This window comes from Amblyomma maculatum, chromosome 5 (genome assembly GCF_055883805.1).
Source record: "Amblyomma maculatum isolate TAMU_Amacu chromosome 5, ASM5588380v1, whole genome shotgun sequence".
Classification (NCBI taxonomy): domain Eukaryota; kingdom Metazoa; phylum Arthropoda; class Arachnida; order Ixodida; family Ixodidae; genus Amblyomma; species Amblyomma maculatum.
In genome coordinates, this window is record NC_139348.1 from 49,328,490 (window position 1) to 49,400,578 (window position 72,089).

Consider the following 72,089-nt stretch of genomic DNA (forward strand, 5'->3'; position numbering starts at 1 on the left):
GTAGACACCGAAAATTTGACCTCATCAGAATGTGACCAAAATTGATGTCTAAACTAATTGGAGTATGGCGAATTCAGTGGGGATCTCTAAATTGGGATTGCTCACTCCCAAAATTTGGCCCCATGGACACCAAAAATTGACCTCATCAGAATGTGACCACTATTTGAGGTTTAAACTAATTCGAGTATGGCCAATTGAGCGGGAATCTCTAAATTGGGATTGCTCACTCCCAAAATTTGGCACCATGGACACCGAAAATTTGACCTTATTAGAATGCGACCAAAATTGATGTCTAATCTAATTCGAGTAAGGCCAATTCAGTGGGGATCTCTAAATTGGGATCGCTCTCTCCATAATTTGGCCCCTTGGACACCAAAAATTTGACCTCATCAGAATGTGATCAAAATTGATGTCTAAACTATTTCGAGTATGGCCAATTCAGTGGGGATCGCTAAATCGGAATTGCTCACATCCAAAATTTGGCCCCATGGACACCGAAAATTTGACCTTATCAGACTGTGACCAAAATTGATGTCTAAACTAATTCGAGTATGGCCAATTCAGTGGGGATCTCTAAATCGGAATTGCTCACTCCCAAAACTTGGCCTCGTGGACACCGATAATTTGACCTCATCAGAATGTGACCAAAATTGATGTCTAAACTATTTCGAGTAAGGCCAATTCAGTGGGGATCTCTAAATTGGGATCGCTCTCTCCATAATTTGGCCCCTTGGACACCGAAAATTTGACCTCATCAGAATGTGACCAAAATTGGTGTCTATACTATTTCGAGTATGGCCAATTCAGTGGGGATCTCTAAATCGGGATTGCTCACTCCGAAAATTTGGCCCCGTGGACACCGAAAATTTGACCTCATCACAGTGTGGCCAAAATTGAGGTCTAAACTAATTCGAGTATGGTAAATTCAGTGGGGATCTCTAAATTGGGATTGCTCACTCCGAAAATTTGGCCCCGTGGACACCAAAAATTTGACGTCATCAGAATGTGGCCAAAATTGAGGTCTAAACTACTTCGAGTATGGCGAATTCAGTGGGGATCTCTAAATCGGGATTGCTCACTCCCAAAATTTGGCACAGTAGACACCGAAAATTTGACCTTATTAGAATGCGACCAAAATTGATGTCTAATCTAATTCGAGTAAGGCCAATTCAGTGGGGATCTCTAAATTGGGATCGCTCTCTCCATAATTTGGCCCATTGGACACCGAAACTTTGACCTCATCAGAATGTAACCAAAATTGATGTCTTACTATTTCGAGTATGGCCAATTCAATGGGGATCTCTAAATCGGGATTGCTCACTCCGAAAATTTGGCCCCGTGGACACCGAAAATTTGACCTCATCAGAATGTGACCAAAATTGATGTCTAAACTATTTCGAGTAAGGCCAATTCAGTGGGGATCTCTAAATCGGAATTGCTCCCAAATTTTGGCCGCGTGGACACCGAAAATTTGACCTCATCAGAATGTGACCACTATTTGAAGTCTAAACTAATTCGAGTATGGCCAATTCAGAGGGGATCTCTAAATTGGGATTGCTCTCTCCCATAATTTGGCCCCTTGGACACCGAAAATTTGACCTCATCAGAATGTGACCAAAATTGATGTCTAAACTAATTCGAGTATGGCCAATTCAGTGGGGATCTCTAAATTGGGATTGCTCACTTCCAAAATTTGGCCCCATGGACACCGAAAATTTGACCTTATCAGACTGTGACCAAAATTGATGTCTAATATAATTCGAGTATGGCCAATTCAGTGGGGATCTCTAAATCGGGATTGCTCACTCCGAAAATTTGGCCCCGTGGACACCGAAAATTTGACCTCATCACAGTGTGGCCAAAATTGAGGTCTAAACTAATTTGAGTATGGTAAATTCAGTGGGGATCTCTAAATTGGGATTGCTCACTCCCAAAATTTGGCCCCATGGACACCGAAAATTTGACCTTATCAGACTGTGAACAAAATTGATGTCTAAACTAGTTCGAGTATGGCCAATTCAGTGGGGATCTCTAAATCGGAATTGCTCCCAAATTTTGGCCTCGTGGACACCGAAAATTTGACCTCATCAGAATGTGACCACTATTTGAGGTCTAAACTAATTCGAGTATGGCCAATTCAGTGGGGATCTCTAAATTGGGATTGCTCTCTCCCATAATTTGGCCCCTTGGACACCGAAAATTTGACCTCATCAGAATGTGACCAAAATTGATGTCTAAACTATTTCGAGAGTGGCCAATTCAGTGGGGATCTCTAAATCGGGATTGCTCACTCCGAAAATTTGGCGCCGTGGACACCAAAAATTTGACGTCATCAGAATGTGGCCAAAATTGAGGTCTAAACTACTTCGAGTATGGCGAATTCAGTGGGGATCTCTAAATCGGGATTGCTCACTCCCAAAATTTGGCACTGTAGACACCGAAAATTTGACCTCATCAGAATGTGACCAAAATTGATGTCTAAACTAATTGGAGTATGGCGAATTCAGTGGGGATCTCTAAATTGGGATTGCTCACTCCCAAAATTTGGCCCCATGGACACCAAAAATTTGACCTCATCAGAATGTGATCAAAATTGATGTCTAAACTATTTCGAGTATGGCCAATTCAGTGGGGATCGCTAAATCGGAATTGCCTACTCCCAAAGTTTGGCCTCGTGGACACCGATAATTTGACCTCATCAGAATGTGACCAAAATTGATGTCTAAACTATTTCGAGTAAGGCCAATTCAGTGGGGATCTCTAAATTGGGATCACTCTCTCCATAATTTGGCCCCTTGGACACCAAAAATTTGACCTCATCAGAATGTGATCAAAATTGATGTCTAAACTATTTCGAGTATGGCCAATTCAGTGGGGATCGCTAAATCGGAATTGCTCACTTCCAAAATTTGGCCCCATGGACACCGAAAATTTGACCTTATCAGACTGTGACCAAAATTGATGTCTAAACTAATTCGAGTATGGCCAATTCAGTGGGAATCTCTAAATTGGGATTGCTCACTCCCAAAATTTGGCATCGTGGACACCGATAATTTGACCTCATCAGAATGTGACCAAAATTGATGTCTAAGCTATTTCGAGAGTGGCCAATTCAGTGGGGATCTCTAAATCGGGATTGCTCACTCCGAAAATTTGGCCCCGTGGACACCAAAAATTTGACGTCATCAGAATGTGGCCAAAATTGAGGTCTAAACTACTTCGAGTATGGCGAATTCAGTGGGGATCTCTAAATCGGGATTGCTCACTCCCAAAATTTGGCACTGTAGACACCGAAAATTTGACCTCATCAGAATGTGACCAAAATTGATGTCTAAACTAATTGGAGTATGGCGAATTCAGTGGGGATCTCTAAATTGGGATTGCTCACTCCCAAAATTTGGCCCCATGGACACCAAAAATTTGACCTCATCAGAATGTGACCACTATTTGAGGTCTAAACTAATTCGAGTATGGCCAATTGAGTGGGAATCTCTAAATTGGGATTGCTCACTCCCAAAATTTGGCACCGTGGACACCGAAAATTTGACCTTATCAGAATGCGACCAAATTGATGTCTAATCTAATTCGAGTAAGGCCAATTCTGTGGGGATCTCTAAATTGGGATCGCTCTCTCCATAATTTGGCCCCTTGGACACCGAAAATTTGACCTCATCAGAATGTGACCAAAATTGATGTCTAAACTATTTCGAGTATGGCCAATTCAGTGGGGATCTCTAAATCGGAATTGCTCCCAAATTTTGGCCTCGTGGACACTGAAAATTTGACCTCATCAGAATGTGACCACTATTTGAGGTCTAAACTAATTCGAGTATGGCCAATTCAGTGGGGATCTCTAAATTGGGATTGCTCTCTCCCATAATTTGGCCCCTTGGACAACGAAAATTTGACCTCACCAGAATGTGACCAAAATTGATGTCTAAACTATTTCGAGTATGGCCAATTCAGTGGGGATCGCTAAATCGGAATTGCTCACTCCCAAAGTTTGGCCTCGTTGACACCGATAATTTGACCTCATCACATTGTGGCCAAAATTGAGGTCTAAACTAATTCGAGTATGGTAAATTCAGTGGGGATCTCTAAATTGGGATTGCTCACTTCGAAAATTTGGCCCCGTGGACACCAAAAATTTGACGTCATCAGAATGTGGCCAAAATTGAGGTCTAAACTACTTCGAGTATGACGAATTCAGTGGGGATCTCTAAATCGGGATTGCTCACTCCCAAAATTTGGCACTGTAGACACCGAAAATTTGACCTCATCAGAATGTGACCACTATTTGAGGTCTAAACTAATTCGAGTATGGCCAATAGAGTGGGAATCTCTAAATTGGGATTGCTCACTCCCAAAAGTTGGCACCGTGGACTCCGAAAATTTGACCTTATCAGAATGCGACCAAAATTGATGTCTAATCTAATTCGAGTAAGGCCAATTCAGTGGGGATCTCTAAATTGGGATCGCTCTCTCCATAATTTGGCCCCTTGGACACCGAAAATTTGACCTCATCAGAATGTGACCAAAATTGGTGTCTATACTATTTCGAGTATGGCCAATTCAGTGGGGATCTCTAAATCGGGATTGCTCACTCCGAAAATTTGGCCCCGTGGACACCGAAAATTTGACCTCATCACAGTGTGGCCAAAATTGAGGTCTAAACTAATTCGAGTATGGTAAATTCAGTGGGGATCTCTAAATTGGGATTGCTCACTCCCAAAATTTGGCCCCATGGACACCGAAAATTTGACCTTATCAGACTGTGAACAAAATTGATGTCTAAACTAGATTGAGTATGGCCAATTCAGTGGAGATCTCTAAATCGGAATTGCTCCCAAATTTTGGCCTCGTGGACACCGAAAATTTGACCTCATCAGAATGTGACCACTATTTGAGGTCTAAACTAATTCGAGTATGGCCAATTCAGTGGGGATCTCTAAATTGGGATTGCTCTCTCCCATAATTTGGCCCCTTGGACACCGAAAATTTGACCTCATCAGAATGTGACCAAAATTGATGTCTAAACTATTTCGAGAGTGGCCAATTCAGTGGGGATCTCTAAATCGGGATTGCTCACTCCGAAAATTTGGCCCCGTGGACACCAAAAATTTGACGTCATCAGAATGTGGCCAAAATTGAGGTCTAAACTACTTCGAGTATGGCGAATTCAGTGGGGATCTCTAAATCGAGATTGCTCACTCCCAAAATTTGGCACTGTAGACACCGAAAATTTGACCTCATCAGAATGTGACCAAAATTGATGTCTAAACTAATTGGAGTATGGCGAATTCAGTGGGGATCTCTAAATTGGGATTGCTCACTCCCAAAATTTGGCCCCATGGACACCAAAAATTTGACCTCATCAGAATGTGATCAAAATTGATGTCTAAACTATTTCGAGTATGGCCAATTCAGTGGGGATCGCTAAATCGGAATTGCTCACTCCCAAAGTTTGGCCTCGTGGACACTGATAATTTGACCTCATCAGAATGTGACCAAAATTGATGTCTAAACTATTTCGAGTAAGGCCAATTCAGTGGGGATCTCTAAATTGGGATCACTCTCTCCATAATTTGGCCCCTTGGACACCAAAAATTTGACCTCATCAGTATGTGATCAAAATTGATGTCTAAACTATTTCGAGTATGGCCAATTCAGTGGGGATCGCTAAATCGGAATTGCTCACTTCCAAAATTTGGCCCCATGGACACCGAAAATTTGACCTTATCAGACTGTGACCAAAATTGATGTCTAAACTAATTCGAGTATGGCCAATTCAGTGGGGATCTCTAAATCGGAATTGCTCACTCCCAAAACTTGGCCTCGTGGACACCGAAAATTTGACCTCATCAGAATGTGACCACTATTTGAGGTCTAAACTAATTCCAGTATGGCCAATTGAGTGGGAATCTCTAAATTGGGATTGCTCACTCCCAAAATTTGGCATCGTGGACACTGAAAATTTGACCTTATCAGAATGCGACCAAAATTGATGTCTAATCAAATTCGAGTAAGGCCAATTGAGTGGGGATCTCTAAATTGGGATCGCTCTCTCCATAATTTGGCCCCTTGGACACCAAAAATTTGACCTCATCAGAATGTGATCAAAATTGATGTCTAAACTATTTCGAGTATGGCCAATTCAGTGGGGATCGCTAAATCGGAATTGCTCACTTCCAAAATTTGGCCCCATGGACACCGAAAATTTGACCTTATCAGACTGTGACCAAAATTGATGTCTAAACTAATTCGAGTATGGCCAATTCAGTGGGGATCTCTAAATCGGAATTGCTCACTCCCAAAACTTGGCCTCGTGGACACCGATAATTTGACCTCATCAGAATGTGACCAAAATTGATGTCTAAACTATTTCGAGTAAGGCCAATTCAGTGGGGATCTCTAAATTGGGATCGCTCTCTCCATAATTTGGCCCCTTGGACACCGAAAATTTGACCTCATCAGAATGTGACCAAAATTGGTGTCTATACTATTTCGAGTATGGCCAATTCAGTGGGGATCTCTAAATCGGGATTGCTCACTCCGAAAATTTGGCCCCGTGGACACCGAAAATTTGACCTCATCACAGTGTGGCCAAAATTGAGGTCTAAACTAATTCGAGTATGGTAAATTCAGTGGGGATCTCTAAATTGGGATTGCTCACTCCCAAAATTTGGCCCCATGGACACCGAAAATTTGACCTTATCAGACTGTGAACAAAATTGATGTCTAAACTAGATCGAGTATGGCCAATTCAGTGGGGATCTCTAAATCGGAATTGCTCCCAAATTTTGGCCTCGTGGACACCGAAAATTTGACCTCATCAGAATGTGACCACTATTTGAGGTCTAAACTAATTCGAGTATGGCCAATTCAGTGGGGATCTCTAAATTGGGATTGCTCTCTTCCATAATTTGGCCCCTTGGACACCGAAAATTTGACCTCATCAGAATGTGACCAAAATTGATGTCTAAACTATTTCGAGAGTGGCCAATTCAGTGGGGATCTCTAAATCGGGATTGCTCACTCCGAAAATTTGGCCCCGTGGACACCAAAAATTTGACTTCATCAGAATGTGGCCAAAATTGAGGTCTAAACTGCTTCGAGTATGGCGAATTCAGTGGGGATCTCTAAATCGGGATTGCTCACTCCCAAAATTTGGCACTGTAGACACCGAAAATTTGACCTCATCAGAATGTGACCAAAATTGATGTCTAAACTAATTGGAGTATGGCGAATTCAGTGGGGATCTCTAAATTGGGATTGCTCACTCCCAAAATTTGGCCCCATGGACACCAAAAATTTGACCTCATCAGAATGTGATCAAAATTGATGTCTAAACTATTTCGAGTATGGCCAATTCAGTGGGGATCGCTAAATCGGAATTGCTCACTCCCAAAGTTTGGCCTCGTGGACACTGATAATTTGACCTCATCAGAATGTGACCAAAATTGATGTCTAAACTATTTCGAGTAAGGCCAATTCAGTGGGGATCTCTAAATTGGGATCACTCTCTCCATAATTTGGCCCCTTGGACACCAAAAATTTGACCTCATCAGAATGTGATCAAAATTGATGTCTAAACTATTTCGAGTATGGCCAATTCAGTGGGGATCGCTAAATCGGAATTGCTCACTTCCAAAATTTGGCCCCATGGACACCGAAAATTTGACCTTATCAGACTGTGACCAAAATTGATGTCTAAACTAATTCGAGTATGGCCAATTCAGTGGGGATCTCTAAATCGGAATTGCTCACTCCCAAAACTTGGCCTCGTGGACACCGAAAATTTGACCTCATCAGAATGTGACCACTATTTGAGGTCTAAACTAATTCGAGTATGGCCAATTGAGTGGGAATCTCTAAATTGGGATTGCTCACTCCCAAAATTTGGCATCGTGGACACCGAAAATTTGACCTTATCAGAATGCGACCAAAATTGATGTCTAATCAAATTCGAGTAAGGCCAATTCAGTGGGGATCTCTAAATTGGGATCGCTCTCTCCATAATTTGGCCCCTTGGACACCAAAAATTTGACCTCATCAGAATGTGATCAAAATTGATGTCTAAACTATTTCGAGTATGGCCAATTCAGTGGGGATCGCTAAATCGGAATTGCTCACTTCCAAAATTTGGCCCCATGGACACCGAAAATTTGACCTTATCAGACTGTGACCAAAATTGATGTCTAAACTAATTCGAGTATGGCCAATTCAGTGGGGATCTCTAAATCGGAATTGCTCACTCCCAAAACTTGGCCTCGTGGACACCGAAAATTTGACCTCATCAGAATGTGACCACTATTTGAGGTCTAAACTAATTCGAGTATGGCCAATTCAGTGGGGATCTCTAAATTGGGATTGCTCTCTCCCATAATTTGGCCCCTTGGACACCGAAAATTTGACCTCATCAGAATGTGACCAAAATTGATGTCTAAGCTATTTCGAGAGTGGCCAATTCAGTGGGGATCTCTAAATCGGGATTGCTCACTCCGAAAATTTGGCCCCGTGGACACCAAAAATTTGACGTCATCAGAATGTGGCCAAAATTGAGGTCTAAACTACTTCGAGTATGGCGAATTCAGTGGGGATCTCTAAATCGGGATTGCTCACTCCGAAAATTTGGCCCCGTGGACACCAAAAGTTTGACGTCATCAGAATATGACCAAAATTGATGTCTAAACTATTTCGAGTATGGCCAATTCAGTGGGGATCTCTAAATCGGAATTGCTCACTCCCAAAATTTGGCCTCGTGGACACCGAAAATTTGACCTCATCCGAATGTGACCAAAATTGATGTCTAAACTAATTCGAGTATGGCCAATTGAGTGGGGATCTCTAAATTGGGATTGCTCACTCCCAAAATTTGGCCCCGTGGACACTGAAAATTTGACCTTATCAGAATGCGACCAAAATTCATGTGTAAACTAATTCGAGTATGGCCAATTGATTGGGGATCTCTAAGTCGGGATTGCTCACTCCGAAAATTTGGCCCCTTGGACACAGAAAATTTGACTTTATCAGACTGTGACCAAAATTGATGTCTAAACTAATTCAAGTATGACCAATTCAGTGGGGATCTTTAAATCAGAATTGCTCACTACCAAATTTTGGCCTCGTGGACACCGAAAATTTGACCTCATCAGAATGTAACCACTATTTGAGGTCTAAACTAATTCGTGTATGGCCAATTCAGTGGGGATCTCTAAATTTGGATTGCTCTCTCCAATAATTTGGCCCCTTGGACACCGAAATTTTTACCTCATCAGAATGTGACCAAAATTGGTGTCTAAACTATTTCGAGTATGGCCAATTCAGTGGGGACCTCTAAATCGGGTTTGCTCACTTCGAAAATTTGGCCCCGTGGACACCGAAAATATGACCTCATCAGAATGTGGCCAAAATTGAGGTCTAAACTAATTCGAGTATGGCGAATTCAGTGGGGATCTCTAAATCGGGATTGCTCACTCCCAAAATTTGGCACCGTGGACACTGAAAATTTGACCTCATCATAATGTGACCAAAATTGATGTCTAAACTAATTCGTGTATGGCGAATTCAGTGGGGATCTCTAAATTGTAATTGCTCACTTCCAAAATTTGTCCCCATGGACACCGAAAATTTGACCTTATCAGACTGTGACCAAAATTGATGTCTAAACTAGTTCGAGTATGGCCAATTCAGTGGGGATCTCTAAATCGGAATTGCTCACTCCCAAAACTTGGCCTCGTGGACACCGAAAATTTGACCTCATCAGAATGTGACCACTATTTGAGGTCTAAACTAATTCGAGTATGGCGAATTGAGTGGGAATCTCTAAATTGGGATTGCTCACTCCCAAAATTTGGCACCGTGGACACCGAAAATTTGACCTTATCAGAATGCGACCAAAATTGATTTCTAATCTAATTCGAGTAAGGCCAATTCAGTGGGGATCTCTAAATTGGGATCGCTGTCTCCATAATTTGGCCCCTTGGACACCAAAAATTTGACCTCATCAGAATGTGATCAAAATTGATGTCTAAACTATTTCGAATATGGCCAATTCAGTGGGGATCGCTAAATCGGAATTGCTCACTCCCAAAGTTTGGCCTCGTGGACACCGATAATTTGACCTCATCAGAATGTGACCAAAATTGATGTCTAAACTATTTCGAGTAAGGCCAATTCAGTGGGGATCTCTAAATTGGGATCGCTCTCTCCATAATTTGGCCCCTTGGACACCGAAAATTTGACCTCATCAGAATGTGACCACTATTTGAGGTCTAAACTAATTCGAGTATGGCCAATTCAGTGGGGATCTCTAAATTGGGATTGCTCTCTCCCATAATTTGGCCCCTTGGACACCGAAAATTTGACCTCATCAGAATATGACCAAAATTGATGTCTAAGCTATTTCGAGAGTGGCCAATTCAGTGGGGATCTCTAAATCGGGATTGCTCACTCCGAAAATTTGGCCCCGTGGACACCAAAAATTTGACGTCATCAGAATGTGGCCAAAATTGAGGTCTAAACTACTTCGAGTATGGCGAATTCAGTGGGGATCTCAAAATCGGGATTGCTCACTCCCAAAATTTGGCACTGTGGACACCAAAAATTTGACGTCATCAGAATGTGGCCAAAATTGAGGTCTAAACTACTTCGAGTATGACGAATTCAGTGGGGATCTCTAAATCGGGATTGCTCACTCCCAAAATTTGGCACTGTAGACACCGAAAATTTGACCTCATCAGAATGTGACCAAAATTGATGTCTAAACTAATTGGAGTATGGCGAATTCAGTGGGGATCTCTAAATTGGGATTGCTCACTCCCAAAATTTGGCCCCATGGACACCAAAAATTTGACCTCATCAGAATGTGACCACTATTTGAGGTCTAAACTAATTCGAGTATGGCCAATTGAGTGGGAATCTCTAAATTGGGATTGCTCACTCCCAAAATTTGGCACCGTGGACATCGAAAATTTGACCTTATCAGAATGCGACCAAAATTGATGTCTAATCTAATTCGAGTAAGGCCAATTCAGTGGGGATCTCTAAATTGGGATCGCTCTCTCCATAATTTGGCCCCTTGGACACCGAAAATTTGACCTCATCAGAATGTGACCAAAATTGATGTCTAAACTATTTCGAGTATGGCCAATTCAGTGGGGATCGCTAAATCGGAATTGCTCACTCCCAAAGTTTGGCCTCGTGGACACCGATAATTTGACCTCATCACATTGTGGCCAAAATTGAGGTCTAAACTAATTCGAGTATGGTAAATTCAGTGGGGATCTCTAAATTGGGATTGCTCACTCCCAAAATTTGGCCCCATGGACACCGAAAATTTGACCTTATCAGACTGAACAAAATTGATGTCTAAACTAGTTCGAGTATGGCCAATTCAGTGGGGATCTCTAAATCGGAATTGCTCCCAAATTTTGGCCTCGTGGACACCGAAAATTTGACCTCATCAGAATGTGACCACTATTTGAGGTCTAAACTAATTCGAGTATGGCCAATTCAGTGGGGATCTCTAAATTGGGATTGCTCTCTCCCATAATTTGGCCCCTTGGACACCGAAAATTTAACCTCATCAGAATGTGACCAAAATTGATGTCTAAACTATTTCGAGAGTGGCCAATTCAGTGGGGATCTCTAAATCGGGATTGCTCACTCCGAAAATTTGGCCCCGTGGACACCAAAAATTTGACGTCATCAGAATGTGATCAAAATTGATGTCTAAACTATTTCGAGTATGGCCAATTCAGTGGGGATCGCTAAATTGGAATTGCTCACTCCCAAAGTTTGGCCTCGTGGACACCGATAATTTGACCTCATCAGAATGTGACCAAAATTGATGTCTAAACTATTTCGAGTAAGGCCAATTCAGTGGGATCTCTAAATTGGGATCGCTCTCTCCATAATTTGGTCCCTTGGACACCGAAAATTTGACCTCATCAGAATGTGACCACTATTTGAGGTCTAAACTAATTCGAGTATGGCCAATTCAGTGGGGATCTCTAAATTGGGATTGCTCTCTCCCATAATTTGGCCCCTTGGACACCGAAAATTTGACCTTATCAGACTGTGACCAAAATTGATGTCTAAACTAATTCGAGTATGGCCAATTCAGTGGGGATCTCTAAATCGGAATTGCTCACTCCCAAAACTTGGCCTCGTGGACACCGAAAATTTGACCTCATCAGAATGTGACCACTATTTGAGGTCTAAACTAATTCGAGTATGGCCAATTGAGTGGGAATCTCTAAATTGGGATTGCTCACTCCCAAAATTTGGCATCGTGGACACCGAAAATTTGACCTTATCAGAATGCGACCAAAATTGATGTCTAATCAAATTCGAGTAAGGCCAATTCAGTGGGGATCTCTAAATTGGGATCGCTCTCTCCATAATTTGGCCCCTTGGACACCAAAAATTTGACCTCATCAGAATGTGATCAAAATTGATGTCTAAACTATTTCGAGTATGGCCAATTCAGTGGGGATCGCTAAATCGGAATTGCTCACTTCCAAAATTTGGCCCCATGGACACCGAAAATTTGACCTTATCAGACTGTGACCAAAATTGATGTCTAAACTAATTCGAGTATGGCCAATTCAGTGGGGATCTCTAAATCGGAATTGCTCACTCCCAAAACTTGGCCTCGTGGACACCGAAAATTTGACCTCATCAGAATGTGACCACTATTTGAGGTCTAAACTAATTCGAGTATGGCCAATTCAGTGGGGATCTCTAAATTGGGATTGCTCTCTCCCATAATTTGGCCCCTTGGACACCGAAAATTTGACCTCATCAGAATGTGACCAAAATTGATGTCTAAGCTATTTCGAGAGTGGCCAATTCAGTGGGGATCTCTAAATCGGGATTGCTCACTCCGAAAATTTGGCCCCGTGGACACCAAAAATTTGACGTCATCAGAATGTGGCCAAAATTGAGGTCTAAACTACTTCGAGTATGGCGAATTCAGTGGGGATCTCTAAATCGGGATTGCTCACTCCGAAAATTTGGCCCCGTGGACACCAAAAGTTTGACGTCATCAGAATATGACCAAAATTGATGTCTAAACTATTTCGAGTATGGCCAATTCAGTGGGGATCTCTAAATCGGAATTGCTCACTCCCAAAATTTGGCCTCGTGGACACCGAAAATTTGACCTCATCCGAATGTGACCAAAATTGATGTCTAAACTAATTCGAGTATGGCCAATTGAGTGGGGATCTCTAAATTGGGATTGCTCACTCCCAAAATTTGGCCCCGTGGACACTGAAAATTTGACCTTATCAGAATGCGACCAAAATTCATGTGTAAACTAATTCGAGTATGGCCAATTGATTGGGGATCTCTAAGTCGGGATTGCTCACTCCGAAAATTTGGCCCCTTGGACACAGAAAATTTGACTTTATCAGACTGTGACCAAAATTGATGTCTAAACTAATTCAAGTATGACCAATTCAGTGGGGATCTTTAAATCAGAATTGCTCACTACCAAATTTTGGCCTCGTGGACACCGAAAATTTGACCTCATCAGAATGTAACCACTATTTGAGGTCTAAACTAATTCGTGTATGGCCAATTCAGTGGGGATCTCTAAATTTGGATTGCTCTCTCCAATAATTTGGCCCCTTGGACACCGAAATTTTTACCTCATCAGAATGTGACCAAAATTGGTGTCTAAACTATTTCGAGTATGGCCAATTCAGTGGGGACCTCTAAATCGGGTTTGCTCACTTCGAAAATTTGGCCCCGTGGACACCGAAAATATGACCTCATCAGAATGTGGCCAAAATTGAGGTCTAAACTAATTCGAGTATGGCGAATTCAGTGGGGATCTCTAAATCGGGATTGCTCACTCCCAAAATTTGGCACCGTGGACACTGAAAATTTGACCTCATCATAATGTGACCAAAATTGATGTCTAAACTAATTCGTGTATGGCGAATTCAGTGGGGATCTCTAAATTGTAATTGCTCACTTCCAAAATTTGTCCCCATGGACACCGAAAATTTGACCTTATCAGACTGTGACCAAAATTGATGTCTAAACTAGTTCGAGTATGGCCAATTCAGTGGGGATCTCTAAATCGGAATTGCTCACTCCCAAAACTTGGCCTCGTGGACACCGAAAATTTGACCTCATCAGAATGTGACCACTATTTGAGGTCTAAACTAATTCGAGTATGGCGAATTGAGTGGGAATCTCTAAATTGGGATTGCTCACTCCCAAAATTTGGCACCGTGGACACCGAAAATTTGACCTTATCAGAATGCGACCAAAATTGATTTCTAATCTAATTCGAGTAAGGCCAATTCAGTGGGGATCTCTAAATTGGGATCGCTGTCTCCATAATTTGGCCCCTTGGACACCGAAAATTTGACCTCATCAGAATGTGACCACTATTTGAGGTCTAAACTAATTCGAGTATGGCCAATTCAGTGGGGATCTCTAAATTGGGATTGCTCTCTCCCATAATTTGGCCCCTTGGACACCGAAAATTTGACCTCATCAGAATATGACCCAAATTGATGTCTAAGCTATTTCGAGAGTGGCCAATTCAGTGGGGATCTCTAAATCGGGATTGCTCACTCCCAAAGTTTGGCCTCGTGGACACCGATAATTTGACCTCATCAGAATGTGACCAAAATTGATGTCTAAACTATTTCGAGTAAGGCCAATTCAGTGGGGATCTCTAAATTGGGATCGCTCTCTCCATAATTTGGCCCCTTGGACACCGAAAATTTGACCTCATCAGAATGTGACCACTATTTGAGGTCTAAACTAATTCGAGTATGGCCAATTCAGTGGGGATCTCTAAATTGGGATTGCTCTCTCCCATAATTTGGCCCCTTGGACACCGAAAATTTGACCTCATCAGAATATGACCCAAATTGATGTCTAAGCTATTTCGAGAGTGGCCAATTCAGTGGGGATCTCTAAATCGGGATTGCTCACTCCGAAAATTTGGCCCCGTGGACACCAAAAATTTGACGTCATCAGAATGTGGCCAAAATTGAGGTCTAAACTACTTCGAGTATGGCGAATTCAGTGGGGATCTCAAAATCGGGATTGCTCACTCCCAAAATTTGGCACTGTGGACACCAAAAATTTGACGTCATCAGAATGTGGCCAAAATTGAGGTCTAAACTACTTCGAGTATGACGAATTCAGTGGTGATCTCTAAATCGGGATTGCTCACTCCCAAAATTTGGCACTGTAGACACCGAAAATTTGACCTCATCAGAATGTGACCAAAATTGATGTCTAAACTAATTGGAGTATGGCGAATTCAGTGGGGATCTCTAAATTGGGATTGCTCACTCCCAAAATTTGGCCCCATGGACACCAAAAATTTGACCTCATCAGAATGTGACCACTATTTGAGGTCTAAACTAATTCGAGTATGGCCAATTGAGTGGGAATCTCTAAATTGGGATTGCTCACTCCCAAAATTTGGCACCGTGGACATCGAAAATTTGACCTTATCAGAATGCGACCAAAATTGATGTCTAATCTAATTCGAGTAAGGCCAATTCAGTGGGGATCTCTAAATTGGGATCGCTCTCTCCATAATTTGGCCCCTTGGACACCGAAAATTTGACCTCATCAGAATGTGACCAAAATTGATGTCTAAACTATTTCGAGTATGGCCAATTCAGTGGGGATCGCTAAATCGGAATTGCTCACTCCCAAAGTTTGGCCTCGTGGACACCGATAATTTGACCTCATCACATTGTGGCCAAAATTGAGGTCTAAACTAATTCGAGTATGGTAAATTCAGTGGGGATCTCTAAATTGGGATTGCTCACTCCCAAAATTTGGCCCCATGGACACCGAAAATTTGACCTTATCAGACTGAACAAAATTGATGTCTAAACTAGTTCGAGTATGGCCAATTCAGTGGGGATCTCTAAATCGGAATTGCTCCCAAATTTTGGCCTCGTGGACACCGAAAATTTGACCTCATCAGAATGTGACCACTATTTGAGGTCTAAACTAATTCGAGTATGGCCAATTCAGTGGGGATCTCTAAATTGGGATTGCTCTCTCCCATAATTTGGCCCCTTGGACACCGAAAATTTAACCTCATCAGAATGTGACCAAAATTGATGTCTAAACTATTTCGAGAGTGGCCAATTCAGTGGGGATCTCTAAATCGGGATTGCTCACTCCGAAAATTTGGCCCCGTGGACACCAAAAATTTGACGTCATCAGAATGTGATCAAAATTGATGTCTAAACTATTTCGAGTATGGCCAATTCAGTGGGGATCGCTAAATTGGAATTGCTCACTCTCAAAGTTTGGCCTCGTGGACACCGATAATTTGACCTCATCAGAATGTGACCAAAATTGATGTCTAAACTATTTCGAGTAAGGCCAATTCAGTGGGATCTCTAAATTGGGATCGCTCTCTCCATAATTTGGTCCCTTGGACACCGAAAATTTGACCTCATCAGAATGTGACCACTATTTGAGGTCTAAACTAATTCGAGTATGGCCAATTCAGTGGGGATCTCTAAATTGGGATTGCTCTCTCCCATAATTTGGCCCCTTGGACACCGAAAATTTGACCTCATCAGAATGTGACCAAAATTGATGTCTAAGCTATTTCGAGAGTGGCCAATTCAGTGGGGATCTCTAAATCGGGATTGCTCACTCCGAAAATTTGGCCCCGTGGACACCAAAAATTTGACGTCATCAGAATGTGGCCAAAATTGAGGTCTAAACTAATTCGAGTATGGCGAATTCAGTGGGGATCTCTAAATCGGGATTGCTCACTCCCAAAATTTGGCACTGTAGACACCGAAAATTTGACCTCATCAGAATGTGACCAAAATTGATGTCTAAACTATTTCGAGTATGGCCAATTCAGTGGGGATCTCTAAGTCGGGATTGCTCACTCCGAAAATTTGGCCCCGTGGACACCAAAAGTTTGACGTCATCAGAATATGACCAAAATTGATGTCTAAACTATTTCGAGTATGGCCAATTCAGTGGGGATCTCTAAATCGGAATTGCTCACTCCCAAAATTTGGCCTCGTGGACACCGAAAATTTGACCTCATCAGAATGTGACCAAAATTGATGTCTAAACTAATTCGAGTATGGCCAATTGAGTGGGGATCTCTAAATTGGGATTGCTCACTCCCAAAATTTGGCCCCGTGGACACTGAAAATTTGACCTTATCAGAATGCGACCAAAATTCATGTGTAAACTAATTCGAGTATGGCCAATTGATTGGGGATCTCTAAGTCGGGATTGCTCACTCCGAAAATTTGGCCCCTTGGACACAGAAAATTTGACTTTATCAGACTGTGACCAAAATTGATGTCTAAACTAATTCGAGTATGACCAATTCTGTGGGGATCTTTAAATCGGAATTGCTCACTACCAAATTTTGGCCTCGTGGACACCGAAAATTTGACCTCATCAGAATGTAACCACTATTTGAGGTCTAAACTAATTCGTGTATGGCCAATTCAGTGGGGATCTCTAAATTTGAATTGCTCTCTCCAATAATTTGGCCCCTTGGACACCGAAATTTTTACCTCATCAGAATGTGACCAAAATTGGTGTCTAAACTATTTCGAGTATGGCCAATTCAGTGGGGACCTCTAAATCGGGTTTGCTCACTTCGAAAATTTGGCCCCGTGGACACCGAAAATATGACCTCATCAGAATGTGGCCAAAATTGAGGTCTAAACTAATTCGAGTATGGCGAATTCAGTGGGGATCTCTAAATCGGGATTGCTCACTCCCAAAATTTGGCACCGTGGACACTGAAAATTTGACCTCATTAGAATGTGACCAAAATTGATGTCTAAACTAATTCGAGTATGGCGAATTCAGTGGGGATCTCTAAATTGTAATTGCTCACTTCCAAAATTTGTCCCCATGGACACCGAAAATTTGACCTTATCAGACTGTGACCAAAATTGATGTCTAAACTAGTTCGAGTATGGCCAATTCAGTGGGGATCTCTAAATCGGAATTGCTCACTCCCAAAACTTGGCCTCGTGGACACCGAAAATTTGACCTCATCAGAATGTGACCACTATTTGAGGTCTAAACTAATTCGAGTATGGCCAATTGAGTGGGAATCTCTAAATTGGGATTGCTCACTCCCAAAATTTGGCACTGTGGACACCGAAAATTTGACCTTATCAGAATGCGACCAAAATTGATGTCTAATCTAATTCGAGTAAGGCCAATTCAGTGGGGATCTCTAAATTGGGATCGCTGTCTCCATAATTTGGCCCCTTGGACACCAAAAATTTGACCTCATCAGAATGTGATCAAAATTGATGTCTAAACTAATTCGAATATGGCCAATTCAGTGGGGATCGCTAAATCGGAATTGCTCACTCCCAAAGTTTGGCCTCGTGGACACCGATAATTTGACCTCATCAGAATGTGACCAAAATTGATGTCTAAACTATTTCGAGTAAGGCCAATTCAGTGGGGATCTCTAAATTGGGATCGCTCTCTCCATAATTTGGCCCCTTGGACACCGAAAATTTGACCTCATCAGAATGTGACCACTATTTGAGGTCTAAACTAATTCGAGTATGGCCAATTCAGTGGGCATCTCTAAATTGGGATTGCTCTCTCCCATAATTTGGCCCCTTGGACACCGAAAATTTGACCTCATCAGAATATGACCAAAATTGATGTCTAAGCTATTTCGAGAGTGGCCAATTCAGTGGGGATCTCTAAATCGGGATTGCTCACTCCGAAAATTTGGCCCCGTGGACACCAAAAATTTGACGTCATCAGAATGTGGCCAAAATTGAGGTCTAAACTACTTCGAGTATGGCGAATTCAGTGGGGATCTCAAAATCGGGATTGCTCACTCCCAAAATTTGGCACTGTAGACACCGAAAATTTGACCTCATCAGAATGTGACCAAAATTGATGTCTAAACTAATTGGAGTATGGCGAATTCAGTGGGGATCTCTAAATTGGGATTGCTCACTCCCAAAATTTGGCCCCATGGACACCAAAAATTTGACATCATCAGAATGTGACCACTATTTGAGGTCTAAACTAATTCGAGTATGGCCAATTGAGTGGGGATCTCTAAATTGGGATTGCTCACTCCCAAAATTTGGCACCGTGGACACCGAAAATTTGACCTTATCAGAATGCGACCAAAATTGATGTCTAATCTAATTCGAGTAAGGCTAATTCAGTGGGGATCTCTAAATTGGGATCGCTCTCTCCATAATTTGGCCCCTTGGACACCGAAAATTTGACCTCATCAGAATGTGACCAAAATTGATGTCTAAACTATTTCGAGTATGGCCAATTCAGTGGGGAACGCTAAATCGGAATTGCTCACTCCCAAAGTTTGGCCTTGTGGACACCGATAATTTGACCTCATCAGAATGTGACCAAAATTGATGTCTAAACTATTTCGAGTAAGGCCAATTCAGTGGGGATCTCTAAATCGGAATTGCTCCCAAATTTTGGCCTCGTGGACACCGAAAATTTGACCTCACCAGAATGTGACCTCTATTTGAAGTCTAAACTAATTCGAGTGTGGCCAATTCAGTGGGGATCTCTAAATTGGGATTGCTCTCTCCCATAATTTGGCCCCTCGGACACCGAAAATTTGACCTCATCAGAATGTGACCAAAATTGATGTCTAAACTAATTCGAGTATGGCCAATTAAGTGGGGATCTCTAAATTGGGATTGCTCACTTCCAAAATTTGGCCCCATGGACAGAAAATTTGACCTTATCAGACTGTGACCAAAATTGATGTCTAATATAATTCGAGTATGGCCAATTCAGTGGGGATCTCTAAATCGGAATTGCTCACTCCCAAAACTTGGCCTCGTGGACACCGAAAATTTGACCTCATCAGAATGTGACCACTATTTGAGGTCTAAACTAATTCGAGTATGGCCAATTGAGTGGGAATCTCTAAATTGGGATTGCTCACTCCCAAAAGTTGGCACCATGGACACCGAAAATTTGACCTTATCAGAATGCGACCAAAATTGATGTCTAATCTAATTCGAGTAAGGCCAATTCAGTGGGGATCTCTAAATTGGGATCGCTCTCTCCATAATTTGTCCCTTGGACACCGAAAATTTGACCTCATCAGAATGTGACCAAAATTGATGTCTATACTATTTCGAGTATGGCCAATTCAGTGGGGATCTCTAAATCGGGATTGCTCACTCCGAAAATTTGGCCCCGTGGACACCGAAAATTTGACCTCATCACAGTGTGACCAAAATTGAGGTCTAAACTAATTCGAGTATGGTAAATTCAGTGGGGATCTCTAAATTGGGATTGCTCACTCCCAAAATTTGGCCCCATGGACACCAAAAATTTGACCTCATCAGAATGTGACCACTATTTGAGGTCTAAACTAATTCGAGTATGGCCAATTGAGTGGGAATCTCTAAATTGGGATTGCTCACTCCCAAAATTTGGCACCGTGGACACCGAAAATTTGACCTTATCAGAATGCGACCAAAATTGATGTCTAATCTAATTCGAGTAAGGCCAATTCAGTGGGGATCTCTAAATTGGGATCGCTCTCTCCATAATTTGGCCCCTTGGACACCGAAAATTTGACCTCATCAGAATGTGACCAAAATTGATGTCTAAACTATTTCGAGTATGGCCAATTCAGTGGGGATCGCTAAATCGGAATTGCTCACTCCCAAAGTTTGGCCTTGTGGACACCGATAATTTGACCTCATCAGAATGTGACCAAAATTGATGTCTAAACTATTTCGAGTAAGGCCAATTCAGTGGGGATCTCTAAATCGAAATTGCTCCCAAATTTTGGCCTCGTGGACACCGAAAATTTGACCTCATCAGAATGTGACCTCTATTTGAAGTCTAAACTAATTCGAGTGTGGCCAATTCAGTGGGGATCTCTAAATTGGGATTGCTCTCTCCCATAATTTGGCCCCTCGGACACCGAAAATTTGACCTCATCAGAATGTGACCACTATTTGAGGTCTAATCTAATTCCAGTATGGCCAATTCAGTGGGAATCTCTAAATTGGGATTGCTCACTCCCAAAAGTTGGCACCGTGGACACCGAAAATTTGACCTTATCAGAATGCGACCAAAATTGATGTCTAATCTAATTCGAGTAAGGCCAATTCAGTGGGGATCTCTAAATTGGGATCGCTCTCTCCATAATTTGGCCCCTTGTACACCGAAAATTTGACCTCATCAGAATGTGACCAAAATTGATGTCTATACTATTTCGAGTAAGGCCAATTCAGTGGGGATCTCTAAATCGGGATTGCTCACTCCGAAAATTTGGCCCCGTGGACACCGAAAATTTGACCTCATCACAGTGTGGCCAAAATTGAGGTCTAAACTAATTCGAGTATGGTAAATTCAGTGGGGATCTCTAAATTGGGATTGCTCACTCCCAAAATTTGGCCCCATGGACACCGAAAATTTGACCTTATCAGACTGTGAACAAAATTGATGTCTAAACTAGTTCGAGTATGGCCAATTCAGTGGGGATCTCTAAATCGGAATTGCTCCCAAATTTTGGCCTCGTGGACACCGAAAATTTGACCTCATCTGAATGTGACCACTATTTGAGGTCTAAACTAATTCGAGTATGGCCAATTCAGTGGGGATCTCTAAATTGGGATTGCTCTCTCCCATAATTTGGCCCCTTGGACACCGAAAATTTGACCTCATCACAGTGTGGCTAAAATTGAGGTCTAAACTAATTCGAGTATGGTAAATTCAGTGGGGATCTCTAAATTGGGATTGCTCACTCCCAAAATTTGGCCCCACGGACACCAAAAATTTGACCTCATCAGAATGTGACCACTATTTGAGGTCTAAACTAATTCGAGTATGGCCAATTGAGTGGGAATCTCTAAATTGGGATTGCTCACTCCCAAAATTTGGCACCGTGGACACCGAAAATTTGACCTTATCAGAATGCGACCAAAATTGATGTCTAATCTAATTCGAGTAAGGCCAATTCAGTGGGGATCTCTAAATTGGGATCGCTCTCTCCATAATTTGGCCCCTTGGACACCGAAAATTTGACCTCATCAGAATGTGACCAAAATTCATGTCTAAACTATTTCGAGTATGGCCAATTCAGTGGGGATCGCTAAATCGGAATTGCTCACTCCCAAAGTTTGGCCTTGTGGACACCGATAATTTGACCTCATCAGAATGTGACCAAAATTGATGTCTAAACTATTTCGAGTAAGGCCAATTCAGTGGGGATCTCTAAATCGGAATTGCTCCCAAATTTTGGCCTCGTGGACACCGAAAATTTGACCTCATCAGACAGTGACCTCTATTTGAAGTCTAAACTAATTCGAGTGTGGCCAATTCAGTGGGGATCTCTAAATTGGGATTGCTCTCTCCCATAATTTGGCCCCGCGGACACCGAAAATTTGACCTCATCAGAATGTGACCAAAATTGATGTCTAAACTAATTCGAGTATGGCCAATTAAGTGGGGATCTCTAAATTGGGATTGCTCACTTCCAAAATTTGGCCCCATGGACACCGAAAATTTGACCTTATCAGACTGTGACCAAAATTGATGTCTAATATAATTCGAGTATGGCCAATTCAGTGGGGATCTCTAAATCGGAATTGCTCACTCCCAAAACTTGGCCTCGTGGACACCGAAAATTTGACCTCATCAGAATGTGACCACTATTTGAGGTCTAAACTAATTCGAGTATGGCCAATTGAGTGGGAATCTCTAAATTGGGATTGCTCACTCCCAAAAGTTGGCACCGTGGACACCGAAAATTTGACCTTATCAGAATGCGACAAAAATTGATGTCTAATCTAATTCGAGTAAGGCCAATTCAGTGGGGATCTCTAAATTGGGATCGCTCTCTCCATAATTTGGCCCCTTGGACACCGAAAATTTGACCTCATCAGAATGTGACCAAAATTGATGTCTATACTATTTCGAGTATGGCCAATTCAGTGGGGATCTCTAAATCGGGATTGCTCACTCCGAAAATTTGGCCCCGTGGACACCGAAAATTTGACCTCATCACAGTGTGGCCAAAATTGAGGTCTAAACTAATTCGAGTATGGTAAATTCAGTGGGGATCTCTAAATTGGGATTGCTCACTCCCAAAATTTGGCCCCATGGACACCGAAAATTTGACCTTATCAGACTGTGAACAAAATTGACGTCTAAACTAGTTCGAGTATGGCCAATTCAGTGGGGATCTCTAAATCGGAATTGCTCCCAAATTTTGGCCTCGTGGACACCGAAAATTTGACCTCATCAGAATGTGACCACTATTTGAGGTCTAAACTAATTCGAGTATGGTCAATTCAGTGGGGATCTCTAAATTGGGATTGCTCTCTCCCATAATTTGGCCCCTTGGACACCGAAAATTTGACCTCATCAGAATGTGACCAAAATTGATGTCTAAACTATTTCGAGAGTGGCCAATTCAGTGGGGATCTCTAAATCGGGATTGCTCACTCCGAAAATTTGGCCCCGTGGACACCAAAAATTTGACGTCATCAGAATGTGGCCAAAATTGAGGTCTAAACTACTTCGAGTATGGCGAATTCAGTGGGGATCTCTAAATCGGGATTGTTCACTCCCAAAATTTGGCACTGTAGACACCGAAAATTTGACCTCATCAGAATGTGACCAAAATTGATGTCTAAATTAATTGGAGTATGGCGAATTCAGTGGGGATCTCTAAATTGGGATTGCTCACTCCCAAAATTTGGCCCCATGGACACCAAAAATTTGACCTCATCAGAATGTGATCAAATTTGATGTCTAAACTATTTCGAGTATGGCCAATTCAGTGGGGATCGCTAAATCGGAATTGCTCACTCCCAAAGTTTGGCCTCGTGGACACCGATAATTTGACCTCATCAGAATGTGACCAAAATTGATGTCTAAACTATTTCGAGTAAGGCCAATTCAGTGGGGATCTCTAAATTGGGATCGCTCTCTCCATAATTTGGCCCCTTGGACACCGAAAATTTGACCTCATCAGAATGTGACCACTATTTGAGGTCTAAACTAATTCGAGTATGGCCAATTCAGTGGGGATCTCTAAATCGGGATTGCTCTCTCCCATAATTTGGCCCCTTGGACACCGAAAATTTGACCTCATCAGAATGTGACCAAAATTGATGTCTAAGCTATTTCGAGAGTGGCCAATTCAGTGGGGATCTCTAAATCGGGATTGCTCACCGAAAATTTGGCCCCGTGGACACCAAAAATTTGACGTCATCAGAATGTGGTCAAAATTGAGGTCTAAACTACTTCGAGTATGGCGAATTCAGTGGGGATCTCTAAATCGGGATTGCTCACTCCCAAAATTTGGCACTGTAGACACCGAAAATTTGACCTCATCAGAATGTGACCAAAATTGATGTCTAAACTAATTGGAGTATGGCGAATTCAGTGGGGATCTCTAAATTGGGATTGCTCACTCCCAAAATTTGGCCCCATGGACACCAAAAATTTGACCTCATCAGAATGTGACCACTATTTGAGGTCTAAACTAATTCGAGTATGGCCAATTGAGTGGGAATCTCTAAATTGGGATCGCTCTCTCCATAATTTGGCCCCTTGGACACCGAAAATTTGACCTCATCAAAATGTGACCAAAATTGATGTCTAAACTATTTCGAGTATGGCCAATTCAGTGGGGATCGCTAAATCGGAATTGCTCACTCCCAAAGTTTGGCCTCGTGGACAACGATAATTTGACCTCATCAGAATGTGACCAAAATTGATGTCTAAACTATTTCGAGTAAGGCCAATTCAGTGGGGATCTCTAAATCGGAATTGCTCCCAAATTTTGGCCTCGTGGACACCGAAAACTTGACCTCATCAGAATGTGACCACTATTTGAGGTCTAAACTAATTCGAGTATGGCCAATTCAGTGGGGATCTTTAAATTGGGATTGCTCTCTCCCATAATTTGGCCCCTTGGACACCGAAAATTTGACCTCATCAGAATGTGACCAAAATTGATGTCTAAACTATTTCGAGAGTGGCCAATTCAGTGGGGATCTCTAAATCGGGATTGCTTCACTCCGAAAATTTGGCCCCGTGGACACCAAAAATTTGACGTCATCAGAATGTGGCCAAAATTGAGGTCTAAACTACTTCGAGTATGGCGAATTCAGTGGGGATCTCTAAATCGGGATTGCTCACTCCCAAATTTTGGCACTGTAGACATCGAAAATTTGACCTCATCAGAATGTGACCAAAATTGATGTCTAAACTAATTGGAGTATGGCGAATTCAGTGGGGATCTCTAAATTGGGATTGCTCACTCCCAAAATTTGGCCCCATGGACACCAAAAATTTGACCTCATCAGAATGTGACCACTATTTGAGGTTAACTAATTCGAGTATGGCCAATTGAGTGGGAATCTCTAAATTGGGATAGCTCACTCCCAAAATTTGGCACCATGGACACCGAAAATTTGACCTTATCAGAATGCGACCAAAATTGATGTCTAATCTAATTCGAGTAAGGCCAATTCAGTGGGGATCTCTAAATTGGGATCGCTCTCTCCATAATTTGGCCCCTTGGACACCGAAAATTTGACCTCATCAGAATGTGACCAAAATTGATGTCTAAACTATTTCGAGTATGGCCAATTCAGTGGGGATCGCTAAATCTTAATTGCTCACTCCCAAAGTTTGGCCTCGTGGACACCGAAAATTTGACCTCATCACATTGTGGCCAAAATTGAGGTCTAAACTAATTCGAGTATGGTAAATTCAGTGGGGATCTCTAAATTGGGATTGCTCACTCCCAAAATTTGGCCCCATGGACACCGAAAATTTGACCTTATCAGACTGAACAAAATTGATGTCTAAACTAGTTCGAGTATGGCCAATTCAGTGGGGATCTCTAAATCGGAATTGCTCCCAAATTTTGGCGTCGTGGACACCGAAAATTTGACCTCATCAGAATGTGACCACTATTTGAGGTCTAAACTAATTCGAGTATGGCCAATTCAGTGGGGATCTCTAAATTGAGATTGCTCTCTCCCATAATTTGGCCCCTTGGACACCGAAAATTTGACCTCATCAGAATGTGACCAAAATTGATGTCAAAACTATTTCGAGAGTGGCCAATTCAGTGGGGATCTCTAAATCGGGATTGCTTCACTCCGAAAATTTGGCCCCGTGGACACCAAAAATTTGACGTCATCAGAATGTGGCCAAAATTGAGGTCTAAACTACTTCGAGTATGGCGAATTCAGTGGGGATCTCTAAATCGGGATTGCTCACTCCCAAAATTTGGCACTGTAGACACCGAAAATTTGACCTCATCAGAATGTGACCAAAATTGATGTCTAAACTAATTGGAGTATGGCGAATTCAGTGGGGATCTCTAAATTGGGATTGCTCACTCCCAAAATTTGGCCCCATGGACACCAAAAATTTGACCTCATCAGAATGTGATCAAAATTGTTGTCTAAACTATTTCGAGTATGGCCAATTCAGTGGGGATCTCTAAATTGGGATCGCTCTCTCCATAATTTGGCCCCTTGGACACCGAAAATTTGACCTCATCAGAATGTGACCACTATTTGAGGTCTAAACTAATTCGAGTATGGCCAATTCAGTGGGGATCTCTAAATTGGGATTGCTCTCTCCCATAATTTGGCCCCTTGGACACCGAAAATTTGACCTCATCAGAATGTGACCAAAATTGATGTCTAAACTATTTCGAGTATGGCCAATTCAGTGGGGATCTCTATGTCGGGATTGCTCACTCCGAAAATTTGGCCCCGTGGACACCAAAAGTTTCACGTCATCAGAATATGACCAAAATTGATGTCTAAACTATTTCGAGTATGGCCAATTCAGTGGGGATCTCTAAAACGGAATTGCTCACTCCCGAAATTTGGCCTCGTGGACACCGAAAATTTGACCTCATCAGAATGTGACCAAAATTGATGTCTAAACTAATTGGAGTATGGCGAATTCAGTGGGGATCTCTAAATTGGGATTGCTCACTCCCAAAATTTGGCCCCATGGACACCAAAAATTTGACATCATCAGAATGTGACCACTATTTGAGGTCTAAACTAATTCGAGTATGGCCAATTGAGTGGGGATCTCTAAATTGGGATTGCTCACTCCCAAAATTTGGCACCGTGGACACCGAAAATTTGACCTTATCAGAATGCGACCAAAATTGATGTCTAATCTAATTCGAGTAAGGCCAATTCAGTGGGGATCTCTAAATTGGGATCGCTCTCTCCATAATTTGGCCCCTTGGACACCGAAAATTTGACCTTATCAGAATGCGACCAAAATTCATGTGTAAACTAATTCGAGTATGGCCAATTGATTGGGGATCTCTAAGTCGGGATTGCTCACTCCGAAAATTTGGCCCCTTGGACACAGAAAATTTGACTTTATCAGACTGTGACCAAAATTGATGTGTAAACTAATTCGAGTATGACCAATTCAGTGGGGATCTTTAAATCGGAATTGCTCACTACCAAATTTTGGCCTCGTGGACACCGAAAATTTGACCTCATCAGAGTGTAACCACTATTTGAGGTCTAAACTAATTCGTGTATGGCCAATTCAGTGGGGATCTCTAAATTTGGATTGCTCTCTCCAATAATTTGGCCCCTTGGACACCGAAATTTTTACCTCATCAGAATGTGACCAAAATTGGTGTCTAAACTATTTCGAGTATGGCCAATTCAGTGGGGACCTCTAAATCGGGTTTGCTCACTTCGAAAATTTGGCCCCGTGGACACCGAAAATATGACCTCATCAGAATTTGGCCGAAATTGAGGTCTAAACTAATTCGAGTATGGCGAATTCAGTGGGGATCTCTAAATCGGGATTGCTCACTCCCAAAATTTGGCACCGTGGACACTGAAAATTTGACCTCATCAGAATGTGACCAAAATTGATGTCTAAACTAATTCGAGTATGGCGAATTCAGTGGGGATCTCTAAATTGTAATTGCTCACTTCCAAAATTTGGCCCCATGGACACCGAAAATTTGACCTTATCAGACTGTGACCAAAATTGATGTCTAAACTAATTCGAGTATGGCCAATTCAGTGGGGATCTCTAAATCGGAATTGCTCACTCCCAAAACTTGGCCTCGTGGACACCGAAAATTTGACCTCATCAGAATGTGACCACTATTTGAGGTCTAAACTAATTCGAGTATGGCCAATTGAGTGGGAATCTCTAAATTGGGATTGCTCACTCCCAAAATTTGGCACCGTGGACACCGAAAATTTGACCTTATCAGAATGCGACCAAAATTGATGTCTAATCTAATTCGAGTAAGGCCAATTCAGTGGGGATCTCTAAATTGGGATCGCTCTCTCCATAATTTGGCCCCTTGGACACCAAAAATTTGACCTCATCAGAATGTGATCAAAATTGATGTCTAAACTATTTCGAGTATGGCCAATTCAGTGGGGATCGCTAAATCGGAATTGCTCACTCCCAAAGTTTGGCCTCGTGGACACCGATAATTTGACCTCATCAGAATGTGACCAAAATTGATGTCTAAACTATTTCGAGTAAGGCCAATTCAGTGGGGATCTCTAAATTGGGATTGCTCTCTCCATAATTTGGCCCCTTGGACATCGAAAATTTGACCTCATCAGAATGTGACCACTATTTGAGGTCTAAATTAATTCGAGTATGGCCAATTCAGTGGGGATCTCTAAATTGGGATTGCTCTCTCCCATAATTTGGCCCCTTGGACACCGAAAATTTGACCTCATCAGAATGTGACCAAAATTGATGTCTAAGCTATTTCGAGAGTGGCCAATTCAGTGGGGATCTCTAAATCGGGATTGCTCACTCCGAAAATTTGGCCCCGTGGACACCAAAAATTTGACGTCATCAGAATGTGGCCAAAATTGAGGTCTAAACTACTTCGAGTATGGCGAATTCAGTGGGGATCTCTAAATCGGGATTGCTCACTCCCAAAATTTGGCACAGTAGACACCGAAAATTTGACCTCATCAGAATGTGACCAAAATTGATGTCTACACTAATTGGAGTATGGCGAATTCAGTGGGGATCTCTAATTTGTATTGCTCACTCCCAAAATTTGGCCCCATGGACACCAAAAATTTGACCTCATCAGAATGTGACCACTATTTGAGGTTTAAACTAATTCGAGTATGGCCAATTGAGCGGGAATCTCTAAATTGGGATTGCTCACTCCCAAAATTTGGCACCGTGGACACCGAAAATTTGACCTTATTAGAATGCGACCAAAATTGATGTCTAATCTAATTCGAGTAAGGCCAATTCAGTGGGGATCTCTAAATTGGGATCGCTCTCTCCATAATTTGGCCCATTGGACACCGAAAATTTGACCTCATCAGAATGTGACCAAAATTGATGTCTAAACTATTTCGAGTATGGCCAATTCAGTGGGGATCGCTAAATCGGAATTGCTCACTCCCAAAGTTTGGCCTTGTGGACACCGATAATTTGACCTCATCAGAATGTGACCAAAATTGATGTCTAAACTATTTCGAGTAAGGCCAATTCAGTGGGGATCTCTAAATCGGAATTGCTCCCAAATTTTGGCCTCGTGGACACCGAAAATTTGACCTCATCAGAATGTGACCACTATTTGAAGTCTAAACTAATTCGAGTATGGCCAATTCAGAGGGGATCTCTAAATTGGGATTGCTCTCTCCCATAATTTGGCCCCTTGGACACCGAAAATTTGACCTCATCAGAATGTGACCAAAATTGATGTCTAAACTAATTCGAGTATGGCGAATTCAGTGGGGATCTCTAAATTGTAATTGCTCACTTCCAAAATTTGGCCCCATGGACACCGAAAATTTGACCTTATCAGACTGTGACCAAAATTGATGTCTAAACTAGTTCGAGTATGGCCAATTCAGTGGGGATCTCTAAATCGGAATTGCTCACTCCCAAAACTTGGCCTCGTGGACACCGAAAATTTGACCTCATCAGAATGTGACCACTATTTGAGGTCTAAACTAATTCGAGTATGGCCAATTGAGTGGGAATCTCTAAATTGGGATTGCTCACTCCCAAAATTTGGCACCGTGGACACCGAAAATTTGACCTTATCAGAATGCAACCAAAATTGATGTCTAATCTAATTCGAGTAAGGCCAATTCAGTGGGGATCTCTAAATTGGGATCGCTGTCTCCATAATTTGGCCCCTTGGACACCAAAAATTTGACCTCATCAGAATGTGATCAAAATTGATGTCTAAACTATTTCGAAAATGGCCAATTCAGTGGGGATCGCTAAATCGGAATTGCTCACTCCCAAAGTTTGGCCTCGTGGACACCGATAATTTGACCTCATTAGAATGTGACCAAAATTGATGTCTAAACTATTTCGAGTAAGGCCAATTCAGTGGGGATCTCTAAATTGGGATTGCTCTCTCCCATAATTTGGCCCCTTGGACACCGAAAATTTGACCTCATCAGAATGTGACCAAAATTGATGTCTAAACTATTTCGAGTATGGCCAATTCAGTGGGGATCTCTAAATTGGGATTGCTCTCTCCCATAATTTGGCCCCTTGGACACCGAAAATTTGACCTCATCAGAATGTGACCAAAATTGATGTCTAAACTATTTCGAGTATGGCCAATTCAGTGGGGATCTCTAAGTCGGGATTGCTCACTCCGAAAATTTGGCCCCGTGGACACCAAAAGTTTCACGTCATCAGAATATGACCAAAATTGATGTCTAAACTATTTCGAGTATGGCCAATTCAGTGGGGATCTCTAAATCGGAATTGCTCACTCCCGAAATTTGGCCTCGTGGACACCGAAAATTTGACCTCATCAGAATGTGACCAAAATTGATGTCTAAACTAATTGGAGTATGGCGAATTCAGTGGGGATCTCTAAATTGGGATTGCTCACTCCCAAAATTTGGCCCCATGGACACCAAAAATTTGACATCATCAGAATGTGACCACTATTTGAGGTCTAAACTAATTCGAGTATGGCCAATTGAGTGGGGATCTCTAAATTGGGATTGCTCACTCCCAAAATTTGGCACTGTGGACACCAAAAATTTGACGTCATCAGAATGTGGCCAAAATTGAGGTCTGAACTACTTCGAGTATGACGAATTCAGTGGGGATCTCTAAATCGGGATTGCTCACTCCGAAAATTTGGCCCCGTGGACACCAAAAATTTGACGTCATCAGAATGTGGCCAAAATTGAGGTCTAAACTACTTCGAGTATGGCGAATTCAGTGGGGATCTCTAAATCGGGATTGCTCACTCCCAAAATTTGGCACAGTAGACACCGAAAATTTGACCTCATCAGAATGTGACCAAAATTGATGTCTACACTAATTGGAGTATGGCGAATTCAGTGGGGATCTCTAATTTGTATTGCTCACTCCCAAAATTTGGCCCCATGGACACCAAAAATTTGACCTCATCAGAATGTGACCACTATTTGAGGTTTAAACTAATTCGAGTATGGCCAATTGAGCGGGAATCTCTAAATTGGGATTGCTCACTCCCAAAATTTGGCACCGTGGACACCGAAAATTTGACCTTATTAGAATGCGACCAAAATTGATGTCTAATCTAATTCGAGTAAGGCCAATTCAGTGGGGATCTCTAAATTGGGATCGCTCTCTCCATAATTTGGCCCATTGGACACCGAAAATTTGACCTCATCAGAATGTGACCAAAATTGATGTCTAAACTATTTCGAGTATGGCCAATTCAGTGGGGATCGCTAAATCGGAATTGCTCACTCCCAAAGTTTGGCCTTGTGGACACCGATAATTTGACCTCATCAGAATGTGACCAAAATTGATGTCTAAACTATTTCGAGTAAGGCCAATTCAGTGGGGATCTCTAAATCGGAATTGCTCCCAAATTTTGGCCTCGTGGACACCGAAAATTTGACCTCATCAGAATGTGACCACTATTTGAAGTCTAAACTAATTCGAGTATGGCCAATTCAGAGGGGATCTCTAAATTGGGATTGCTCTCTCCCATAATTTGGCCCCTTGGACACCGAAAATTTGACCTCATCAGAATGTGACCAAAATTGATGTCTAAACTAATTCGAGTATGGCGAATTCAGTGGGGATCTCTAAATTGTAATTGCTCACTTCCAAAATTTGGCCCCATGGACACCGAAAATTTGACCTTATCAGACTGTGACCAAAATTGATGTCTAAACTAGTTCGAGTATGGCCAATTCAGTGGGGATCTCTAAATCGGAATTGCTCACTCCCAAAACTTGGCCTCGTGGACACCGAAAATTTGACCTCATCAGAATGTGACCACTATTTGAGGTCTAAACTAATTCGAGTATGGCCAATTGAGTGGGAATCTCTAAATTGGGATTGCTCACTCCCAAAATTTGGCACCGTGGACACCGAAAATTTGACCTTATCAGAATGCAACCAAAATTGATGTCTAATCTAATTCGAGTAAGGCCAATTCAGTGGGGATCTCTAAATTGGGATCGCTGTCTCCATAATTTGGCCCCTTGGACACCAAAAATTTGACCTCATCAGAATGTGATCAAAATTGATGTCTAAACTATTTCGAAAATGGCCAATTCAGTGGGGATCGCTAAATCGGAATTGCTCACTCCCAAAGTTTGGCCTCGTGGACACCGATAATTTGACCTCATTAGAATGTGACCAAAATTGATGTCTAAACTATTTCGAGTAAGGCCAATTCAGTGGGGATCTCTAAATTGGGATTGCTCTCTCCCATAATTTGGCCCCTTGGACACCGAAAATTTGACCTCATCAGAATGTGACCAAAATTGATGTCTAAACTATTTCGAGTATGGCCAATTCAGTGGGGATCTCTAAATTGGGATTGCTCTCTCCCATAATTTGGCCCTTGGACACCGAAAATTTGACCTCATCAGCAATGTGACCAAAATTGATGTCTAAACTATTTCGAGTATGGCCAATTCAGTGGGGATCTCTAAGTCGGGATTGCTCACTCCGAAAATTTGGCCCCGTGGACACCAAAAGTTTCACGTCATCAGAATATGACCAAAATTGATGTCTAAACTATTTCGAGTATGGCCAATTCAGTGGGGATCTCTAAATCGGAATTGCTCACTCCCGAAATTTGGCCTCGTGGACACCGAAAATTTGACCTCATCAGAATGTGACCAAAATTGATGTCTAAACTAATTGGAGTATGGCGAATTCAGTGGGGATCTCTAAATTGGGATTGCTCACTCCCAAAATTTGGCCCCATGGACACCAAAAATTTGACATCATCAGAATGTGACCACTATTTGAGGTCTAAACTAATTCGAGTATGGCCAATTGAGTGGGGATCTCTAAATTGGGATTGCTCACTCCCAAAATTTGGCACTGTGGACACCAAAAATTTGACGTCATCAGAATGTGGCCAAAATTGAGGTCTGAACTACTTCGAGTATGACGAATTCAGTGGGGATCTCTAAATCGGGATTGCTCACTCCCAAAATTTGGCACTGTAGACACCGAAAATTTGACCTCATCAGAATGTGACCAAAATTGATGTCTAAACTAATTGGAGTATGGCGAATTCAGTGGGGATCTCTAAATTGGGATTGCTCACTCCCAAAATTTGGCTCCATGGACACCAAAAATTTGACCTCATCAGAATGTGACCACTATTTGAGGTCTAAACTAATTCGAGTATGGCCAATTGAGTGGGAATCTCTAAATTGGGATTGCTCACTCCCAAAATTTGGCACCGTGGACATCGAAAATTTGACCTTATCAGAATGCGACCAAAATTGATGTCTAATCTAATTCGAGTAAGGCCAATTCAGTGGGGATCTCTAAATTGGGATCGCTCTCTCCATAATTTGGCCCCTTGGACACCGAAAATTTGACCTCATCAGAATGTGACCAAAATTGATGTCTAAACTATTTCGAGTATGGCCAATTCAGTGGGGATCGCTAAATCGGAATTGCTCACTCCCAAAGTTTGGCCTCGTGGACACCGATAATTTGACCTCATCACATTGTGGCCAAAATTGAGGTCTAAACTAATTCGAGTATGGTAAATTCAGTGGGGATCTCTAAATTGGGATTGCTCACTCCCAAAATTTGGCCCCATGGACACCGAAAATTTGACCTTATCAGACTGAACAAAATTGATGTCTAAACTAGTTCGAGTATGGCCAATTCAGTGGGGATCTCTAAATCGGAATTGCTCCCAAATTTTGGCCTCGTGGACACCGAAAATTTGACCTCATCAGAATGTGACCACTATTTGAGGTCTAAACTAATTCGAGTATGGCCAATTCAGTGGGGATCTCTAAATTGGGATTGCTCTCTCCCATAATTTGGCCCCTTGGACACCGAAAATTTAACCTCATCAGAATGTGACCAAAATTGATGTCTAAACTATTTCGAGAGTGGCCAATTCAGTGGGGATCTCTAAATCGGGATTGCTCACTCCGAAAATTTGGCCCCGTGGACACCAAAAATTTGACGTCATCAGAATGTGATCAAAATTGATGTCTAAACTATTTCGAGTATGGCCAATTCAGTGGGGATCGCTAAATTGGAATTGCTCACTCACAAAGTTTGGCCTCGTGGACACCGATAATTTGACCTCATCAGAATGTGACCAAAATTGATGTCTAAACTATTTCGAGTAAGGCCAATTCAGTGGGATCTCTAAATTGGGATCGCTCTCTCCATAATTTGGTCCCTTGGACACCGAAAATTTGACCTCATCAGAATGTGACCACTATTTGAGGTCTAAACTAATTCGAGTATGGCCAATTCAGTGGGGATCTCTAAATTGGGATTGCTCTCTCCCATAATTTGGCCCCTTGGACACCGAAAATTTGACCTCATCAGAATGTGACCAAAATTGATGTCTAAGCTATTTCGAGAGTGGCCAATTCAGTGGGGATCTCTAAATCGGGATTGCTCACTCCGAAAATTTGGCCCCGTGGACACCAAAAATTTGACGTCATCAGAATGTGGCCAAAATTGAGGTCTAAACTAATTCGAGTATGGCGAATTCAGTGGGGATCTCTAAATCGGGATTGCTCACTCCCAAAATTTGGCACTGTAGACACCGAAAATTTGACCTCATCAGAATGTGACCAAAATTGATGTCTAAACTATTTCGAGTATGGCCAATTCAGTGGGGATCTCTAAGTCGGGATTGCTCACTCCGAAAATTTGGCCCCGTGGACACCAAAAGTTTGACGTCATCAGAATATGACCAAAATTGATGTCTAAACTATTTCGAGTATGGCCAATTCAGTGGGGATCTCTAAATCGGAATTGCTCACTCCCAAAATTTGGCCTCGTGGACACCGAAAATTTGACCTCATCAGAATGTGACCAAAATTGATGTCTAAACTAATTCGAGTATGGCCAATTGAGTGGGGATCTCTAAATTGGGATTGCTCACTCCCAAAATTTGGCCCCGTGGACACTGAAAATTTGACCTTATCAGAATGCGACCAAAATTCATGTGTAAACTAATTCGAGTATGGCCAATTGATTGGGGATCTCTAAGTCGGGATTGCTCACTCTGAAAATTTGGCCCCTTGGACACAGAAAATTTGACTTTATCAGACTGTGACCAAAATTGATGTCTAAACTAATTCGAGTATGACCAATTCTGTGGGGATCTTTAAATCGGAATTGCTCACTACCAAATTTTGGCCTCGTGGACACCGAAAATTTGACCTCATCAGAATGTAACCACTATTTGAGGTCTAAACTAATTCGTGTATGGCCAATTCAGTGGGGATCTCTAAATTTGAATTGCTCTCTCCAATAATTTGGCCCCTTGGACACCGAAATTTTTACCTCATCAGAATGTGACCAAAATTGGTGTCTAAACTATTTCGAGTATGGCCAATTCAGTGGGGACCTCTAAATCGGGTTTGCTCACTTCGAAAATTTGGCCCCGTGGACACCGAAAATATGACCTCATCAGAATGTGGCCAAAATTGAGGTCTAAACTAATTCGAGTATGGCGAATTCAGTGGGGATCTCTAAATCGGGATTGCTCACTCCCAAAATTTGGCACCGTGGACACTGAAAATTTGACCTCATCAGAATGTGACCAAAATTGATGTCTAAACTAATTCGAGTATGGCGAATTCAGTGGGGATCTCTAAATTGTAATTGCTCACTTCCAAAATTTGTCCCCATGGACACCGAAAATTTGACCTTATCAGACTGTGACCAAAATTGATGTCTAAACTAGTTCGAGTATGGCCAATTCAGTGGGGATCTCTAAATCGGAATTGCTCACTCCCAAAACTTGGCCTCGTGGACACCGAAAATTTGACCTCATCAGAATGTGACCACTATTTGAGGTCTAAACTAATTCGAGTATGGCCAATTGAGTGGGAATCTCTAAATTGGGATTGCTCACTCCCAAAATTTGGCACCGTGGACACCGAAAATTTGACCTTATCAGAATGCGACCAAAATTGATGTCTAATCTAATTCGAGTAAGGCCAATTCAGTGGGGATCTCTAAATTGGGATCGCTGTCTCCATAATTTGGCCCCTTGGACACCAAAAATTTGACCTCATCAGAATGTGATCAAAATTGATGTCTAAACTATTTCGAATATGGCCAATTCAGTGGGGATCGCTAAATCGGAATTGCTCACTCCCAAAGTTTGGCCTCGTGGACACCGATAATTTGACCTCATCAGAATGTGACCAAAATTGATGTCTAAACTATTTCGAGTAAGGCCAATTCAGTGGGGATCTCTAAATTGGGATCGCTCTCTCCATAATTTGGCCCCTTGGACACCGAAAATTTGACCTCATCAGAATGTGACCACTATTTGAGGTCTAAACTAATTCGAGTATGGCCAATTCAGTGGGGATCTCTAAATTGGGATTGCTCTCTCCCATAATTTGGCCCCTTGGACACCGAAAATTTGACCTCATCAGAATATGACCAAAATTGATGTCTAAGCTATTTCGAGAGTGGCCAATTCAGTGGGGATCTCTAAATCGGGATTGCTCACTCCGAAAATTTGGCCCCGTGGACACCAAAAATTTGACGTCATCAGAATGTGGCCAAAATTGAGGTCTAAACTACTTCGAGTATGGCGAATTCAGTGGGGATCTCAAAATCGGGATTGCTCACTCCCAAAATTTGGCACTGTAGACACCGAAAATTTGACCTCATCAGAATGTGACCAAAATTGATGTCTAAACTAATTGGAGTATGGCGAATTCAGTGGGGATCTCTAAATTGGGATTGCTCACTCCCAAAATTTGGCCCCATGGACACCAAAAATTTGACATCATCAGAATGTGACCACTATTTGAGGTCTAAACTAATTCGAGTATGGCCAATTGAGTGGGGATCTCTAAATTGGGATTGCCCACTCCCAAAATTTGGCACCGTGGACACCGAAAATTTGACCTTATCAGAATGCGACCAAAATTGATGTCTAATCTAATTCGAGTAAGGCCAATTCAGTGGGGATCTCTAAATTGGGATCGCTCTCTCCATAATTTGGCCCCTTGGACACCGAAAATTTGACCTAATCAGAATGTGACCAAAATTGATGTCTAAACTATTTCGAGTATGGCCAATTCAGTGGGGAACGCTAAATCGGAATTGCTCACTCCCAAAGTTTGGCCTTGTGGACACCGATAATTTGACCTCATCAGAATGTGACCAAAATTGATGTCTAAACTATTTCGAGTAAGGCCAATTCAGTGGGGATCTCTAAATCGGAATTGCTCCCAAATTTTGGCCTCGTGGACACCGAAAATTTGACCTCACCAGAATGTGACCTCTATTTGAAGTCTAAACTAATTCGAGTGTGGCCAATTCAGTGGGGATCTCTAAATTGGGATTGCTCTCTCCCATAATTTGGCCCCTCGGACACCGAAAATTTGACCTCATCAGAATGTGACCAAAATTGATGTCTAAACTAATTCGAGTATGGCCAATTAAGTGGGGATCTCTAAATTGGGATTGCTCACTTCCAAAATTTGGCCCCATGGACAGAAAATTTGACCTTATCAGACTGTGACCAAAATTGATGTCTAATATAATTCGAGTATGGCCAATTCAGTGGGGATCTCTAAATCGGAATTGCTCACTCCCAAAACTTGGCCTCGTGGACACCGAAAATTTGACCTCATCAGAATGTGACCACTATTTGAGGTCTAAACTAATTCGAGTATGGCCAATTGAGTGGGAATCTCTAAATTGGGATTGCTCACTCCCAAAAGTTGGCACCGTGGACACCGAAAATTTGACCTTATCAGAATGCGACCAAAATTGATGTCTAATCTAATTCGAGTAAGGCCAATTCAGTGGGGATCTCTAAATTGGGATCGCTCTCTCCATAATTTGTCCCTTGGACACCGAAAATTTGACCTCATCAGAATGTGACCAAAATTGATGTCTATACTATTTCGAGTATGGCCAATTCAGTGGGGATCTCTAAATCGGGATTGCTCACTCCGAAAATTTGGCCCCGTGGACACCGAAAATTTGACCTCATCAAAGTGTGACCAAAATTGAGGTCTAAACTAATTCGAGTATGGTAAATTCAGTGGGGATCTCTAAATTGGGATTGCTCACTCCCAAAATTTGGCCCCATGGACACCAAAAATTTGACCTCATCAGAATGTGACCACTATTTGAGGTCTAAACTAATTCGAGTATGGCCAATTGAGTGGGAATCTCTAAATTGGGATTGTTCACTCCCAAAATTTGGCACCGTGGACACCGAAAATTTGACCTTATCAGAATGCGACCAAAATTGATGTCTAATCTAATTCGAGTAAGGCCAATTCAGTGGGGATCTCTAAATTGGGATCACTCTCTCCATAATTTGGCCCCTTGGACACCGAAAATTTGACCTCATCAGAATGTGACCAAAATTGATGTCTAAACTATTTCGAGTATGGCCAATTCAGTGGGGATCGCTAAATCGGAATTGCTCACTCCCAAAGTTTGGCCTTGCGGACACCGATAATTTGACCTCATCAGAATGTGACCAAAATTGATGTCTAAACTATTTCGAGTAAGGCCAATTCAGTGGGGATCTCTAAATCGAAATTGCTCCCAAATTTTGGCCTCGTGGACACCGAAAATTTGACCTCATCAGAATGTGACCTCTATTTGAAGTCTAAACTAATTCGAGTGTGGCCAATTCAGTGGGGATCTCTAAATTGGGATTGCTCTCTCCCATAATTTGGCCCCTCGGACACCGAAAATTTGACCTCATCAGAATGTGACCACTATTTGAGGTCTAAACTAATTCCAGTATGGCCAATTCAGTGGGAATCTCTAAATTGGGATTGCTCACTCCCAAAAGTTGGCACCGTGGACACCGAAAATTTGACCTTATCAGAATGCGACCAAAATCGATGTCTAATCTAATTCGAGTAAGGCCAATTCAGTGGGGATCTCTAAATTGGGATCGCTCTCTCCATAATTTGGCCCCTTGTACACCGAAAATTTGACCTCATCAGAATGTGACCAAAATTGATGTCTATACTATTTCGAGTAAGGCCAATTCAGTGGGGATCTCTAAATCGGGATTGCTCACTCCGAAAATTTGGCCCCGTGGACACCGAAAATTTGACCTCATCACAGTGTGGCCAAAATTGAGGTCTAAACTAATTCGAGTATGGTAAATTCAGTGGGGATCTCTAAATTGGGATTGCTCACTCCCAAAATTTGGCCCCATGGACACCGAAAATTTGACCTTATCAGACTGTGAACAAAATTGATGTCTAAACTAGTTCGAGTATGGCCAATTCAGTGGGGATCTCTAAATCGGAATTGCTCCCAAATTTTGGCCTCGTGGACACCGAAAATTTGACCTCATCTGAATGTGACCACTATTTGAGGTCTAAACTAATTCGAGTATGGCCAATTCAGTGGGGATCTCTAAATTGGGATTGCTCTCTCCCATAATTTGGCCCCTTGGACACCGAAAATTTGACCTCATCACAGTGTGGCCAAAATTGAGGTCTAAACTAATTCGAGTATGGTAAATTCAGTGGGGATCTCTAAATTGGGATTGCTCACTCCCAAAATTTGGCCCCATGGACACCAAAAATTTGACCTCATCAGAATGTGACCACTATTTGAGGTCTAAACTAATTCGAGTATGGCCAATTGAGTGGGAATCTCTAAATTGGGATTGCTAACTCCCAAAATTTGGCACCGTGGACACCGAAAATTTGACCTTATCAGAATGCGACCAAAATTGATGTCTAATCTAATTCGAGTAAGGCCAATTCAGTGGGGATCTCTAAATTGGGATCGCTCTCTCCATAATTTGGCCCCTTGGACACCGAAAATTTGACCTCATCAGAATGTGACCAAAATTCATGTCTAAACTATTTCGAGTATGGCCAATTCAGTGGGGATCGCTAAATCGGAATTGCTCACTCCCAAAGTTTGGCCTTGTGGACACCGATAATTTGACCTCATCAGAATGTGACCAAAATTGATGTCTAAACTATTTCGAGTAAGGCCAATTCAGTGGGGATCTCTAAATCGGAATTGCTCCCAAATTTTGGCCTCGTGGACACCGAAAATTTGACCTCATCAGACAGTGACCTCTATTTGAAGTCTAAACTAATTCGGGTGTGGCCAATTCAGTGGGGATCTCTAAATTGGGATTGCTCTCTCCCATAATTTGGCCCCGCGGACACCGAAAATTTGACCTCATCAGAATGTGACCAAAATTGATGTCTAAACTAATTCGAGTATGGCCAATTAAGTGGGGATCTCTAAATTGGGATTGCTCACTTCCAAAATTTGGCCCCATGGATACCGAAAATTTGACCTTATCAGACTGTGACCAAAATTGATGTCTAATATAATTCGAGTATGGCCAATTCAGTGGGGATCTCTAAATCGGAATTGCTCACTCCCAAAACTTGGCCTCGTGGACACCGAAAATTTGACCTCATCAGAATGTGACCACTATTTGAGGTCTAAACTAATTCGAGTATGGCCAATTGAGTGGGAATCTCTAAATTGGGATTGCTCACTCCCAAAAGTTGGCACCGTGGACACCGAAAATTTGACCTTATCAGAATGCGACAAAAATTGATGTCTAATCTAATTCGAGTAAGGCCAATTCAGTGGGGATCTCTAAATTGGGATCGCTCTCTCCATAATTTGGCCCCTTGGACACCGAAAATTTGACCTCATCAGAATGTGACCAAAATTGATGTCTATACTATTTCGAGTATGGCCAATTCAGTGGGGATCTCTAAATCGGGATTGCTCACTCCGAAAATTTGGCCCCGTGGACACCGAAAATTTGACCTCATCACAGTGTGGCCAAAATTGAGGTCTAAACTAATTCGAGTATGGTAAATTCAGTGGGGATCTCTAAATTGGGATTGCTCACTCCCAAAATTTGGCCCCATGGACACCGAAAATTTGACCTTATCAGACTGTGAACAAAATTGACGTCTAAACTAGTTCGAGTATGGCCAATTCAGTGGGGATCTCTAAATCGGAATTGCTCCCAAATTTTGGCCTCGTGGACACCGAAAATTTGACCTCATCAGAATGTGACCACTATTTGAGGTCTAAACTAATTCGAGTATGGTCAATTCAGTGGGGATCTCTAAATTGGGATTGCTCTCTCCCATAATTTGGCCCCTTGGACACCGAAAATTTGACCTCATCAGAATGTGACCAAAATTGATGTCTAAACTATTTCGAGAGTGGCCAATTCAGTGGGGATCTCTAAATCGGGATTGCTCACTCCGAAAATTTGGCCCCGTGGACACCAAAAATTTGACGTCATCAGAATGTGGCCAAAATTGAGGTCTAAACTACTTCGAGTATGGCGAATTCAGTGGGGATCTCTAAATCGGGATTGTTCACTCCCAAAATTTGGCACTGTAGACACCGAAATTTTGACCTCATCAGAATGTGACCAAAATTGATGTCTAAATTAATTGGAGTATGGCGAATTCAGTGGGGATCTCTAAATTGGGATTGCTCACTCCCAAAATTTGGCCCCATGGACACCAAAAATTTGACCTCATCAGAATGTGATCAAATTTGATGTCTAAACTATTTCGAGTATGGCCAATTCAGTGGGGATCGCTAAATCGGAATTGCTCACTCCCAAAGTTTGGCCTCGTGGACACCGATAATTTGACCTCATCAGAATGTGACCAAAATTGATGTCTAAACTATTTCGAGTAAGGCCAATTCAGTGGGGATCTCTAAATTGGGATCGCTCTCTCCATAATTTGGCCCCTTGGACACCGAAAATTTGACCTCATCAGAATGTGACCACTATTTGAGGTCTAAACTAATTCGAGTATGGCCAATTCAGTGGGGATCTCTAAATTGGGATTGCTCTCTCCCATAATTTGGCCCCTTGGACACCGAAAATTTGACCTCATCAGAATGTGACCAAAATTGATGTCTAAGCTATTTCGAGAGTGGCCAATTCCGTGGGGATCTCTAGATCGGGATTGCTCACCGAAAATTTGGCCCCGTGGACACCAAAAATTTGACGTCATCAGAATGTGGTCAAAATTGAGGTCTAAACTACTTCGAGTATGGCGAATTCAGTGGGGATCTCTAAATCGGGATTGCTCACTCCCAAAATTTGGCACTGTAGACACCGAAAATTTGACCTCATCAGAATGTGACCAAAATTGATGTCTAAACTAATTGGAGTATGGCGAATTCAGTGGGGATCTCTAAATTGGGATTGCTCACTCCCAAAATTTGGCCCCATGGACACCAAAAATTTGACCTCATCAGAATGTGACCACTATTTGAGGTCTAAACTAATTCGAGTATGGCCAATTGAGTGGGAATCTCTAAATTGGGATCGCTCTCTCCATAATTTGGCCCCTTGGACACCGAAAATTTGACCTCATCAAAATGTGACCAAAATTGATGTCTAAACTATTTCGAGTATGGCCAATTCAGTGGGGATCGCTAAATCGGAATTGCTCACTCCCAAAGTTTGGCCTCGTGGACAATGATAATTTGACCTCATCAGAATGTGACCAAAATTGATGTCTAAACTATTTCGAGTAAGGCCAATTCAGTGGGGATCTCTAAATCGGAATTGCTCCCAAATTTTGGCCTCGTGGACACCGAAAACTTGACCTCATCAGAATGTGACCACTATTTGAGGTCTAAACTAATTCGAGTATGGCCAATTCAGTGGGGATCTTTAAATTGGGATTGCTCTCTCCCATAATTTGGCCCCTTGGACACCGAAAATTTGACCTCATCAGAATGTGACCAAAATTGATGTCTAAACTATTTCGAGAGTGGCCAATTCAGTGGGGATCTCTAAATCGGGATTGCTTCACTCCGAAAATTTGGCCCCGTGGACACCAAAAATTTGACGTCATCAGAATGTGGCCAAAATTGAGGTCTAAACTACTTCGAGTATGGCGAATTCAGTGGGGATCTCTAAATCGGGATTGCTCACTCCCAAAATTTGGCACTGTAGACATCGAAAATTTGACCTCATCAGAATGTGACCAAAATTGATGTCTAAACTAATTGGAGTATGGCGAATTCAGTGGGGATCTCTAAATTGGGATTGCTCACTCCCAAAATTTGGCCCCATGGACACCAAAAATTTGACCTCATCAGAATGTGACCACTATTTGAGGTTAACTAATTCGAGTATGGCCAATTGAGTGGGAATCTCTAAATTGGGATAGCTCACTCCCAAAATTTGGCACCATGGACACCGAAAATTTGACCTTATCAGAATGCGACCAAAATTGATGTCTAATCTAATTCGAGTAAGGCCAATTCAGTGGGGATCTCTAAATTGGGATCGCTCTCTCCATAATTTGGCCCCTTGGACACCGAAAATTTGACCTCATCAGAATGTGACCAAAATTGATGTCTAAACTATTTCGAGTATGGCCAATTCAGTGGGGATCGCTAAATCTTTATTGCTCACTCCCAAAGTTTGGCCTCGTGGACACCGATAATTTGACCTCATCACATTGTGGCCGAAATTGAGGTCTAAACTAATTCGAGTATGGTAAATTCAGTGGGGATCTCTAAATTGGGATTGCTCACTCCCAAAATTTGGCCCCATGGACACCGAAAATTTGACCTTATCAGACTGAACAAAATTGATGTCTAAACTAGTTCGAGTATGGCCAATTCAGTGGGGATCTCTAAATCGGAATTGCTCCCAAATTTTGGCGTCGTGGACACCGAAAATTTGACCTCATCAGAATGTGACCACTATTTGAGGTCTAAACTAATTCGAGTATGGCCAATTCAGTGGGGATCTCTAAATTGAGATTGCTCTCTCCCATAATTTGGCCCCTTGGACACCGAAAATTTGACCTCATCAGAATGTGACCAAAATTGATGTCTAAACTATTTCGAGAGTGGCCAATTCAGTGGGGATCTCTAAATCGGGATTGCTTCACTCCGAAAATTTGGCCCCGTGGACACCAAAAATTTGACGTCATCAGAATGTGGCCAAAATTGAGGTCTAAACTACTTCGAGTATGGCGAATTCAGTGGGGATCTCTAAATCGGGATTGCTCACTCCCAAAATTTGGCACTGTAGACACCGAAAATTTGACCTCATCAGAATGTGACCAAAATTGATGTCTAAACTAATTGGAGTATGGCGAATTCAGTGGGGATCTCTAAATTGGGATTGCTCACTCCCAAAATTTGGCCCCATGGACACCAAAAATTTGACCTCATCAGAATGTGATCAAAATTGTTGTCTAAACTATTTCGAGTATGGCCAATTCAGTGGGGATCGCTAAATCGGAATTGCTCACTCCCAAAGTTTGGCCTCGTGGACACCGATAATTTGACCTCATCAGAATGTGACCAAAATTGATGTCTAAACTATTTCGAGTAAGGCCAATTCAGTGGGGATCTCTAAATTGGGATCGCTCTCTCCATAATTTGGCCCCTTGGACACCGAAAATTTGACCTCATCAGAATGTGACCACTTTTTGAGGTCTAAACTAATTCGAGTATGGCCAATTCAGTGGGGATCTCTAAATTGGGATTGCTCTCTCCCATAATTTGGCCCCTTGGACACCGAAAATTTGACCTCATCAGAATGTGACCAAAATTGATGTCTAAACTATTTCGAGTATGGCCAATTCAGTGGGGATCTCTAAGTCGGGATTGCTCACTCCGAAAATTTGGCCCCGTGGACACCAAAAGTTTCACGTCATCAGAATATGACCAAAATTGATGTCTAAACTATTTCGAGTATGGCCAATTCAGTGGGGATCTCTAAATCGGAATTGCTCACTCCCGAAATTTGGCCTCGTGGACACCGAAAATTTGACCTCATCAGAATGTGACCAAAATTGATGTCTAAACTAATTGGAGTATGGCGAATTCAGTGGGGATCTCTAAATTGGGATTGCTCACTCCCAAAATTTGGCCCCATGGACACCAAAAATTTGACATCATCAGAATGTGACCACTATTTGAGGTCTAAACTAATTCGAGTATGGCCAATTGAGTGGGGATCTCTAAATTGGGATTGCTCACTCCCAAAATTTGGCACCGTGGACACCGAAAATTTGACCTTATCAGAATGCGACCAAAATTGATGTCTAATCTAATTCGAGTAATGCCAATTCAGTGGGGATCTCTAAATTGGGATCGCTCTCTCCATAATTTGGCCCCTTGGACACCGAAAATTTGACCTTATCAGAATGCGACCAAAATTCATGTGTAAACTAATTCGAGTATGGCCAATTGATTGGGGATCTCTAAGTCGGGATTGCTCACTCCGAAAATTTGGCCCCTTGGACACAGAAAATTTGACTTTATCAGACTGTGACCAAAATTGATGTGTAAACTAATTCGAGTATGACCAATTCAGTGGGGATCTTTAAATCGGAATTGCTCACTACCAAATTTTGGCCTCGTGGACACCGAAAGTTTGACCTCATCAGAGTGTAACCACTATTTGAGGTCTAAACTAATTCGTGTATGGCCAATTCAGTGGGGATCTCTAAATTTGGATTGCTCTCTCCAATAATTTGGCCCCTTGGACACCGAAATTTTTACCTCATCAGAATGTGACCAAAATTGGTGTCTAAACTATTTCGAGTATGGCCAATTCAGTGGGGACCTCTAAATCGGGTTTGCTCACTTCGAAAATTTGGCCCCGTGGACACCGAAAATATGACCTCATCAGAATTTGGCCGAAATTGAGGTCTAAACTAATTCGAGTATGGCGAATTCAGTGGGGATCTCTAAATCGGGATTGCTCACTCCCAAAATTTGGCACCGTGGACACTGAAAATTTGACCTCATCAGAATGTGACCAAAATTGATGTCTAAACTAATTCGAGTATGGCGAATTCAGTGGGGATCTCTAAATTGTAATTGCTCACTTCCAAAATTTGGCCCCATGGACACCGAAAATTTGACCTTATCAGACTGTGACCAAAATTGATGTCTAAACTAATTCGAGTATGGCCAATTCAGTGGGGATCTCTAAATCGGAATTGCTCACTCCCAAAACTTGGCCTCGTGGACACCGAAAATTTGACCTCATCAGAATGTGACCACTATTTGAGGTCTAAACTAATTCGAGTATGGCCAATTGAGTGGGAATCTCTAAATTGGGATTGCTCACTCCCAAAATTTGGCACCGTGGACACCGAAAATTTGACCTTATCAGAATGCGACCAAAATTGATGTCTAATCTAATTCGAGTAAGGCCAATTCAGTGGGGATCTCTAAATTGGGATCGCTCTCTCCATAATTTGGCCCCTTGGACACCAAAAATTTGACCTCATCAGAATGTGATCAAAATTGATGTCTAAACTATTTCGAGTATGGCCAATTCAGTGGGGATCGCTAAATCGGAATTGCTCACTCCCAAAGTTTGGCCTCGTGGACACCGATAATTTGACCTCATCAGAATGTGACCAAAATTGATGTCTAAACTATTTCGAGTAAGGCCAATTCAGTGGGGATCTCTAAATTGGGATTGCTCTCTCCATAATTTGGCCCCTTGGACATCGAAAATTTGACCTCATCAGAATGTGACCACTATTTGAGGTCTAAATTAATTCGAGTATGGCCAATTCAGTGGGGATCTCTAAATTGGGATTGCTCTCTCCCATAATTTGGCCCCTTGGACACCGAAAATTTGACCTCATCAGAATGTGACCAAAATTGATGTCTAAGCTATTTCGAGAGTGGCCAATTCAGTGGGGATCTCTAAATCGGGATTGCTCACTCCGAAAATTTGGCCCCGTGGACACCAAAAATTTGACGTCATCAGAATGTGGCCAAAATTGAGGTCTAAACTACTTCGAGTATGGCGAATTCAGTGGGGATCTCTAAATCGGGATTGCTCACTCCCAAAATTTGGCACAGTAGACACCGAAAATTTGACCTCATCAGAATGTGACCAAAATTGATGTCTAAACTAATTGGAGTATGGCGAATTCAGTGGGGATCTCTAATTTGTATTGCTCACTCCCAAAATTTGGCCCCATGGACACCAAAAATTTGACCTCATCAGAATGTGATCAAAATTGATGTCTAAACTATTTCGAGTATGGCCAATTCAGTGGGGATCGCTAAATCGGAATTGCTCACTCCCAAAGTTTGGCCTCGTGGACACCGATAATTTGACCTTATCAGAATGCGACCAAAATTGATGTCTAAACTATTTCGAGTAAGGCCAATTCAGTGGGGATCTCTAAATTGGGATCACTCTCTCCATAATTTGGCCCCTTGGACACCAAAAATTTGACCTCATCAGAATGTGACCAAAATTGATGTCTAAACTATTTCGAGTATGGCCAATTCAGTGGGGATCGCTAAATCGGAATTGCTCACTCCCAAAGTTTGGCCTTGTGGACACCGATAATTTGACCTCATCAGAATGTGACCAAAATTGATGTCTAAACTATTTCGAGTAAGGCCAATTCAGTGGGGATCTCTAAATCGGAATTGCTCCCAAATTTTGGCCTCGTGGACACCGAAAATTTGACCTCATCAGAATGTGACCACTATTTGAAGTCTAAACTAATTCGAGTATGGCCAATTCAGAGGGGATCTCTAAATTGGGATTGCTCTCTCCCATAATTTGGCCCCTTGGACACCGAAAATTTGACCTCATCAGAATGTGACCAAAATTGATGTCTAAACTAATTCGAGTATGGCGAATTCAGTGGGGATCTCTAAATTGTAATTGCTCACTTCCAAAATTTGGCCCCATGGACACCGAAAATTTGACCTTATCAGACTGTGACCAAAATTGATGTCTAAACTAATTCGAGTATGGCCAATTAAGTGGGGATCTCTAAATTGGGATTGCTCACTTCCAAAATTTGGCCCCATGGACAGAAAATTTGACCTTATCAGACTGTGACCAAAATTGATGTCTAATATAATTCGAGTATGGCCAATTCAGTGGGGATCTCTAAATCGGAATTGCTCACTCCCAAAACTTGGCCTCGTGGACACCGAAAATTTGACCTCATCAGAATGTGACCACTATTTGAGGTCTAAACTAATTCGAGTATGGCCAATTGAGTGGGAATCTCTAAATTGGGATTGCTCACTCCCAAAAGTTGGCACCGTGGACACCGAAAATTTGACCTTATCAGAATGCGACCAAAATTGATGTCTAATCTAATTCGAGTAAGGCCAATTCAGTGGGGATCTCTAAATTGGGATCGCTCTCTCCATAATTTGTCCCTTGGACACCGAAAATTTGACCTCATCAGAATGTGACCAAAATTGATGTCTATACTATTTCGAGTATGGCCAATTCAGTGGGGATCTCTAAATCGGGATTGCTCACTCCGAAAATTTGGCCCCGTGGACACCGAAAATTTGACCTCATCAAAGTGTGACCAAAATTGAGGTCTAAACTAATTCGAGTATGGTAAATTCAGTGGGGATCTCTAAATTGGGATTGCTCACTCCCAAAATTTGGCCCCATGGACACCAAAAATTTGACCTCATCAGAATGTGACCACTATTTGAGGTCTAAACTAATTCGAGTATGGCCAATTGAGTGGGAATCTCTAAATTGGGATTGTTCACTCCCAAAATTTGGCACCGTGGACACCGAAAATTTGACCTTATCAGAATGCGACCAAAATTGATGTCTAATCTAATTCGAGTAAGGCCAATTCAGTGGGGATCTCTAAATTGGGATCACTCTCTCCATAATTTGGCCCCTTGGACACCGAAAATTTGACCTCATCAGAATGTGACCAAAATTGATGTCTAAACTATTTCGAGTATGGCCAATTCAGTGGGGATCTCTAAATCGGAATTGCTCACTCCCAAAGTTTGGCCTTGCGGACACCGATAATTTGACCTCATCAGAATGTGACCAAAATTGATGTCTAAACTATTTCGAGTAAGGCCAATTCAGTGGGGATCTCTAAATCGAAATTGCTCCCAAATTTTGGCCTCGTGGACACCGAAAATTTGACCTCATCAGAATGTGACCTCTATTTGAAGTCTAAACTAATTCGAGTGTGGCCAATTCAGTGGGGATCTCTAAATTGGGATTGCTCTCTCCCATAATTTGGCCCCTCGGACACCGAAAATTTGACCTCATCAGAATGTGACCACTATTTGAGGTCTAAACTAATTCCAGTATGGCCAATTCAGTGGGAATCTCTAAATTGGGATTGCTCACTCCCAAAAGTTGGCACCGTGGACACCGAAAATTTGACCTTATCAGAATGCGACCAAAATCGATGTCTAATCTAATTCGAGTAAGGCCAATTCAGTGGGGATCTCTAAATTGGGATCGCTCTCTCCATAATTTGGCCCCTTGTACACCGAAAATTTGACCTCATCAGAATGTGACCAAAATTGATGTCTATACTATTTCGAGTAAGGCCAATTCAGTGGGGATCTCTAAATCGGGATTGCTCACTCCGAAAATTTGGCCCCGTGGACACCGAAAATTTGACCTCATCACAGTGTGGCCAAAATTGAGGTCTAAACTAATTCGAGTATGGTAAATTCAGTGGGGATCTCTAAATTGGGATTGCTCACTCCCAAAATTTGGCCCCATGGACACCGAAAATTTGACCTTATCAGACTGTGAACAAAATTGATGTCTAAACTAGTTCGAGTATGGCCAATTCAGTGGGGATCTCTAAATCGGAATTGCTCCCAAATTTTGGCCTCGTGGACACCGAAAATTTGACCTCATCTGAATGTGACCACTATTTGAGGTCTAAACTAATTCGAGTATGGCCAATTCAGTGGGGATCTCTAAATTGGGATTGCTCTCTCCCATAATTTGGCCCCTTGGACACCGAAAATTTGACCTCATCACAGTGTGGCCAAAATTGAGGTCTAAACTAATTCGAGTATGGTAAATTCAGTGGGGATCTCTAAATTGGGATTGCTCACTCCCAAAATTTGGCCCCATGGACACCAAAAATTTGACCTCATCAGAATGTGACCACTATTTGAGGTCTAAACTAATTCGAGTATGGCCAATTGAGTGGGAATCTCTAAATTGGGATTGCTAACTCCCAAAATTTGGCACCGTGGACACCGAAAATTTGACCTTATCAGAATGCGACCAAAATTGATGTCTAATCTAATTCGAGTAAGGCCAATTCAGTGGGGATCTCTAAATTGGGATCGCTCTCTCCATAATTTGGCCCCTTGGACACCGAAAATTTGACCTCATCAGAATGTGACCAAAATTCATGTCTAAACTATTTCGAGTATGGCCAATTCAGTGGGGATCGCTAAATCGGAATTGCTCACTCCCAAAGTTTGGCCTTGTGGACACCGATAATTTGACCTCATCAGAATGTGACCAAAATTGATGTCTAAACTATTTCGAGTAAGGCCAATTCAGTGGGGATCTCTAAATCGGAATTGCTCCCAAATTTTGGCCTCGTGGACACCGAAAATTTGACCTCATCAGACAGTGACCTCTATTTGAAGTCTAAACTAATTCGGGTGTGGCCAATTCAGTGGGGATCTCTAAATTGGGATTGCTCTCTCCCATAATTTGGCCCCGCGGACACCGAAAATTTGACCTCATCAGAATGTGACCAAAATTGATGTCTAAACTAATTCGAGTATGGCCAATTAAGTGGGGATCTCTAAATTGGGATTGCTCACTTCCAAAATTTGGCCCCATGGATACCGAAAATTTGACCTTATCAGACTGTGACCAAAATTGATGTCTAATATAATTCGAGTATGGCCAATTCAGTGGGGATCTCTAAATCGGAATTGCTCACTCCCAAAACTTGGCCTCGTGGACACCGAAAATTTGACCTCATCAGAATGTGACCACTATTTGAGGTCTAAACTAATTCGAGTATGGCCAATTGAGTGGGAATCTCTAAATTGGGATTGCTCACTCCCAAAAGTTGGCACCGTGGACACCGAAAATTTGACCTTATCAGAATGCGACAAAAATTGATGTCTAATCTAATTCGAGTAAGGCCAATTCAGTGGGGATCTCTAAATTGGGATCGCTCTCTCCATAATTTGGCCCCTTGGACACCGAAAATTTGACCTCATCAGAATGTGACCAAAATTGATGTCTATACTATTTCGAGTATGGCCAATTCAGTGGGGATCTCTAAATCGGGATTGCTCACTCCGAAAATTTGGCCCCGTGGACACCGAAAATTTGACCTCATCACAGTGTGGCCAAAATTGAGGTCTAAACTAATTCGAGTATGGTAAATTCAGTGGGGATCTCTAAATTGGGATTGCTCACTCCCAAAATTTGGCCCCATGGACACCGAAAATTTGACCTTATCAGACTGTGAACAAAATTGACGTCTAAACTAGTTCGAGTATGGCCAATTCAGTGGGGATCTCTAAATCGGAATTGCTCCCAAATTTTGGCCTCGTGGACACCGAAAATTTGACCTCATCAGAATGTGACCACTATTTGAGGTCTAAACTAATTCGAGTATGGTCAATTCAGTGGGGATCTCTAAATTGGGATTGCTCTCTCCCATAATTTGGCCCCTTGGACACCGAAAATTTGACCTCATCAGAATGTGACCAAAATTGATGTCTAAACTATTTCGAGAGTGGCCAATTCAGTGGGGATCTCTAAATCGGGATTGCTCACTCCGAAAATTTGGCCCCGTGGACACCAAAAATTTGACGTCATCAGAATGTGGCCAAAATTGAGGTCTAAACTACTTCGAGTATGGCGAATTCAGTGGGGATCTCTAAATCGGGATTGTTCACTCCCAAAATTTGGCACTGTAGACACCGAAATTTTGACCTCATCAGAATGTGACCAAAATTGATGTCTAAATTAATTGGAGTATGGCGAATTCAGTGGGGATCTCTAAATTGGGATTGCTCACTCCCAAAATTTGGCCCCATGGACACCAAAAATTTGACCTCATCAGAATGTGATCAAATTTGATGTCTAAACTATTTCGAGTATGGCCAATTCAGTGGGGATCGCTAAATCGGAATTGCTCACTCCCAAAGTTTGGCCTCGTGGACACCGATAATTTGACCTCATCAGAATGTGACCAAAATTGATGTCTAAACTATTTCGAGTAAGGCCAATTCAGTGGGGATCTCTAAATTGGGATCGCTCTCTCCATAATTTGGCCCCTTGGACACCGAAAATTTGACCTCATCAGAATGTGACCACTATTTGAGGTCTAAACTAATTCGAGTATGGCCAATTCAGTGGGGATCTCTAAATTGGGATTGCTCTCTCCCATAATTTGGCCCCTTGGACACCGAAAATTTGACCTCATCAGAATGTGACCAAAATTGATGTCTAAGCTATTTCGAGAGTGGCCAATTCCGTGGGGATCTCTAGATCGGGATTGCTCACCGAAAATTTGGCCCCGTGGACACCAAAAATTTGACGTCATCAGAATGTGGTCAAAATTGAGGTCTAAACTACTTCGAGTATGGCGAATTCAGTGGGGATCTCTAAATCGGGATTGCTCACTCCCAAAATTTGGCACTGTAGACACCGAAAATTTGACCTCATCAGAATGTGACCAAAATTGATGTCTAAACTAATTGGAGTATGGCGAATTCAGTGGGGATCTCTAAATTGGGATTGCTCACTCCCAAAATTTGGCCCCATGGACACCAAAAATTTGACCTCATCAGAATGTGACCACTATTTGAGGTCTAAACTAATTCGAGTATGGCCAATTGAGTGGGAATCTCTAAATTGGGATCGCTCTCTCCATAATTTGGCCCCTTGGACACCGAAAATTTGACCTCATCAAAATGTGACCAAAATTGATGTCTAAACTATTTCGAGTATGGCCAATTCAGTGGGGATCGCTAAATCGGAATTGCTCACTCCCAAAGTTTGGCCTCGTGGACAATGATAATTTGACCTCATCAGAATGTGACCAAAATTGATGTCTAAACTATTTCGAGTAAGGCCAATTCAGTGGGGATCTCTAAATCGGAATTGCTCCCAAATTTTGGCCTCGTGGACACCGAAAACTTGACCTCATCAGAATGTGACCACTATTTGAGGTCTAAACTAATTCGAGTATGGCCAATTCAGTGGGGATCTTTAAATTGGGATTGCTCTCTCCCATAATTTGGCCCCTTGGACACCGAAAATTTGACCTCATCAGAATGTGACCAAAATTGATGTCTAAACTATTTCGAGAGTGGCCAATTCAGTGGGGATCTCTAAATCGGGATTGCTTCACTCCGAAAATTTGGCCCCGTGGACACCAAAAATTTGACGTCATCAGAATGTGGCCAAAATTGAGGTCTAAACTACTTCGAGTATGGCGAATTCAGTGGGGATCTCTAAATCGGGATTGCTCACTCCCAAAATTTGGCACTGTAGACATCGAAAATTTGACCTCATCAGAATGTGACCAAAATTGATGTCTAAACTAATTGGAGTATGGCGAATTCAGTGGGGATCTCTAAATTGGGATTGCTCACTCCCAAAATTTGGCCCCATGGACACCAAAAATTTGACCTCATCAGAATGTGACCACTATTTGAGGTTAACTAATTCGAGTATGGCCAATTGAGTGGGAATCTCTAAATTGGGATAGCTCACTCCCAAAATTTGGCACCATGGACACCGAAAATTTGACCTTATCAGAATGCGACCAAAATTGATGTCTAATCTAATTCGAGTAAGGCCAATTCAGTGGGGATCTCTAAATTGGGATCGCTCTCTCCATAATTTGGCCCCTTGGACACCGAAAATTTGACCTCATCAGAATGTGACCAAAATTGATGTCTAAACTATTTCGAGTATGGCCAATTCAGTGGGGATCGCTAAATCTTTATTGCTCACTCCCAAAGTTTGGCCTCGTGGACACCGATAATTTGACCTCATCACATTGTGGCCAAAATTGAGGTCTAAACTAATTCGAGTATGGTAAATTCAGTGGGGATCTCTAAATTGGGATTGCTCACTCCCAAAATTTGGCCCCATGGACACCGAAAATTTGACCTTATCAGACTGAACAAAATTGATGTCTAAACTAGTTCGAGTATGGCCAATTCAGTGGGGATCTCTAAATCGGAATTGCTCCCAAATTTTGGCGTCGTGGACACCGAAAATTTGACCTCATCAGAATGTGACCACTATTTGAGGTCTAAACTAATTCGAGTATGGCCAATTCAGTGGGGATCTCTAAATTGAGATTGCTCTCTCCCATAATTTGGCCCCTTGGACACCGAAAATTTGACCTCATCAGAATGTGACCAAAATTGATGTCTAAACTATTTCGAGAGTGGCCAATTCAGTGGGGATCTCTAAATCGGGATTGCTTCACTCCGAAAATTTGGCCCCGTGGACACCAAAAATTTGACGTCATCAGAATGTGGCCAAAATTGAGGTCTAAACTACTTCGAGTATGGCGAATTCAGTGGGGATCTCTAAATCGGGATTGCTCACTCCCAAAATTTGGCACTGTAGACACCGAAAATTTGACCTCATCAGAATGTGACCAAAATTGATGTCTAAACTAATTGGAGTATGGCGAATTCAGTGGGGATCTCTAAATTGGGATTGCTCACTCCCAAAATTTGGCCCCATGGACACCAAAAATTTGACCTCATCAGAATGTGATCAAAATTGTTGTCTAAACTATTTCGAGTATGGCCAATTCAGTGGGGATCGCTAAATCGGAATTGCTCACTCCCAAAGTTTGGCCTCGTGGACACCGATAATTTGACCTCATCAGAATGTGACCAAAATTGATGTCTAAACTATTTCGAGTAAGGCCAATTCAGTGGGGATCTCTAAATTGGGATCGCTCTCTCCATAATTTGGCCCCTTGGACACCGAAAATTTGACCTCATCAGAATGTGACCACTTTTTGAGGTCTAAACTAATTCGAGTATGGCCAATTCAGTGGGGATCTCTAAATTGGGATTGCTCTCTCCCATAATTTGGCCCCTTGGACACCGAAAATTTGACCTCATCAGAATGTGACCAAAATTGATGTCTAAACTATTTCGAGTATGGCCAATTCAGTGGGGATCTCTAAGTCGGGATTGCTCACTCCGAAAATTTGGCCCCGTGGACACCAAAAGTTTCACGTCATCAGAATATGACCAAAATTGATGTCTAAACTATTTCGAGTATGGCCAATTCAGTGGGGATCTCTAAATCGGAATTGCTCACTCCCGAAATTTGGCCTCGTGGACACCGAAAATTTGACCTCATCAGAATGTGACCAAAATTGATGTCTAAACTAATTGGAGTATGGCGAATTCAGTGGGGATCTCTAAATTGGGATTGCTCACTCCCAAAATTTGGCCCCATGGACACCAAAAATTTGACATCATCAGAATGTGACCACTATTTGAGGTCTAAACTAATTCGAGTATGGCCAATTGAGTGGGGATCTCTAAATTGGGATTGCTCACTCCCAAAATTTGGCACCGTGGACACCGAAAATTTGACCTTATCAGAATGCGACCAAAATTGATGTCTAATCTAATTCGAGTAATGCCAATTCAGTGGGGATCTCTAAATTGGGATCGCTCTCTCCATAATTTGGCCCCTTGGACACCGAAAATTTGACCTTATCAGAATGCGACCAAAATTCATGTGTAAACTAATTCGAGTATGGCCAATTGATTGGGGATCTCTAAGTCGGGATTGCTCACTCCGAAAATTTGGCCCCTTGGACACAGAAAATTTGACTTTATCAGACTGTGACCAAAATTGATGTGTAAACTAATTCGAGTATGACCAATTCAGTGGGGATCTTTAAATCGGAATTGCTCACTACCAAATTTTGGCCTCGTGGACACCGAAAGTTTGACCTCATCAGAGTGTAACCACTATTTGAGGTCTAAACTAATTCGTGTATGGCCAATTCAGTGGGGATCTCTAAATTTGGATTGCTCTCTCCAATAATTTGGCCCCTTGGACACCGAAATTTTTACCTCATCAGAATGTGACCAAAATTGGTGTCTAAACTATTTCGAGTATGGCCAATTCAGTGGGGACCTCTAAATCGGGTTTGCTCACTTCGAAAATTTGGCCCCGTGGACACCGAAAATATGACCTCATCAGAATTTGGCCGAAATTGAGGTCTAAACTAATTCGAGTATGGCGAATTCAGTGGGGATCTCTAAATCGGGATTGCTCACTCCCAAAATTTGGCACCGTGGACACTGAAAATTTGACCTCATCAGAATGTGACCAAAATTGATGTCTAAACTAATTCGAGTATGGCGAATTCAGTGGGGATCTCTAAATTGTAATTGCTCACTTCCAAAATTTGGCCCCATGGACACCGAAAATTTGACCTTATCAGACTGTGACCAAAATTGATGTCTAAACTAATTCGAGTATGGCCAATTCAGTGGGGATCTCTAAATCGGAATTGCTCACTCCCAAAACTTGGCCTCGTGGACACCGAAAATTTGACCTCATCAGAATGTGACCACTATTTGAGGTCTAAACTAATTCGAGTATGGCCAATTGAGTGGGAATCTCTAAATTGGGATTGCTCACTCCCAAAATTTGGCACCGTGGACACCGAAAATTTGACCTTATCAGAATGCGACCAAAATTGATGTCTAATCTAATTCGAGTAAGGCCAATTCAGTGGGGATCTCTAAATTGGGATCGCTCTCTCCATAATTTGGCCCCTTGGACACCAAAAATTTGACCTCATCAGAATGTGATCAAAATTGATGTCTAAACTATTTCGAGTATGGCCAATTCAGTGGGGATCGCTAAATCGGAATTGCTCACTCCCAAAGTTTGGCCTCGTGGACACCGATAATTTGACCTCATCAGAATGTGACCAAAATTGATGTCTAAACTATTTCGAGTAAGGCCAATTCAGTGGGGATCTCTAAATTGGGATTGCTCTCTCCATAATTTGGCCCCTTGGACATCGAAAATTTGACCTCATCAGAATGTGACCACTATTTGAGGTCTAAATTAATTCGAGTATGGCCAATTCAGTGGGGATCTCTAAATTGGGATTGCTCTCTCCCATAATTTGGCCCCTTGGACACCGAAAATTTGACCTCATCAGAATGTGACCAAAATTGATGTCTAAGCTATTTCGAGAGTGGCCAATTCAGTGGGGATCTCTAAATCGGGATTGCTCACTCCGAAAATTTGGCCCCGTGGACACCAAAAATTTGACGTCATCAGAATGTGGCCAAAATTGAGGTCTAAACTACTTCGAGTATGGCGAATTCAGTGGGGATCTCTAAATCGGGATTGCTCACTCCCAAAATTTGGCACAGTAGACACCGAAAATTTGACCTCATCAGAATGTGACCAAAATTGATGTCTAAACTAATTGGAGTATGGCGAATTCAGTGGGGATCTCTAATTTGTATTGCTCACTCCCAAAATTTGGCCCCATGGACACCAAAAATTTGACCTCATCAGAATGTGACCACTATTTGAGGTTTAAACTAATTCGAGTATGGCCAATTGAGCGGGAATCTCTAAATTGGGATTGCTCACTCCCAAAATTTGGCACCGTGGACACCGAAAATTTGACCTTATTAGAATGCGACCAAAATTGATGTCTAATCTAATTCGAGTAAGGCCAATTCAGTGGGGATCTCTAAATTGGGATCGCTCTCTCCATAATTTGGCCCATTGGACACCGAAAATTTGACCTCATCAGAATGTGACCAAAATTGATGTCTAAACTATTTCGAGTATGGCCAATTCAGTGGGGATCGCTAAATCGGAATTGCTCACTCCCAAAGTTTGGCCTTGTGGACACCGATAATTTGACCTCATCAGAATGTGACCAAAATTGATGTCTAAACTATTTCGAGTAAGGCCAATTCAGTGGGGATCTCTAAATCGGAATTGCTCCCAAATTTTGGCCTCGTGGACACCGAAAATTTGACCTCATCAGAATGTGACCACTATTTGAAGTCTAAACTAATTCGAGTATGGCCAATTCAGAGGGGATCTCTAAATTGGGATTGCTCTCTCCCATAATTTGGCCCCTTGGACACCGAAAATTTGACCTCATCAGAATGTGACCAAAATTGATGTCTAAACTAATTCGAGTATGGCGAATTCAGTGGGGATCTCTAAATTGTAATTGCTCACTTCCAAAATTTGGCCCCATGGACACCGAAAATTTGACCTTATCAGACTGTGACCAAAATTGATGTCTAAACTAGTTCGAGTATGGCCAATTCAGTGGGGATCTCTAAATCGGAATTGCTCACTCCCAAAACTTGGCCTCGTGGACACCGAAAATTTGACCTCATCAGAATGTGACCACTATTTGAGGTCTAAACTAATTCGAGTATGGCCAATTGAGTGGGAATCTCTAAATTGGGATTGCTCACTCCCAAAATTTGGCACCGTGGACACCGAAAATTTGACCTTATCAGAATGCAACCAAAATTGATGTCTAATCTAATTCGAGTAAGGCCAATTCAGTGGGGATCTCTAAATTGGGATCGCTGTCTCCATAATTTGGCCCCTTGGACACCAAAAATTTGACCTCATCAGAATGTGATCAAAATTGATGTCTAAACTATTTCGAAAATGGCCAATTCAGTGGGGATCGCTAAATCGGAATTGCTCACTCCCAAAGTTTGGCCTCGTGGACACCGATAATTTGACCTCATTAGAATGTGACCAAAATTGATGTCTAAACTATTTCGAGTAAGGCCAATTCAGTGGGGATCTCTAAATTGGGATCGCTCTCTCCATAATTTGGCCCCTTGGACACCGAAAATTTGACCTCATCAGAATGTGACCACTATTTGAGGTCTAAACTAATTCGAGTATGGCCAATTCAGTGGGGATCTCTAAATTGGGATTGCTCTCTCCCATAATTTGGCCCCTTGGACACCGAAAATTTGACCTCATCAGAATATGACCAAAATTGATGTCTAAGCTATTTCGAGAGTGGCCAATTCAGTGGGGATCTCTAAATCGGGATTGCTCACTCCGAAAATTTGGCCCCGTGGACACCAAAAATTTGACGTCATCAGAATGTGGCCAAAATTGAGGTCTAAACTACTTCGAGTATGGCGAATTCAGTGGGGATCTCAAAATCGGGATTGCTCACTCCCAAAATTTGGCACTGTAGACACCGAAAATTTGACCTCATCAGAATGTGACCAAAATTGATGTCTAAACTAATTGGAGTATGGCGAATTCAGTGGGGATCTCTAAATTGGGATTGCTCACTCCCAAAATTTGGCCCCATGGACACCAAAAATTTGACATCATCAGAATGTGACCACTATTTGAGGTCTAAACTAATTCGAGTATGGCCAATTGAGTGGGGATCTCTAAATTGGGATTGCTCACTCCCAAAATTTGGCACCGTGGACACCGAAAATTTGACCTTATCAGAATGCGACCAAAATTGATGTCTAATCTAATTCGAGTAAGGCCAATTCAGTGGGGATCTCTAAATTGGGATCGCTCTCTCCATAATTTGGCCCTTGGACACCGAAAATTTGACCTCATCAGAATGTGACCAAAATTGATGTCTAAACTATTTCGAGTATGGCCAATTCAGTGGGGAACGCTAAATCGGAATTGCTCACTCCCAAAGTTTGGCCTTGTGGACACCGATAATTTGACCTCATCAGAATGTGACCAAAATTGATGTCTAAACTATTTCGAGTAAGGCCAATTCAGTGGGGATCTCTAAATCGGAATTGCTCCCAAATTTTGGCCTCGTGGACACCGAAAATTTGACCTCACCAGAATGTGACCTCTATTTGAAGTCTAAACTAATTCGAGTGTGGCCAATTCAGTGGGGATCTCTAAATTGGGATTGCTCTCTCCCATAATTTGGCCCCTCGGACACCGAAAATTTGACCTCATCAGAATGTGACCAAAATTGATGTCTAAACTAATTCGAGTATGGCCAATTAAGTGGGGATCTCTAAATTGGGATTGCTCACTTCCAAAATTTGGCCCCATGGAGAGAAAATTTGACCTTATCAGACTGTGACCAAAATTGATGTCTAATATAATTCGAGTATGGCCAATTCAGTGGGGATCTCTAAATCGGAATTGCTCACTCCCAAAACTTGGCCTCGTGGACACCGAAAATTTGACCTCATCAGAATGTGACCACTATTTGAGGTCTAAACTAATTCGAGTATGGCCAATTGAGTGGGAATCTCTAAATTGGGATTGCTCACTCCCAAAAGTTGGCACCGTGGACACCGAAAATTTGATCTTATCAGAATGCGACCAAAATTGATGTCTAATCTAATTCGAGTAAGGCCAATTCAGTGGGGATCTCTAAATTGGGATCGCTCTCTCCATAATTTGGCCCCTTGGACACCGAAAATTTGACCTCATCAGAATGTGACCAAAATTGATGTCTATACTATTTCGAGTATGGCCAATTCAGTGGGGATCTCTAAATCGGGATTGCTCACTCCGCAAATTTGGCCCCGTGGACACCGAAAATTTGACCTCATCACAGTGTGGCCAAAATTGAGGTCTAAACTAATTCGAGTATGGTAAATTCAGTGGGGATCTCTAAATTGGGATTGCTCACTCCCAAAATTTGGCCCCATGGACACCAAAAATTTGACCTCATCAGAATGTGACCACTATTTGAGGTCTAAACTAATTCGAGTATGGCCAATTGAGTGGGAATCTCTAAATTGGGATTGCTCACTCCCAAAATTTGGCACCGTGGACACCGAAAATTTGACCTTATCAGAATGCGACCAAAATTGATGTCTAATCTAATTCGAGTAAGGCCAATTCAGTGGGGATCTCTAAATTGGGATCGCTCTCTCCATAATTTGGCCCCTTGGACACCGAAAATTTGACCTCATCAGAATGTGACCAAAATTGATGTCTAAACTATTTCGAGTATGGCCAATTCAGTGGGGATCGCTAAATCGGAATTGCTCACTCCCAAAGTTTGGCCTTGTGGACACCGATAATTTGACCTCATCAGAATGTGACCAAAATTGATGTCTAAATTATTTCGAGTAAGGCCAATTCAGTGGGGATCTCTAAATCGGGATTGCTCACTCCGAAAATTTGGCCCCGTGGACACCGAAAATTTGACCTCATCACAGTGTGGCCAAAATTGAGGTCTAAACTAATTCGAGTATGGTAAATTCAGTGGGGATCTCTAAATTGGGATTGCTCACTCCCAAAATTTGGCCCCATGGACACCGAAAATTTGACCTTATCAGACTGTGAACAAAATTGATGTCTAAACTAGTTCGAGTATGGCCAATTCAGTGGGGAACGCTAAATCGGAATTGCTCACTCCCAAAGTTTGGCCTTGTGGACACCGATAATTTGACCTCATCAGAATGTGACCAAAATTGATGTCTAAACTATTTCGAGTAAGGCCAATTCAGTGGGGATCTCTAAATCGGAATTGCTCCCAAATTTTGGCCTCGTGGACACCGAAAATTTGACCTCACCAGAATGTGACCTCTATTTGAAGTCTAAACTAATTCGAGTGTGGCCAATTCAGTGGGGATCTCTAAATTGGGATTGCTCTCTCCCATAATTTGGCCCCTCGGACACCGAAAATTTGACCTCATCAGAATGTGACCAAAATTGATGTCTAAACTAATTCGAGTATGGCCAATTAAGTGGGGATCTCTAAATTGGGATTGCTCACTTCCAAAATTTGGCCCCATGGAGAGAAAATTTGACCTTATCAGACTGTGACCAAAATTGATGTCTAATATAATTCGAGTATGGCCAATTCAGTGGGGATCTCTAAATCGGAATTGCTCACTCCCAAAACTTGGCCTCGTGGACACCGAAAATTTGACCTCATCAGAATGTGACCACTATTTGAGGTCTAAACTAATTCGAGTATGGCCAATTGAGTGGGAATCTCTAAATTGGGATTGCTCACTCCCAAAAGTTGGCACCGTGGACACCGAAAATTTGACCTTATCAGAATGCGACCAAAATTGATGTCTAATCTAATTCGAGTAAGGCCAATTCAGTGGGGATCTCTAAATTGGGATCGCTCTCTCCATAATTTGGCCCCTTGGACACCGAAAATTTGACCTCATCAGAATGTGACCAAAATTGATGTCTATACTATTTCGAGTATGGCCAATTCAGTGGGGATCTCTAAATCGGGATTGCTCACTCCGCAAATTTGGCCCCGTGGACACCGAAAATTTGACCTCATCACAGTGTGGCCAAAATTGAGGTCTAAACTAATTCGAGTATGGTAAATTCAGTGGGGATCTCTAAATTGGGATTGCTCACTCCCAAAATTTGGCCCCATGGACACCAAAAATTTGACCTCATCAGAATGTGACCACTATTTGAGGTCTAAACTAATTCGAGTATGGCCAATTGAGTGGGAATCTCTAAATTGGGATTGCTCACTCCCAAAATTTGGCACCGTGGACACCGAAAATTTGACCTTATCAGAATGCGACCAAAATTGATGTCTAATCTAATTCGAGTAAGGCCAATTCAGTGGGGATCTCTAAATTGGGATCGCTCTCTCCATAATTTGGCCCCTTGGACACCGAAAATTTGACCTCATCAGAATGTGACCAAAATTGATGTCTAAACTATTTCGAGTATGGCCAATTCAGTGGGGATCGCTAAATCGGAATTGCTCACTCCCAAAGTTTGGCCTTGTGGACACCGATAATTTGACCTCATCAGAATGTGACCAAAATTGATGTCTAAATTATTTCGAGTAAGGCCAATTCAGTGGGGATCTCTAAATCGGGATTGCTCACTCCGAAAATTTGGCCCCGTGGACACCGAAAATTTGACCTCATCACAGTGTGGCCAAAATTGAGGTCTAAACTAATTCGAGTATGGTAAATTCAGTGGGGATCTCTAAATTGGGATTGCTCACTCCCAAAATTTGGCCCCATGGACACCGAAAATTTGACCTTATCAGACTGTGAACAAAATTGATGTCTAAACTAGTTCGAGTATGGCCAATTCAGTGGGGATCTCTAAATCGGAATTGCTCCCAAATTTTGGCCTCGTGGACACCGAAAATTTGACCTCATCAGAATGTGACCACTATTTGAGGTCTAAACTAATTCGAGTATGGCCAATTCAGTGGGGATCTCTAAATTGGGATTGCTCTCTCCCATAATTTGGCCCCTTGGACACCGGAAATTTGACCTCATCAGAATGTGACCAAAATTGATGTCTAAACTATTTCGAGAGTAGCCAATTCAGTGGGGATCTCTAAATCGGGATTGCTCACTCCGAAAATTTGGCCCCGTGGACACCAAAAATTTGACGTCATCAGAATGTGGCCAAAATTGAGGTCTAAACTACTTCGAGTATGGCGAATTCAGTGGGGATCTCTAAATCGGGATTGTTCACTCCCAAAATTTGGCACTGTAGACACCGAAAATTTGACCTCATCAGAATGTGACCAAAATTGATGTCTAAACTAATTGGAGTATGGCGAATTCAGTGGGGATCTCTAAATTGGGATTGCTCACTCCCAAAATTTGGCCCCATGGACACCAAAAATTTGACCTCATCAGAATGTGACCAAAATTGATGTCTAAACTATTTCGAGTATGGCCAATTCAGTGGGGAACGCTAAATCGGAATTGCTCACTCCCAAAGTTTGGCCTTGTGGACACCGATAATTTGACCTCATCAGAATGTGACCAAAATTGATGTCTAAACTATTTCGAGTAAGGCCAATTCAGTGGGGATCTCTAAATCGGAATTGCTCCCAAATTTTGGCCTCGTGGACACCGAAAATTTGACCTCATCAGAATGTGACCTCTATTAGAAGTCTAAACTAATTCGAGTGTGGCCAATTCAGTGGGGATCTCTAAATTGGGATTGCTCTCTCCCATAATTTGGCACCTCGGACACCGAAAATTTGACCTCATCAGAATGTGACCAAAATTGATGTCTAAACTAATTCGAGTATGGCCAATTAAGTGGGGATCTCTAAATTGGGATTGCTCACTTCCAAAATTTGGCCCCATGGACAGAAAATTTGACCTTATCAGACTGTGACCAAAATTGATGTCTAAACTAATTCGAGTATGGCCAATTCAGTGGGGATCTCTAAATCGGAATTGCTCACTCCCAAAAGTTGGCACCGTGGACACCGAAAATTTGACCTTATCAGAATGCGACCAAAATTGATGTCTAATCTAATTCGAGTAAGGCCAATTCAGTGGGGATCTTTAAATTGGGATCGCTCTCTCCATAATTTTGCCCCTTGGACACCGAAAATTTGACCTCATCAGAATGTGACCAAAATTGATGTCTATACTATTTCGAGTATGGCCAATTCAGTGGGGATCTCTAAATCGGGATTGCTCACTCCGAAAATTTGGCCCCGTGGACACCGAAAATTTGACCTCATCACAGTGTGGCCAAAATTGAGGTCTAAACTAATTCGAGTATGGTAAATTCAGTGGGGATCTCTAAATTGGCATTGCTCACTCCCAAAATTTGGCCCCATGGACACCAAAAGTTTGACCTCATCAGAATGTGACCACTATTTGAGGTCTAAACTAATTCGAGTATGGCCAATTGAGTGGGAATCTCTAAATTGGGATTGCTCACTCCCAAAATTTGGCACCGTGGACACCGAAAATTTGACCTTATCAGAATGCGACCAAAATTGATGTCTAATCTAATTCGAGTAAGGCCAATTCAGTGGGGATCTCTAAATTGGGATCGCTCTCTCCATAATTTGGCCCCTTGGACACCGAAAATTTGACCTCATCAGAATGTGACCAAAATTCATGTCTAAACTATTTCGAGTATGGCCAATTCAGTGGGGATCGCTAAATCGGAATTGCTCACTCCAAAGTTTGGCCTTGTGGACACCGATAATTTGACCTCATCAGAATGTGACCAAAATTGATGTCTAAACTATTTCGAGTAAGGCCAATTCAGTGGGGATCTCTAAATCGGAATTGCTCCCAAATTTTGGCCTCGTGGACACCGAAAATTTGACCTCATCAGAATGTGACCTCTATTTGAAGTCTAAACTAATTCGAGTGTGGCCAATTCAGTGGGGATCTCTAAATTGGGATTGCTCTCTCCCATAATTTGGCCCCTCGGACACCGAAAATTTGACCTCATCAGAATGTGACCAAAATTGATGTCTAAACTAATTCGAGTATGGCCAATTAAGTGGGGATCTCTAAATTGGGATTGCTCACTTCCAAAATTTGGCCCCATGGACACCGAAAATTTGACCTTATCAGACTGTGACCAAAATTGATGTCTAATATAATTCGAGTATGGCCAATTCAGTGGGGATCTCTAAATCGGAATTGCTCACTCCCAAAACTTGGCCTCGTGGACACCGAAAATTTGACCTCATCAGAATGTGACCACTATTTGTGGTCTAAACTAATTCGAGTATGGCCAATTGAGTGGGAATCTCTAAATTGGGATTGCTCACTCCCAAATGTTGGCACCGTGGACACCGAAAATTTGACCTTATCAGAATGCGACCAAAATTGATGTCTAATCTAATTCGAGTAAGGCCAATTCAGTGGGGATCTCTAAATTGGGATCGCTCTCTCCATAATTTGGCCCCTTGGACACCGAAAATTTGACCTCATCAGAATGTGACCAAAATTGATGTCTATACTATTTCGAGTATGGCCAATTCAGTGGGGATCTCTAAATCGGGATTGCTCACTCCGAAAATTTGGCCCCGTGGACACCGAAAATTTGACCTCATCACAGTGTGGCCAAAATTGAGGTCTAAACTAATTCGAGTATGGTAAATTCAGTGGGGATCTCTAAATTGGGATTGCTCACTCCCAAAATTTGGCCCCATGGACACCGAAAATTTGACCTTATCAGACTGTGAACAAAATTGATGTCTAAACTAGTTCGAGTATGGCCAATTCAGTGGGGATCTCTAAATCGGAATTGCTCCCAAATTTTGGCCTCGTGGACACCGAAAATTTGACCTCATCAGAATGTGACCACTATTTGAGGTCTAAACTAATTCGAGTATGGTCAATTCAGTGGGGATCTCTAAATTGGGATTGCTCTCTCCCATAATTTGGCCCCTTGGACACCGAAAATTTGACCTCATCAGAATGTGACCAAAATTGATGTCTAAACTATTTCGAGAGTGGCCAATTCAGTGGGGATCTCTAAATCGAGATTGCTCACTCCGAAAATTTGGCCCCGTGGACACCAAAAATTTGACGTCATCAGAATGTGGCCAAAATTGAGGTCTAAACTACTTCGAGTATGGCGAATTCAGTGGGGATCTCTAAATCGGGATTGTTCACTCCCAAAATTTGGCACTGTAGACACCGAAAATTTGACCTCATCAGAATGTGACCAAAATTGATGTCTAAATAATTGGAGTATGGCGAATTCAGTGGGGATCTCTAAATTGGGATTGCTCACTCCCAAAATTTGGCCCCATGGACACCAAAAATTTGACCTCATCAGAATGTGATCAAATTTGATGTCTAAACTATTTCGAGTATGGCCAATTCAGTGGGGATCGCTAAATCGGAATTGCTCACTCCCAAAGTTTGGCCTCGTGGACACCGATAATTTGACCTCATCAGAATGTGACCAAAATTGATGTCTAAACTATTTCGAGTAAGGCCAATTCAGTGGGGATCTCTAAATTGGGATCGCTCTCTCCATAATTTGGCCCCTTGGACACCGAAAATTTGACCTCATCAGAATGTGACCACTATTTGAGGTCTAAACTAATTCGAGTATGGCCAATTCAGTGGGGATCTCTAAATTGGGATTGCTCTCTCCCATAATTTGGCCCCTTGGACACCGAAAATTTGACCTCATCAGAATGTGACCAAAATTGATGTCTAAGCTATTTCGAGAGTGGCCAATTCAGTGGGGATCTCTAAATCGGGATTGCTCACCGAAAATTTGGCCCCGTGGACACCAAAAATTTGACGTCATCAGAATGTGGTCAAAATTGAGGTCTAAACTACTTCGAGTATGGCGAATTCAGTGGGGATCTCTAAATCGGGATTGCTCACTCCCAAAATTTGGCACTGTAGACACCGAAAATTTGACCTCATCAGAATGTGACCAAAATTGATGTCTAAACTAATTGGAGTATGGCGAATTCAGTGGGGATCTCTAAATTGTGATTGCTCACTCCCAAAATTTGGCCCCATGGACACCAAAAATTTGACCTCATCAGAATGTGACCACTATTTGAGGTCTAAACTAATTCGAGTATGGCCAATTGAGTGGGAATCTATAAATTGGGATCGCTCTCTCCATAATTTGGCCCCTTGGACACCGAAAATTTGACCTCATCAAAATGTGACCAAAATTGATGTCTAAACTATTTCGAGTATGGCCAATTCAGTGGGGATCGCTAAATCGGAATTGCTCACTCCCAAAGTTTGGCCTCGTGGACACCGATAATTTGACCTCATCAGAATGTGACCAAAATTGATGTCTAAACTATTTCGAGTAAGGCCAATTCAGTGGGGATCTCTAAATCGGAATTGCTCCCAAATTTTGGCCTCGTGGACACCGAAAACTTGACCTCATCAGAATGTGACCACTATTTGAGGTCTAAACTAATTCGAGTATGACCAATTCAGTGGGGATCTTTAAATTGGGATTGCTCTCTCCCATAATTTGGCCCCTTGGACACCGAAAATTTGACCTCATCAGAATGTGACCAAAATTGATGTCTAATCTAATTCGAGTAAGGCCAATTCAGTGGGGATCTCTAAATTGGGATCGCTCTCTCCATAATTTGGCCCCTTGGACACCGAAAATTTGACCTCATCAGAATGTGACCAAAATTGATGTCTATACTATTTCGAGTATGGCCAATTCAGTGGGGATCTCTAAATCGGGATTGCTCACTCCGCAAATTTGGCCCCGTGGACACCGAAAATTTGACCTCATCACAGTGTGGCCAAAATTGAGGTCTAAACTAATTCGAGTATGGTAAATTCAGTGGGGATCTCTAAATTGGGATTGCTCACTCCCAAAATTTGGCCCCATGGACACCAAAAATTTGACCTCATCAGAATGTGACCACTATTTGAGGTCTAAACTAATTCGAGTATGGCCAATTGAGTGGGAATCTCTAAATTGGGATTGCTCACTCCCAAAATTTGGCACCGTGGACACCGAAAATTTGACCTTATCAGAATGCGACCAAAATTGATGTCTAATCTAATTCGAGTAAGGCCAATTCAGTGGGGATCTCTAAATTGGGATCGCTCTCTCCATAATTTGGCCCCTTGGACACCGAAAATTTGACCTCATCAGAATGTGACCAAAATTGATGTCTAAACTATTTCGAGTATGGCCAATTCAGTGGGGATCGCTAAATCGGAATTGCTCACTCCCAAAATTTGGCCTTGTGGACACCGATAATTTGACCTCATCAGAATGTGACCAAAATTGATGTCTAAATTATTTCGAGTAAGGCCAATTCAGTGGGGATCTCTAAATCGGGATTGCTCACTCCGAAAATTTGGCCCCGTGGACACCGAAAATTTGACCTCATCACAGTGTGGCCAAAATTGAGGTCTAAACTAATTCGAGTATGGTAAATTCAGTGGGGATCTCTAAATTGGGATTGCTCACTCCCAAAATTTGGCCCCATGGACACCGAAAATTTGACCTTATCAGAATGCGACCAAAATTGATGTCTAATCTAATTCGAGTAAGGCCAATTCAGTGGGGATCTCTAAATTGGGATCGCTCTCTCCATAATTTTGCCCCTTGGACACCGAAAATTTGACCTCATCAGAATGTGACCAAAATTGATGTCTATACTATTTCGAGTATGGCCAATTCAGTGGGGATCTCTAAATCGGGATTGCTCACTCCGAAAATTTGGCCCCGTGGACACCGAAAATTTGACCTCATCACAGTGTGGCCAAAATTGAGGTCTAAACTAATTCGAGTATGGTAAATTCAGTGGGGATCTCTAAATTGGGATTGCTCACTCCCAAAATTTGGCCCCATGAACACCAAAAGTTTGACCTCATCAGAATGTGACCACTATTTGAGGTCTAAACTACTTCGAGTATGGCGAATTCAGTGGGGATCTCTAAATCGGGATTGTTCACTCCCAAAATTTGGCACTGTAGACACCGAAAATTTGACCTCATCAGAATGTGACCAAAATTGATGTCTAATCTAATTCGAGTAAGGCCAATTCAGTGGGGATCTCTAAATTGGGATCGCTCTCTCCATAATTTGGCCCCTTGGACACCGAAAATTTGACCTCATCAGAATGTGACCAAAATTCATGTCTAAACTATTTCGAGTATGGCCAATTCAGTGGGGATCGCTAAATCGGAATTGCTCACTCCCAAAGTTTGGCCTTGTGGACACCGATAATTTGACCTCATCAGAATGTGACCAAAATTGATGTCTAAACTATTTCGAGTAAGGCCAATTCAGTGGGGATCTCTAAATCGGAATTGCTCCCAAATTTTGGCCTCGTGGACACCGAAAATTTGACCTCATCAGAATGTGACCTCTATTTGAAGTCTAAACTAATTCGAGTGTGGCCAATTCAGTGGGGATCTCTAAATTGGGATTGCTCTCTCCCATAATTTGGCCCCTCGGACACCGAAAATTTGACCTCATCAGAATGTGACCAAAATTGATGTCTAAACTAATTCGAGTATGGCCAATTAAGTGGGGATCTCTAAATTGGGATTGCTCACTTCCAAAATTTGGCCCCATGGACACCGAAAATTTGACCTTATCAGACTGTGACCAAAATTGATGTCTAATATAATTCGAGTATGGCCAATTCAGTGGGGATCTCTAAATCGGAATTGCTCACTCCCAAAACTTGGCCTCGTGGACACCGAAAATTTGACCTCATCAGAATGTGACCACTATTTGTGGTCTAAACTAATTCGAGTATGGCCAATTGAGTGGGAATCTCTAAATTGGGATTGCTCACTCCCAAAAGTTGGCACCGTGGACACCGAAAATTTGACCTTATCAGAATGCGACCAAAATTGATGTCTAATCTAATTCGAGTAAGGCCAATTCAGTGGGGATCTCTAAATTGGGATCGCTCTCTCCATAATTTGGCCCCTTGGACACCGAAAATTTGACCTCATCAGAATGTGACCAAAATTGATGTCTATACTATTTCGAGTATGGCCAATTCAGTGGGGATCTCTAAATCGGGATTGCTCACTCCGAAAATTTGGCCCCGTGGACACCGAAAATTTGACCTCATCACAGTGTGGCCAAAATTGAGGTCTAAACTAATTCGAGTATGGTAAATTCAGTGGGGATCTCTAAATTGGGATTGCTCACTCCCAAAATTTGGCCCCATGGACACCGAAAATTTGACCTTATCAGACTGTGAACAAAATTGATGTCTAAACTAGTTCGAGTATGGCCAATTCAGTGGGGATCTCTAAATCGGAATTGCTCCCAAATTTTGGCCTCGTGGACACCGAAAATTTGACCTCATCAGAATGTGACCACTATTTGAGGTCTAAACTAATTCGAGTATGGTCAATTCAGTGGGGATCTCTAAATTGGGATTGCTCTCTCCCATAATTTGGCCCCTTGGACACCGAAAATTTGACCTCATCAGAATGTGACCAAAATTGATGTCTAAACTATTTCGAGAGTGGCCAATTCAGTGGGGATCTCTAAATCGAGATTGCTCACTCCGAAAATTTGGCCCCGTGGACACCAAAAATTTGACGTCATCAGAATGTGGCCAAAATTGAGGTCTAAACTACTTCGAGTATGGCGAATTCAGTGGGGATCTCTAAATCGGGATTGTTCACTCCCAAAATTTGGCACTGTAGACACCGAAAATTTGACCTCATCAGAATGTGACCAAAATTGATGTCTAAATTAATTGGAGTATGGCGAATTCAGTGGGGATCTCTAAATTGGGATTGCTCACTCCCAAAATTTGGCCCCATGGACACCAAAAATTTGACCTCATCAGAATGTGATCAAATTTGATGTCTAAACTATTTCGAGTATGGCCAATTCAGTGGGGATCGCTAAATCGGAATTGCTCACTCCCAAAGTTTGGCCTCGTGGACACCGATAATTTGACCTCATCAGAATGTGACCAAAATTGATGTCTAAACTATTTCGAGTAAGGCCAATTCAGTGGGGATCTCTAAATTGGGATCGCTCTCTCCATAATTTGGCCCCTTGGACACCGAAAATTTGACCTCATCAGAATGTGACCACTATTTGAGGTCTAAACTAATTCGAGTATGGCCAATTCAGTGGGGATCTCTAAATTGGGATTGCTCTCTCCCATAATTTGGCCCCTTGGACACCGAAAATTTGACCTCATCAGAATGTGACCAAAATTGATGTCTAAGCTATTTCGAGAGTGGCCAATTCAGTGGGGATCTCTAAATCGGGATTGCTCACCGAAAATTTGGCCCCGTGGACACCAAAAATTTGACGTCATCAGAATGTGGTCAAAATTGAGGTCTAAACTACTTCGAGTATGGCGAATTCAGTGGGGATCTCTAAATCGGGATTGCTCACTCCCAAAATTTGGCACTGTAGACACCGAAAATTTGACCTCATCAGAATGTGACCAAAATTGATGTCTAAACTAATTGGAGTATGGCGAATTCAGTGGGAATCTCTAAATTGTGATTGCTCACTCCCAAAATTTGGCCCCATGGACACCAAAAATTTGACCTCATCAGAATGTGAC